Consider the following 54,550-nt stretch of genomic DNA (forward strand, 5'->3'; position numbering starts at 1 on the left):
CATGTTATCGTATTATTGTATCTATTCCATATTACTTTGATCATATGAATTATGTGCATGATTACCAGATAGACAGAGGGTGTTTCGGACCTTCGGGTTGGGGAATGCTCGTCACGGCCAGGGCCCCGATTCGGGTCGTGACACTTATTCAAGTCACTCTAAGGTTGTGATTCAAAAAGTTATTTTTCATGTGATTCAGCTTCCCTAAAACGTTAAGTGTTGAAGTATTTTGAAGTCAAGTATTTTGATATCAGAATCTAAAATGTTAGTCATCAGCGTTAGTATGTGGATAATACAGTTTTCTGATTTTTGCTTTGTTCACTTTATCTGTTACTTCTAGTGCATGGTTGTAGTATTTGCACACGTAGGGTCATGTTTGTGGATCGATCTATAAGTTCCGTCCCAGTTTTAAAAGATTTGTTGATATATAGACCCATCGGCTGAACTTCTCCTCCCCTCCTAATGTGATTTACCTCAAACTTGAATCTATTTCAAGTGAGAATTTGTTGTATTTGCTTGTTAAAAAAATTAAATTTGCTATGTATTGTCTTTATTCTCGTTTTTTCACTTCCCACTCTATCTTCTCCTGATATTTGTTTTTCACTTCCCTAGGCATCTTCTCCTGATTCTTTTGTCTCTCTTTTACTGCTGCATATTTGCAACTTATGTATCTAAAGACAAGCAATCTGGTGCATTTGAAATCGAGGCTTTTTGCTTTGCATATTAGTTTAATTTCAATGTTTATGAATTCTAAGTTGAATATAAAAAGAAGTTAACTAGAGATTTGAACAATTGAACTACACATGTAAACTTTGCGAATCTAACAAAACTGTTGAAGAATTTTTATGAGATAGGTACAATGAAAATTATATCAAGACTTATCAGTGTTAGTTAAATTGTATGAAGAAAGATTGATCCACCTATAAGCAACAGATGTAGATATGTACTGGAACATACTTTTGTGTGTGTGTTCCACTGCTTTTATGATATTGGATCTGCCTTTGTGTGCTAATAACAGTAAACAAACTAGCAATTTAATTCTTTTTGGGAGTATATTAATAGGTACAATTTCCATGTTAGCTCGGCATAAATGTTAACTCTTAAATATTGATGGTACATAGTTTGTGCCAGTAGATGTGTTTACATCAATGTTATATGAGATTGTGTGAGATATATACTTCAATTGTTTATTGTGAAAGGAAAGACTTGATTTTGGCTACCTTTAATATTGACACTGCCTGATGGTTTCGAAACAAAAACTCAGTGTACATGTCCATGAAAAATTTGTCAACTATGTCAACATAAACTGGGCTGTTTAGCAGAGAGTAGCATTGCAGAAAATTTTCAAGTAGGGAAGGTATAAAGAGGAGAAAAGTAAACTATTGTTTGATTGAATAAAAATCTAACTGTTGTTTGATTAAAAAGCTAGCACTGGTTGTTTGAGAAATCAGTTAGTTCATACTTGTATTATATCTTTTTTAAAAGTTTTGTAGGAATATGAAAATGGGGAAAAAAAACCCACTTTTCTTGAGGTCTACAAAGGGACGTATAGAAATAAAATGAAGGACAGTGCAAGAGGAGATTGGGTCGAAACGCGTACTAAGGATGCATATGCAAGATAATAATCTTTACATACATTATTTTATTATTACCCAACTTTGCTTGTTTATATACTGACAAATAATTTTTCTTTCAGGAAGAATTTTCAAAAAGCATAGAAGATTGATGTCAAACCCAACCTACTTCAGAGGATAGTACCATGGTCCGACCATCACCTGCAGATGTGACTACTATGTGGACAACTGAGGTAGGTGGTCCAAAGAAAGGTAGAACCTACGGGACAGGAGTTCTCCAATTCTCGAGTAGTCCTCTGTTGTTTCCCAGTTTCTCTTCTACTTTGCAAATTATGAAACAAATGGAAGCGATGAAAAAATAAATTGTGGAATTGATGCAGCAATGGGAAGCTAATGATGCCAAGTTTGCTAAATTTGAGGAGTTAGTTAAGAAGCACATGCCTCAAGTATTTCATCATGAGGAAGATAGTGAATCTGATGCTAATTAGATTGTAGTTATTGTTCTTTTTTTTGGTTGTGACATTTAGATGTTTAAAATATTTGATTTGATGTTTGTTTTGGATGTTTTAAAGTGATGGTATTTATAAATTTTTGTCGTGTTTGATCCTATTGTGAAAAATACATTAGTTATGTTGTTTATAATCTGAGAGCAGTGTAAACTAATGCAAGATTGAATTATATAGTAATTATTGGGTGAATATTTTTATTAAAAATCTGTCTAACGTAGTCGAAACAATAATTATTAAATAATATATGTTAATGTTCTGACTACAGTAGTCGGAATAATTACAATTATTAAATAATTATTTATTAAATTTTCGACTACAGTAGTCAGAATAATTATAATTATTAAATAATTATTTATTAATTTTCGACTACAGTAGTTGAAATAATAATAGTTATTAAATAATTATTTATTAAATTTTCAACTACAGTAGTCGGAATAATTATAATTATTAAATAATTATTTATTAATTTTCGACTACCGCAATCGAACTATTTATAATTATTAAATAATTATTTAGTAAATTTTTTACTAGAGTAGTTGAAATATTTATAATTATTAAATAAATATTTATTAAATTTTTGACTATATTTTCAACTATAGTAGTCGAAAATTTCTGACTAAAGTAGTCGGAAATACTTTTCCGACAAGCTATATTCCGACTACCATGAAACAATTAGAAAGTAGTCAGAACTACCTTATTTTCCGACTACATTCTGACTATAACTGCCGTCAAAAATATAATATTTTCTAGTAGTGTATGAGACATCATAGCACAAAGAAAGAGTATGCGTCAGTACGTGGAATGTACTAGTATGCTAGATGAGGTAAGGCTAAATGTAAGGGTTCATATGCATGAACAATAACTGACTGAATGACATAGAGTAACTGAATATGAGAGTACATCGATAATTGAAAATGTTGTAAATACTGAGTATGCAATACTGTGCATATACGTGTATACTGTAACTAAGCTTTTACTGAAGCTGAGTTCTGAGTTCTAATAACTGAGTAACTGATATCTGAGATTACTGATAACTGAGTTACTGAAACTGATTGACTGTATCTAACAATCCTGATTTTGTAGAACTAAACTGAGTTCTATACTGAGACTGAAACTGAGACTGTGGAAAGTAATCATCTAACCGACATGCCCCTTTTCTGAATAGATTTAGGGTCCAACCTGTAACCCCAGCTAAAAGGGTGTCAGTGCCGTGTCACGGATAAAGACATTAAAGAGTTACCCTCATCTAGCAGGTACTCTAATGAGAATGGTGGAACCCTTAACTGGTAGGTTAAAATATCTCATCAACCTTCAACTGGCAGGTTGATGTCTCAACCTACGCTGGCTACGAAGTTCTGGAATACAAGGACTACTTCTAAGGATCACACTCTCTGCTGGCAGGTGGATCCCCATCCTTGGGTTCACTCGGTGCTGAATCTTACTCCCAACTAAAAGACACTGAACTGAGTATACTGAACTGGACTGTACTGATATTGAGTTTACTGAGCTTTCCTGAGTTCTGTGAATAACTGAGTTCTGTAGCTGACTGAATTCTATTGATCATGACATGATTGATACTATTCTGTAACTGACACTAGCTCTAGGTAAAGAGCTAGATTGTCGGGTATTAAATACCCTAGGACTCGATAGCATGAAACGAAAAGCATAACATTAACTTGAAAGTCATAACAATGTACACTTGTCCATAATTCATACATAGAGACATTTTATCAAATAATTGTAGGACATAAGCTTGTACATATACTAGCATGTCATGATTGCATCATTTAATTCACATGGACATTTTATCAAACACTTGGGGAGTACAACTTAATGCATATAATTATGGATAACATATAAACCTTCCAATTACAATGCCCCCAACAGCCAACATGCAATTTCATGGATTTAACATGCAATTCATAAAATATCTCATAAATACTATTCTATTTTCATTAACCTTATTATAATCATGGATTGAAAACGAAATTAACATCATAGACATGCGTACAATCAATTTCAAACATGGAAATTCATAATTCCATAAACTTGTAGTTTTAAAAAGGGATTCTTGGACTCTATGGGTGAAAGGTATCCATAGATGAACACCTAATATACCTGGGAATATTAGTTCTTGATGTTCTTGGAGGAATTCTTGAGCTTTGTTCTTGATTTTTGAAACTAGGGTTTTTTTTCCTTTTGAGAGAGAATGACTTAATCATAAATAAAGTGAATAAATGATGAGATAATGGATTATTTAGGGGTTTAATTTCGTGATTAGACTGATTAGGGCCGTGGAAAAATATCCATTTACCCCTGGGAATGACTTAAAAGTCGTCACTGAAAAAATCCAACCTGGACCCCTGGCGCGACGCGGCGCTATCATGTCGTATCACTGGGAGTTGACAACTGAAAAAATGCATGGTAGCGCGATGCGGTGGTATCACGTTGCCACACTGGATGCGACTTGAAAGTTCACCGCGATGCGGGTAGCTTCACTCGAAAGAGGACAATTGTAAAATTGAGCCTTGGTGCGACGCGCCATAATTGTGGAGGCTAACTGGATTTGATAATTGCCATTTGGTCATGCTCCGCGATGCGCTGAAGTGCCAGTTGGCACACTACTTTACAAAAATGGCTCTAACTCTTCGCCCGAGTATTGGATTTAGGCAAATTTTATATCGTTGGAAAGCTAACTGAATTTTCTACGCATTGGCAGGCTCTAAACTGAAAAATATTGTGTACTTCAAAATTTTTATATTGAATAACTCATGGACTGAGAGTTAATTTAAGCTAAGAAAATACGGAGTATTACACAACGAGAGACATATTACCAAAGATTTAGCAATTTTTATATCTAAGCATTTTAATTCGATACATTTTTTAGTAGCTGAAGATACATAATTTATCTTTGTTCTATATGCATGTTCCAGTGCATATTCCTGCTACATTTTTCTTAATATGTATCTCTTTTGTATAAATGTATATAGTTAGAAGGTTTCTGTATGTATCTCTTTTAAAATATGTATCTCTGCACCTAATTCCGTTTTTGTATATTGTATCTCTTATACCTTTGTATTTCAAATCTCATTTTTTATACTAATATATCATATCTTACCATGCGTTTTAAATTAATATTTGTATCTCTTTTTTCAGGTTTTTGAAATTTATTGCAAAAAGTTGAAAAAGAAAAATAACGCAAAGAAAAAAAGAGAAAAGTTAAAGAAAAATGAATTGGAAAGTTGAATATGGAGAAGAATATTTCAAAAAAATTGTATTATTAACTAAATACCTTTTTTGGAGATATTTAAATGTTAATTAGAAGATATGCAGAGTAACTTACTACTTAAATTAGTTAATTATCGTTATTTTCCATAATTGAATTAGTTATTTCTTAAGGTTGTAATATCAATCAATAATCTCTTTTAATATTAAGTATCTGAAAAATTAAAAAATGAGATTTTATGAAATTTTTTAAAAGATTGGGAACTGGCCTAACCCCAGTTATGGATTACGTTCTATTTTTTGGCCTACTAACCCAAATCGAACTAACTCAGTAAGACAAATTCAATGCGGGAAAAAAATCATTTTATAAGACATCTTGGCGAAAGAGGACCAAGAATCATAAGGCGAGCGTAAAACCGCTAACACAAATTACTCGCCCAGACACATATGATAAAGGGATATAAAGGCAACCAGACCATCATTTTTACCAAATATGAATTCAGACTACCCAAGAGCCCGTAATTAAAACCCAATCCAAAAAATTAAAATCCCTATAATGAATGTAATATGGACTGCTTCTCATTTTGTTAACTTTATAATTGTTTCTCATGTATGAATATTAACTTTAAAAAACAACAAAAAACAAATACTTTTTTTTTTTTGCATGACTATATATATGGTAGTTTAATCTTTTTCATTTTGTCTTAGGTAAAAAAGAAATTCTCATCACCATTATTAGAATTTATCAAATTTCCTATAGTTATTTTCGACACAAAAGGATTTTTCAGAATTTCTACTCAATTTAGTTAAACTTATTAATTCCACTCTGATTCTAAAATAGAAAAAAAAATTCAGTACCACATGCTTTACGATGATTTAGTTGATTTACTCCATTAGTCTTCATAATGCTTCAAACTTACGGATTAAAAAATCTTAAAAAAAAAAAAATAGTAGTGGGGTAAGTGCTTGGTAGTTGGTATTAAAAGTCATATCAACCACAACTTATTATTATGCTTCACATAATTTGTAGTTGCACTCCTCCACTATGAAAATTTCCCACTAAATTGTGGTCATTGTTTGGTTAACTAACAAGGGGTAACAAAGTCATACAAAATGTCAAACATATTATTCCTTATATAATCAATATGTTCTCCCTACCCAACCAAAAGTATAAACTAGAAACATAAACAACGGTAAATTATTTTCAAGATTTAAAAAGTAGAAGATAATTTTAAGTTTAGATTACATAAATTAGATGCATGAAGGATGAGAATTAGTAATAATTTTAATTAAAAGAGGAGCATATGATGGTATTTACGAATGTGATCAAGTATACATATAACTCCAGGATTATGAAATAAATCAAAATATTAGCTAATGGTCGTCTCTACAATTGTGATGAGTGATTGACGAATTAAAAGTTAAATTTTCAACATCAGAAAATAACATGTCATCGCCACATCATTATTTGAAGCAGAGAGGTGAGCGGGAGAGGGAGGAGAGAAAGTGTCCCTAGGTTTAGTAAATATGAAAAGTATCGCTGAGTTTAGTTATTATTCCCCAAACTATAGCATTCCTTTATGAAAATTGCTCTTATTTGAATTAACATCTAACCTTTATCTTTCTAATAATTTTTTTGGTCCTTCTTGTCGATTGGGACCTTCAACATCGTTGATTAAATATGTTTTAGTCAATGTCTAATCTCGATATATAGCATCAAAAATATTTATATTGTCAGTATATATAATTTAAATTTAACGTAAAATAATGAGAAACGTTTTCTTTTTGGTGGGAGTAGTCAATGCGTGGGTAAATATATATGAGTAGCCAAAATGTCAAATATAGTGGCCTAGTGGAACTATGCTTGCATTTTTATCCTTCTTCCACTTACATTACACTAACAGAAACTTTACTATATAAGGATTTGGCATTTTGGGCACTTGATTTTAAGAGGAAAATTACAAGACCAAAGATATGGCCAACAATAACCAACATTTTGGCCCATCCTCTACATTCATCAGTCTATTTTTAATGTTACTCCTTCACATTCATTATGGTACTTCTCCCCTCATATTAATTCAGCTCTTCATTAAATTACCATTTATCTTATTTTTTCTTTGGCATTGCAGCTTAAATTATATACATCGATAGTGTAACTGAGTAATTTTTACAACCGAACTTGTAGTCAAACTTAAGTGTTTTGACTCCCGTGCTCTAAACTCCTTCACATAAATTGGGATAGCAAGTCAGATAAAGGGAGTCTTGTTATAGCATTTATTTCTGATTACTAATTAATGTTATTCCTCCATCCATTTTTGCTTGTCCATGTTACTAAAATTAGATATTCAACAATACTTGTCTAGTTTGAAAAATCATTAGATAATTTACTCATTTGTGCCCTTTTCACCCTTGGTATTAAATACTATTCATTATCCAATTCATTTTTCAAAACATTTAAGTTATTACTCCCTCAGTCTCAAATTACCCGTCTCAAATTTCCTAATTGATTTCTCATTTTACTTGTCTTTTTTCATTAATCAAGAAGAGACAATTTTTTTTTTCATGTTTTACCCTTTGCATTAATTACTTTTTCTTCAAATTAAAATGTAAACATCATTTAATAGGGGTACTATGGTAAACTAGGTATGTTATTAATTATTTTTCTTAATCAATGTATCATCTCAATTTGGGACAAGTAATTTGGGACGGAGGGAGTATATTCAAAGGGCGATAGTAAAATTAACTTGATTATTTATTGTTTCTTAAGTTGTGTGTCAAGTGAATAATGGACAAGTATTGTTGGATGGAGAGAGTATTAAATAAAGTTGCTTACAATTAACTCATGCATTTTCAATTATATAACTTCAAAATCTTTCTTAGAACTAAAAAGACCTATTTGGGTAAAAAAAAAAAAAAAGAATCTATTTTTTCCTTTTTATAGTGGTAAAAGAACAATGTTTCTGTTATCATATATGTATGTGCTAATTGCTTAGGTATCTATTAATTGCAGTAAGAAGTGATCTCAAATTATATTACTACTCAGAGAGTTGTCCAAGAGCTGAAGAAATCATCAAAGAACAAGTAACCATGTTGTACCATAAGCATGGGAATACTGCAGTTTCTTGGATCAGAAATCTCTTCCATGATTGCATGGTTAAGGTAAGTAATACATAATGCCCATGCATCAATTGAAAAATGAATGAAAGTCCTAAAAGACATACTTGACATATTTTATATGACAATATTTGACTAGATGTGAAATATAAAACGTAAAATAAAAAGACTGTTGGCTCATATACCACAAGTATCCTAAGAACTTGTGATCTTCAAACACACCATGCCATTTTTATGGCTATAAGCTCATGTTAGTAAGGGGCATTTTATTTGTTACAAGGATTATAATCTCACATCCAATATGGGGTAGTACCAAGACTTTGATATGGAATTTGTATCAATATTATAGCGAATACCAATAATTAAACACGGGATAAATGTACGCAATCTCAAATTTTATACCGAGATTAGTATCCAGTCCAAGTAACCAAACGAACTCCTGAGGGTAAAAGAAAATTAAAGTTACAATTTAAATACTGAGATATGTCATTCTTTTCGAAACACATTGAAAAAAGGCATTGAGAGGATTTCTTATCACTATGGCATGCATTGTTGGATTTGTGTTTAAATTAAATTAATAAAATGCCTTTTATAAAGAGGTTCAAAAAGAAAAAGAGTGTGTTCTTTTAATTTGTGTCTTTTCAATGAAAGGTGGTATCCTTTCCACCAATTCATTTAAACTCAACCTCTTCTGATTTCTAACGTAACTTTTACTGAGAAATCTTTTACGAAGAAGGCTTTAAAACATTCTTCCAAAACTCTCTTTTCTTCCCAAAATATCATATTCAATAAGTTTCTGCTTTTCAGGAGAATCTATTTACTATTTACTTAGTGCAAATTTCAATAGGCTTGTCATATCCATTAAAACTATTTGCATATAATCTCATAGCAATCTCGCAGAGGAGAGGGAGCAAATATCATTTTTAGGAAAGCGTCCGCACGTGTTTCAAGCCTCAAATTCCATGTTCGATGTTCATATTATCAAGCTTTCATCTTGTGTTCTTTGTTTATTTTGTGTTCATGGAACATAATTTCCCACATGCATGTTTGAACTTATAGCTCAATTAATTAATGTGAAATTGTTGTTGAAGTCATGTGATGCATCAATACTGTTGGACACAACAAAGGAACAGAAGTCGGAGAAGACATCTCAGAGGAACTTTGGGATGAGAAATTTCAAGTATATAGAGACTATCAAACAGGCCCTTGAGAATGAATGTCCCAATACTGTTTCTTGTGCTGATATTGTTGTTCTTTCTGCCAGGGATGGTATTGTTATGGTAAGTTCAATGTATTTAGCCTCTTTTCATCGACTTCATTATTTTTCTTATAAACATAAGTATATGTTTGACATATAGAGGAGTGAGGAGTGACAAATAGGTTGTTTGAAATGATTTTGAACAAGTAAAATGAATTGAATCAATAAATAAGTCATGAATTACATCCAATTATGACCTTGGAAATTGGTGGTTCTTGAACGTTTGATCCCTCCGCTGCCTACATGTGAAAACCTTCCCGTTCAAAAGTCAAAATTTGTTAAACCTCCCGCTGTGCCCATGCGACAAGCTACGTCAAAAGTTTAAAGAGGTCAATTTTGTATATTACCTAGAGTGTCATTTCCCCCAATCACGTCCAAAAGTTAGTTGGGCCAGTTGAAAATGGATTAAACACCAATCTGTTGTAGCGTAATTTGTCTATTCCTTTTTACCAAATTTAATTTGTTCACTTACCAAAACAAAACGAAGAATCTTTTTCTTCTTCTTTTCTCAATTTATGAATCATGAGCTAATTTTTCTGTAAGTGTTTTGACACAGTTAGGAGGACCACATATTGAAATGAAAACAGGAAGGATGGACAGCAAGGACAGTTACTTAGCAGAAGTTGAGAATTTCATTCCAAACCACAATGATTCCATGTCATTAGTTCTTTCTCGTTTCAATTCTGTTGGTGTTGATACACAAGGAACTGTTGCTCTACTTGGTAAACAATCCTCCGATCCCTTACAACTTTCCTCAAAAAATATTACTTACTTTTTTTTGTCTCAGTACTTCTCGAGAGTTAATTTGACAATTTTTTTTAAACAATTGGATTGTATATATTAACTTATGGTCGTTTGATAGGATGTATCAGAATAGTGTTGAATAGAATATATTAGTAACGTTGAAATTAGTAAAGTGGAGATCAGTTAGGGATCAATTATATTAGAATTATTTCTTATTCATGGTTTGATTTGGCATATACGGTGAATTATGGCTTTAACCATGCTTATTCATGTATTAATAACACTTGTAAGTAGTAATACTAATATCATGATTTGCTATGTATTATTAGTTATATATGCTCTATAGTATTGAATAGGATGTACAACAAATCCATAGAGTATTAATTATACGTAGGCTAAAAATCCTACAAAACAAGGAATTAAGTAATGTCATGACCAATACATGTAATATTTTCTCTAATAAAATCTAACAAACGACCCCTTAATATTCTAGAATTAAAATTTAGATGTTCAAAAGTAATATGAAAAATACCTTATGTTGATCAAAATTTACATATGCTCAACTTTAGAAAATGAAAAGTGCCACACAAAGTGGTGACGATAGAGGGAGTACCAGTATAAGTCAATATAGCTAATAATTTAATTTTGTTTTTAATTGTAGGCAAATTGGTATAAAAGAAAAACTCATTTGACTTTTCGAAATATAACGATGATTTGTGGTGGATGCAGGGGCACATACAGTAGGAAGAGTTCATTGTGTAAACATAGTACACAGACTATACCCAACAGTTGACCCAACTTTAGACCCGAAGTTTGCAAATTACCTCAAAACCCGATGCCCATCTCCACAACCCGACCCGAAAGCAATTGAATATGCCAGATTTGACCATGTAACTCCCATGGTATGGGACAATTTGTACTACAAAAACATTATGAGCAACAAAGGACTATTAATTGTGGATCGACAATTAGTTTCTGATCAATCAACTTATCCATTTGTGGAGAAATTTGCTGCTAATAATTCCTATTTTAATGATCAGTTTGCTAAAGCTTTGATTATTTTGTCTGAAAATAATCCACTTACTGGTGATCAAGGGGAGATTAGAAAGGTCTGTCGGGACGTCAACAAGTGATAAATGTAAATCCATGTCAAATATATAGTTGACTTGCGTGCTCTAGCAAATACACATCCTGTTTTAATTACTATTAACTCCTTTTACATTACTATGTTCTCATACACAATTGTACTTTAATTAAAGTACTTTTATTTATCTTGTCAGGTCAGCACTACAAAATTAATCAAGTGTACCAAAAATGTGTTGTGTACGTGCACATATTTGCTAATTTTCCCTTTTTTCGTGATGTAAATCTATCAGTATAACAAATCTGCAGTTATACTTTTTTTCTATTTCTAATTGTGACTTAACAATAAATGTGTGCTCGCTATCTAGCAGAGGTGGATCAAGAATTTAGAGTTTATGAATTACTAGTTTAGTATACGTGCTTTGCACGTGCATCTTTCGTCAATCAATAAAATTATATATGAGAGAGCAAAGTTATTAGAAAGTAGAAATTTATGTCATAATAAATTTTACACCTATTTAAATGATATATCTTGTACCAATAACAATAATATACCTTGTAAAATCTTATAAGTGAAGTCTGGGGAGGGTAAAGTGTACGTAGATCTTATCACTGCTTGGAAAGGTAAAGATGTTGCCTTCGAAAGACCTTCAGCTCAATTATAGTAAATTCAGGTATAAAGAAGAGAAAAACAGTGAATTAGCAATTGTCCATAAAAATAAACGACAAACAAAATAACTTGTCAATTAGCAATTGTCGATAAAAATAAATGATAATTTATTTTTTTAAAGATAAAAAATATACTAAAATTTAAAAAATTTACCTCAAATCATAAAAAAAAAAAAAAATGATTCAATAATCATAGACGCTATCAATATTTCAAAAAAAAAAAAAAAAAGAACTTATCAATTAGCAATTTCTATCAACAATACGTGATAATTATTATTGTATATTTCAAGAACATACTAATTTTTTTAAAAAAGCGTACCTCAAATAACAAGAAAATTTATCTATTTATCATAAGATATGTCAAAATTTCACGCACACAAAAAAACTTCTCAATTAGCAATAGATTGATACTGTCAAAATTGTAAACATCAAGAACATAGTAAAATTTAAGAAAATTTACCTCAAATCACAAGCAAAGTTTCTTTCAATCATAAGATATACCAAGATTCTACAAAATAAAACTTCTCAATTAGCAATTGTCTATTAAGAATACATGATAATTTATTTATTGTAAACTTAAAAAACATGCTAAATATTTTTTAAAAAAAAACACCTTAAATCACAAAAAAATTTATCTTTTTAATCATAAATACTATCAAAATTTTGTTTAATAGAATATTCTATACCTAAAGATATTTTTTCCCTAAATACAAGAAAAACTCGATATTGCCTGCTTTAATTCCTCCCAACAAACCTACAATAAGATCACAAAAAGCTCAAGTAAATTTTTTTTTTATCAAATTATATAATGTATTGGTTGATTAAAATTAGGAATCCTAAAATATAGAGTTCGATGGCCTCCAGAACAATTATGGGGATGCTATTGTTCCCTATGAATCTATGTATGTTAAAGTGCATTTTTTAAATAGTCAGTTTAACTCTTTTTTTTAAAAAAAAAAAAAACAAGTTTTTCCCTTTTGTATACTTTGTAAAAAAATGCACAATTATGTAAAATATTATTTATGGATTATAATTAGGTATAACTTCTCCTTTCTAATATTTTAGGAAAAAAGGGAACACAAAATTTTGACCCACAAGTTAAATATTGTATTATTGTTTATCAAATTACATATAAAAGTATTGAATATTTCCTCAATTAAATAGATAAGGAGTATTAATAAAATATATTTTTTGCTTATTATGGATTTAGGACACCTTAATTATTAATTTTTCTAATATCTTTTTACCTTATATTTTTTTCTTACCATATATTTTAGGATTCCTTAATTTCTTAAATAGATTTTTCTTTTACCGTATATTAAATAGTAAAAAGACGATTTTATCTATTACGGAGTATTTTAATGAAGAGTAAAAAGTTCAAATCACTTTTCTAAGGGTCTTCACACTTTTAATATATTATAGATTATAGATATATATTATACTAATTTTAAATGGGTAAAATTCATAAATAGCATACTTAAGATCATAATTATGGGATTCATAACAACACTTTCATAATTACTTAAACTAGCAACTTGTATTTTATATTTGAACAAACTGTTGCTATAAAAATACATATACAAATCATTTGACTGCCCATATTTAACTCAAATCAATTGAGTTAAATATGATATAATTAGCCATGAACTAAATGTGGAGATTCCTCTGCCATTAAAATCACTTAATTAACGTGATTTTCGTTATTTGTTACCAACCGAAATCAAAATTCAAATTTAAGTTTCACATTATCTTTTTCATTCAAAAAAATCGAAATCAAATTCAACTGAAGCTTCTTCTATTCAATATCTTCGAAAATTCAAATTAAATTGTTACTGTTGTTGAAGATATTTAATTGTAATATTGTTTTCTTATATGAATTTTATCAGTTGTTTGAAATCGATCAAAAAAATTTCATTCTAATTTTTTTTTAACCATTATTGTTATTTCATTCAAATTGTTTTTGAGTCATTACTAATGTTTCGTTCAAATATAGTGATCAAAATTGATTTTTCTTTAAATTATTTTTGAATATTTTGAGCTATTAATGATTTTTGTTAGAGTGATCAAAATTAATTTTTTGTTACATTGTACAATTTAACAATTTATTTCATTAAATTATTTTTTGGATATTTTGTAATAGAATTTAGAAAAAAATAATGCAATAGTAAATTGAACTGATCGAACAATATAGTGATCAAAATCGATTTTTCAAGTTTCTCAAACTCAATTTTTGGAGTTCTGATTCTCAAAATTTAAGAGTATATTTGCATTTTCGTAAATTTCAATTATGTATATTTTGGTTGTGTTCGAATAGGGATATTGTGACTGTATTTGTATTTTACATTGAACAAATATATTCGTATTTACGTTGTACAAATATATTGTAATTGTATTTTCAGCCGTACAAACACAATCAACACATAAAAAAAATACATATAAATATGCATATGTATATTGAACAGAACATAAATACAAAACCATCACTACAAAAAAATACATATGAAATTGGATATGTATGTATATAAGACAAATGCTTTCATATAACTTAAATGTATATTGAACAGAATAAAAATACAAATGAAAGTGCATATATATCTATAAAAAATACAAAATACTTTCATGTACCTTGAATGTATATTTAGTCAGTAAATTTTTATATATGGCAAACCTATATATACTTTATTGAAAAAACATTTGAAAATGTATTTATATTTCAAATTCCTAAATACATATCACTAATTAAAAATATATATACGTCGAAAAATGCCTCTTCCTGCTCATCTTCTTCGGATTCATTACCAAACGAGTTTTCAACATCGTCATTTACAACATTACTTGATTTTGCAATTTGTTTTGCTTTTCTTTTCTTCTCATATTTTTGTAATTTTTTGACTTTTGGAGAAGGAGTTTATTTCAATCGTTTTTTTTTTTCAAAACATCAGCTATCTTCACTGGGCCATTACGAAATGTGGACCTAAGCTCCTTCGTACTTACTAATTTCTTCGGCTGTATAGGAGTAAAAGCATTTTTAAATACGTTGTCTTGAGTTAAGACTAAATGATGGTGCATTGTTAGACAATAAATTAATAGGTGGTTTACCCCTATTTGTTCGTGATTTTGATGTGTGTTCTTCCATTAGAGCATAAAAACCTCAATCTTGAAGTTGCTAATGATTTACAGTACAAAATAAAAAATAAAAAAAAAAAGAGAAATTGATAACATGCAATAACTGAATTTATTAGTTATCTGAAATTGTGGAACACTATCCTTATCAAATTGTGAGAAAGAAAAAAATTTGAAAGAGGAATCTGAGAGATTTCAAACAATAAAAGGTAAAGTAAAAATCAGTTAAAGGAAAGAGAAAGAGAAGTGGCATGAAAAAGAAAACCTTATTCATGGTAACTTCTCAAAGGCAGTAAATGGGGGACCACACTTAAAATAATGTTATGTTTGCTACACAATGTAGTTTCATTAAAGTGTTGCCTTTTTTTATAATTTAAGTTTTAAGTATGCTACTTCTTGTAGTTTTTTTAATTTTAATAATTTATAATATTAACTGAGTTCCTAATTATATATTTTGTAATTTTTCAGTACTTATACATGGTATTAACAAAAGCTATTGAAATCTTGTTTGTAGCAAGTGCTAATTTTATTTTAAAATAAAATTTATAAAATAGCTTTTTCTGTTTGTGACTTGAAACTCACAGACAAAACAAGGTAACTACGAAAGGTGAGTTTTTTTTTAAAAGTTACTATATCACCATTGATATGAACAAAGTTAATCAATTGTTTGTCTTTATTCATGCAAAATGCAATGATTTCTCTTCTATTATCTTGATTATTTTCTTACTCAATTTTGAGTTAGTTCCTTCGTTAATTGAACGATGTATCCTACCTTGTGATAATTTGATCTATTAAAATAATTTTATTAGAAATGACTTAAAATATATGTTTTGCTTCCTGGTGTAGTTCTTTTATGATAGTGAAATTATATTAATTGTTATGTGTTTGTGTATACGTGCTAAAATTAAGTGCAAATTTCATTCTTAAGTTTTTAACTTTTTTTATTTAGTTTTATGGATATTTAAATATGTCATCTAGTTAGATATGCAAAAATGATCGCTTACTTTGTGGATGAGAAAAATGTTAAATTATTATTGAAAAATCTTGGAGCTTTACACAGTTTTTGCTTGTCCAATATCATTTGTAAATTGTTGCTTGATTACAAATTTTGAAAAAACCAATTATCACCATTAACGCTAATACGATTAAGGCTCAAGGGTGTGTCTTATAATTTGACTTATTATGTCAGTGATTAAGGATAAAACGATGTGTTAATAAAATTTCATCACATTAAGAGAGTAAGCTATCGAGTTAAAATTTTGATGCACTGTGATAATAATATACTGAGTTTGAGTCCTATTGAATTTTGGCCTAAAACGCCTAATATCAGTAAGATGTTGGGTTCAAGTCTCAATGCACTATTTGATGAAAATGATGATTGGTGTGTACTTTTTGTGAAAAATAATGAAATCCTCCACATTGATTTGCTGTATTCCTTGATATGGATGTATAGTAGTGCATATAAGTATGGAAGAGGATAAGTATTTAAATATATGTGAGCGTGATGGAACAATTATAATAATCATCATTATGATGAAGTGAAGAACATTATGGATTTTTAAAATTATCCTTTAAAAGGTGATGGTAATTTTACCATCAATTTGATAAGAATGGTATGGGGCACACGGTTATCGTACGACCTAATTTGATAGATTTTATAAATCCTCCATCAAAAGAATATAAAGTGGCGGTACATTTAATCTTTCAACGTGATGTTTAGATGGGTATATAACTATGATAAATGTCAAGACATGATAATAAAAGTATAAAATTAATTATGAAACACATATGATTATAGTCGAATTCTTGAAAAAAATGTGACTCGTGTAAGCATTGTGAATGCTTGGTCACTCTTGAAAGTAAATGTGTCAAAATGTGGTGAAAAAATTATAAATATACTTGTGCTTATAAATGGTTGGATAAGTACCAAAACTCGCCCCTATGGGAGGTTTGAGAGAAATACAGAATTTTAATTTGGTATAAAAAGGTCTTCGATATTATAGTATGTTTTATCATGATCTACCAAATGGTAAAATCAAGAAGCGATTCTTGCCTATAAAAATTTTGATGATGATCAAAATAAATATTATGGTGTGGCCGAATAAATTTGTCACTGATCGCGTAAATATGATACACCAAAAAGAACTTTATCAAATATTATAAAAAATAAATTATTAAAGAAAAAAGTAGAGCAAAAAAGATATCTTGCATATAATGATTTTGACTACAATGACAATAATTTTCTCCCTAAAAGGAGATGGTCACCATGCGAATGATGTTTTGAAATATAAGGTAGTACACAAGTATTTGATAGCCTCAAAAAGCTGATATGTTACTACTCGGAGGAATGAACTTGTTCAGGTCATTAAAATTGAAGTAAGTCTCCAAAAGAAACTTTTTATGTTTCAAGAGAATTGAAAAAAAAAATATTATTATATTGATACTATAAATCATGAAAAGATATTGTATCTTCATATTACTATAATTGAAAGGGGTTATAAATATTTATGGAAAAGGCTACCTGTTTACCTCCTGTTTATTGATACAAATATGGGCATGATGACGGAATCATATGTTGTAGTAAATTAAAAGTTTACAGAAAATATATAAGTTGGTAATGATCGGTTGACCATCCCAATTAAAATGTGATGCAAAAATAATTGAGAATTCATGTGGTTTTACATTGAAGAAATAAATAATTCTTCAAGAATTCTCTTATGTTGCTTGTTCTCACGATAAAATCATACTGTTAAAGTTATGGTTATATCCCTTATATTTTTGAAATGTACAACAAGGTTAATATGGGCCCGTTCACCTGCCATGTAGACCGTTTATCATGAAATGAGATGCATCTATGGTTGGTCACATGTGTTTCTCTATCAACTTGCTATTTGATTTTTGCAAAGTTATTTGCTAAAGTTATTAAATTGAAAGCATGATTTCAAACTATAAAAGTTGATAATGCTGATTGATTTAGCAGAAAATTGTGTGCCTTCAATTATAGCTGAACCATTGATTATGAGAACAAATCTTCCCAAAAGAAAATTTGGTATGAGACTATTTAATTTAGATGTAGCAACAATTGTATGCATCAAGCCAACAAGATTCCCCTATTTGTTGGTTTAGAGTCAAAAACCAAATAAATTCATCTAAATTTTATATGGATAATCTTCACCACGCACAAAGATGGATCCCCAAATAAAATTGGAGTGAATATTAAATTTTCTAACATTAGGGGGAGATATGATTAATAGTTGAAATGTGTGGAATGAATTATCTAGATCCTCGTAAAAAAAAAACTCGAAGTTCAAAAAAAAATTCATGATTTGTAAAATATTGCAGCTTCATTGTCAGATTGACCCTATGTTATAATTCAGCTATAAATGCTCCAGTGAAAGTTCTTGAAAGACAGAGTCTATGACACTCCTAAAGCATGATAGATAAATTAATTCCAAACATAAAATTCCTTGAAGAAGGAGAAGAGCAAATAATAAAAATGGTCAATGATTATGAGGCAAGTGCTTTAAAAAGCACTATGACATGACACTTTATAAAACTTTGGCAAAGGTACGGGTACCTGAAAATGATAAAATGAAAAGATCTCGATAAGTTATGTCTTATTGGAACCAATATCGAATAACCGTCGACAGTATCTTTAGTATAATATAATGCTCACCATTATAAATGATAACGAGGATCTTGAATTTAATCTGTCGAATAGTATGAACAGATAAAGTACACAATTCAAGTATATTATCTTTCACTTGAAAAGTGATGTTTTGAAATTAGTCCACAAACTAAGGTATAATGTCAATGGGATACAAATTGATAATTATGTAAAAAGTAAAATCGTAAGATATAAAATATGATTTGTGCCTTGAGGTATAAAGGTTATTCGCAAAGTTGTGGCATTATTGTTTGGAGATGTGTTCTCCTATGGTGGATGTAATAAGATTTTTTTTGAATCTGACAATGTATGAAAATCTTGAATGAGTATAACGAATGACTGTCATGTCTAGTTAGACGACAAATGTTATAGAAAAATTCTTAAAGGATTTAAAAGAGATTGATCCATTGAATATCCCAATGATTACGAGATCACTTATCATAAAGAAAGATCAATTTCAATCACATAAAATGATTAAAAAATATCATGTATTAGTCCAATTGATACATTTTTATATCCTGATATTTTTATACATGAGAATCATTTTTGTTAATGTGTAGAAAGACAAAATTTTACTTTTATGTGCATGTGAGTGAAGTCAAATATTATTGATATGAATTTATTATTTCTAACAAATATTGCCAAAAGAATTATTGGTTATGCAAATACAGAAAGAATGTTTGATCTACGATCAATTTTAATATCATGCGAATGAATTTTTCACAATTAATTTGTTGTTGCTACGAACAAGTTCAATGTGCAAATGACTTGCGACGATGAGGTCACATATAAAGTGATTTTCAGAAATTTATTTGGCTAAATTCAAAGGCTTAACATATCCAAGAAATAAGAAAACAACACATCAGGATGATTTCAAGAATGCAATATCTTCATGAATGTGATTTAATCATAATGGCACAGTCAAATGAATATTTAAAAGATGACATATAAGATTGGGATGCGTAGTCTTTGAGAAGTGAAATGATATTTGAATTAGGGGGAGTAAAATACGTGTTGCACCCTTTTTTTTGACATAGATTTTGTCCCAATAATTTTTTCTTGCACGATTTTTAACGAGGCAACAAATAAATGCATATTATAAGATATGCGTACTCTTTTTTCTTCACTGAAATTTTTTTGCCACAATTTTTTTTAGTAAGGTTTTAACGAGGCACATCATCTATGGAGATCCAAGGGGGTGTTGTAAAACTAATAAGTGTGGATGTCCACTACTCTAGAAATTAGTCCCACTACTTATCGCCATTATTCACCTCCATTATGAAGATAACCTCCTCCATTCACGATCATTATTCTTGTGACCTTACATACCCATAACCTCCTTCATTATGTTGATGGTTAATATCATGTTTATGACAACCTTTTACATGCCTCTATATGATACTCTAAATAGAGGCATAAGGGTTCATATCATGAAATACTTCAACAATTGAAAGACTTGAAACACTTGTATATTTGATATTTGAAACAATGAAAATCTCTTAACTCTTGTCTTCTCTCAATATTTTTTGTCTACTTTATTGTTCATAATATTCATCTTTTGACTTAATCTTAAAATAAATTATAATTAATTAACATGTATTTTACTTCATATCCACCGTTATAAAAATTTTATTATTTCAATTAAATGACATACATCTTTTTGTATCGGGCACTAATAAATTTTTAATATCTAGTTAAATTAAAAATCATTCAAATTAAGAACAAAAGCCCATTATATTTTTTCTCTATAATTTAATTGAAGCCGCGGCACTATCCATTTATGGTATATAATGCATATTTTTAGTTTAATTAAGATTATTATAAAATTTAAAAGATCTTATTTACTTTTTAAAATTCTATTATCTTGCATCTCTTAAACAAGTGAAGCGGATCGTGTAGGTTGTGTGTTTAAATTAGGACATAGATTGAGATTCTTTTCTTCTCATCATTAGTTAGTGGAAATGTCAAATTAAAATCGGGTCAAAATTATTTTTTCTCCCCAATTTTATCTTAAAAATCAATCCCCCTCAACTTTGAACAATAATCATACCCCCTCCCCTTTATCCTAATTGATTTTTTAAAATTCCTATTTTACCCTTTATCATCAATTTTTTTTAAACTTCTTTAAAATCATCATATTTTTATTTTAAGAAAAATTCATATGACAAATTTTTCATAAAAACATAAACATTATTCATATAACAAATTTTTCATAAAAACATAAACATTATCTTTTAGGAAAACAAAGTAAGAAATCTATAAGCTAATGATGATCTTTATGAAGTAAATTAGCATAATAATAAAATTAGTTTTATTAATAATAATCAAAACTATAATATTTATTTTACAAGTGAACATAATAAGTAATACTAATTTTATAAACATATTTCAATGCAGAAAATACAAACAATAAATGAAAGAGATAAGTCTCTAGTACCACCCCGAACTATGGTCAAAGTTGTTATGACACACTCCAACTTCACAGGGGTCCTATTATCCCTCGAACTCAAATTTAGCATATTTTTGTTATTTTTTGTGCTAATGTGGTACCTTTATTACATAAATTGGAGCCCACATCAAAGGTGTCACACCATCTAAAATGATTGACAAAAGGTATCACGTTAGCTAAAAAGATTGACAAAAATACGCTAAAATTTAGTTTAAGGGGTAATAGGACCTCGTGAAGTTGACGTGTGTAATAACAAATTTGGTCATAGTTCAAAGATACTAGATGTTTTTCTCGAATAAAAATAAGATCAAATTTTAAAGATTATATTTATTTATATAAATTATAAAATATGTAATACTCTATTAATGACAATCACAGCTTATTTACTGATACAGACAATAGATAATACCGTTTCTTATCACTTGATCCTCATATTAAAAAATAAATATTTTAATTTATCTGCTTAATTTGTGAAATCAAGAGAATTGTATTATATTTTTTTCTATCCTTTAGTGTTAAATAACTATATAAAGTAACAGTATAGACAAATTTAAAGTTTTAAATTATCATTAATAAGGTTAATTTAGCAAAATATACCTCTAAGTAAAATTTCCTTAAGGATTGTGTTATATCAACAAAAAGTTAAGTAATACGAAACGAATTTAGTAAGAGAGTGATAAAACACAAAAATATACGCACATGCATGTACATACATATGTATATACACACACTTAAGGGTGGGTTGTTTGGAAACAAGTTATTCCGGGATTAATTATTACAAAATAAGTTGTACTAACATGTATGTGTGATAACTTATCTCATCACTATGGTATAAATGGTGTGACAAATAATTTTTAGACTACCTAATACATCTAATTAAACGCAGGAGAAATAATCATGAACTTTATCTCTGAATTATTATAATAATACCTCACACCAAACGACTCATTAATACATATAATACTAAAATAACGATCTTAAAAAATAACATTGAATTTTGTGATAAATTTATAAAAAGTATTAATTTGCGTATAAAGTTAATAAACTTAAATAAAATGCTACAAATATTCATGTTAAAAAAATATTCATTACATATAATGATATTACATAAATATAGAATTAAAATTACAAGGACAAAATAGACATTGCATAGGATAAAGGGGGAATATGATTATTGTTCAATGTTGAAGGGGGAGTTTGATTTTTTAATCAAAGTTGGAGGGTGAAAATGATTTTCACCCAATTAAAATCAGACAAATAAATTAAATTCGAGAGATTACTTTAAAATGATATTGGCCTTTTCTGCTACTTATAAAAAGGTTAATTACACTAAACATTCTTGTAATATGATTAGTTCTAAATATGTCTCTTATATTTAAAAATTAAATACTTGTGTTCTTTATGCTATGAAAATTTCGCACTTACACTTTTTATAAGACTATTTTCATAACTATGCACATTAAAATGTGCTGTAACAACAATAATATATTTAGTATATTCCCAAAAAGTGAGATCTGAAGAGGGTAAAATGTACGCAATTCATATCATAATTTAGGTGAAGTAAAGAGACTGTTTTGGATAGAACTCAACTCAGGACTATGTTAAAATATAATCATAAAGAAATAATTTAAAAAATTAACAGTTTTTGAAATTTAAGAAAGAAAATAATTGAAAATCTTTATAAACGCCTATGATTAAAAAAAATGGGGGGATAATTAAGTGAATTGACCGGTTGGTCAGTTTATTTACAAAAGAAATAATCCAATTTTGTTAAATTTACCAAATTTAGCTTAATGTCATGATTTATGTAAATCTGTCGGCGAAAGTTATTTATAAAAGAAATAATCCAACTTTGTTAAAATTACCAAATTTAGCCTAATGTCATGATTTATGTAAATCTGTAGGCGAAAGTTACTTATAAAAGAATTAATTCAATTTTTTTAAAATTGCCAAATTTAGCCTAATGTAGGGTGGCAAAATTAGCCCAAACCCATTTAGCCCGTATAATTCGTTCATGTTTTAATGGATTAAGCTAGAATGATTTTGAAGATAGACTGATTTGGTCTAGCGCAAGTAAATTCATCATAAATCATCGACTCAAATGGACTCATGATGATGTTCAACTTTGACCCAAAAAAATATTTAATCACAACACTTATAAATTCACTTTTAGCATTTTTAATTTTTTTAGTTGCTTTGATTATATTTTTTTTCATTTTGAAATAATTATTGTAATAAATAATTTTTTGAATGAAGAAAAACAATTTTTTCTAGCACCATTTTCTACCCCTACCCCACTAAAAAATTAAATATTTTTTAAAATTCTTTTTTTTTAAAAAAAATTCTACCTTTTCCCACTCCCCCCCACTTACTCCAACCTACTCCACCCCCCCCCCCCCCCCAGCATAAAAATAATTTTTTCCCTTACTCCATTGCCCTACATCCCTACTCTGACCCCTACCAGCCCCTCCCCCTCCCCTCTTCTTTCCTTAAAAAAAAATTAAAAAAAAAATCAAAATCTTTTTTTAACCAAACCATTCCCTACCCCCAACCTCCCTCCCCTCCTCAAAAAAAAAATAATTTTTTAATAAAAAAGAAATTCTTACACCATTTTTCTATCCCGACCCACACCTCCCTAACATGACCCTATACCAGTTCCCCTACCCCTACTCCCCCCCCCCCCCCCCCCCCCCCCCCCCAAAAAAAAAAAATAAAATTTTTCTTAAAATTTATTTCCTTAAAATTTATGTTCTTACAAAAAAGAGAAAATCTTTTCTTACCAACCCCTCCACCCTTCCGACCTCAACCCACCCCTAGCTCTCCTCTTAAAAATTAAATTTTTTAATTTGTATTTTAGAAAAATTTTAAAACTTTTTTCTTAGTCCCCCCCTATTCTTACCCTTTCCTCTCTCCCTCACCCCTCTCCCAAAATTTAAAATTTAAAATTTATATTATAAAAAAATTATATTTTTTTTCACCTCTCTTATCCTATTCATTATCACTATTTTGTGTTGAATATATATACAAATATTTTATTATATTTTTTTAATTTTCATATTTTATTTTTACTTGAAAGCAACAATAATAACGGTACAAATATAGATATAAAAAGAAAATTAAAAGATATCATTTCAACCTAAATTTCTATTAGAATGATAAATTGTTCAATGATGAATTAAGTTGGACGGATTGGGCTACTAGAATGGTAAATTGTTCAATGATGAATTAAATTAGAAGGATTGAAATATAAACCTATAAATCATCGTTTAGCTCATCTTAGCCCAATCCATTTTAGTTCATCTATATTTTGAACTGATTAAATAATGACCTATTTGTTGTTTTAGTTCATTTTGAATCGCCTAAATTTAACCCAAATCATCCATTTACCAACCCTAATTTTTTTCTAGTTTCTCATTTAGTGTCCGGTACTCATATTGGAGTCCGACTAATCCAAATTCATGCAGGGTAGGGCTCATTAGGGATAGCGCTTCCTATTTACCATCCCTAATCTAATGTGATGATTTTTGTAAATTTGTTGGTGAAAGTAAACTTTATTTTGTCTTCTACCTCATATGTATGTACATATATAATTTATTACAAACCGACCGCGTCTCCAGGGTCCCGTGAAACTAACCGTGGTGAACCCGTCTTGATACAGCGGGATCCGGTGGGTACAACTAGTCGGGTTCGCAAAGCGACACCTGAAAACCATGGAAAAAAAACTTATAGCTTGAGTATGAAAAAATTCTTGATAGGGAGGCGCTACCCTTCAAATGGGGCTCTACCGACGCAAATCAAGATTAGTTGGATTTTAATGCGAGTATCAAACGCCGAATGAAAAAAAAAATAGAACAATAATAAAAGGACACAAGTAAAGTAGGAAAGTGACATTTTCTGTTCTTTTTCTCTTTCATTGGAGTATATATATTGTACACGTTTTTGCAAGATGGAGAAGAAGAAAAACTTTGGAAAAAATATTTTCTTTTTGTTTACTTTTTATGGAAAAAGTGAAATATTTATATTATTTTATTATCTTTTTTTATACTTATATTTAATAGGTTAAAATGCATGATAGCCAATATATATATATATATATACACATATATATATATATATATATATATATATATATATATCTTATATATTATCGATACACGTTTCTACATTATTATATAATGCCGATACATTACATAACTATTTATACTATATTGATATACGTGTCTGCACATTTATATAAAATCGATACGCGTTTATATATTATTTATACAATATCAATACATATCTATACACCATTTATACAATACCAATATATTATATAATTTTTCTATAATATCGATACATTACATATACTTTTTAATTTAATATTAAATTTTAAAAATAAAAAAAAACTTTTAAACCTTATAATATAAATTAAAAATATTTAAAATCATAGTAGAAAAAGTTATTGTTGAACCATACCACAACAAGAATATTGGATCAAAATAGTGACAAATAAGAGACAATTCCAATAAATGGGTTTGTCAGATATTTCATGACCAAAATGGTGAAAATGCATGGACATAGAGCATCTTCAGTGTGCAATTTTCACGTTAAAAAAATAGACGGACATTAAATATATTTACACTGAAAGTGCTCTACTTTCACGAGTCTTCAGTGAATCTTTTACATTTTAAGGAAAGGTTCATTGTTAGTCATGAGCCTTCTGTGAATTTTACATTTTTGAAGAAAGATTCCTTTCCTTAATGTACCTTCAACATAAATTTTATTATCTCGAAATCTGAAAAGACTGTCATCGTCTGAATTGCACCTTTAGTCAAATTATAAAAACACCTTTGACTTCATCTCAACTTTACTAAAATAAGAGAAAGTCTCCATCTTTACCTGAGGTCCCCACTTTTTCACCATTGTCATTTTCTTCAAGATAAAGACCCTACAAGCTTTTATTTAACATACTAAAAAACAAAGCTTCACAACTGGATACAGAAGCATGATACCTATTATATTTATTTCGTGATCAACTTGATTTACTTATAGAACATCAGGTATTTTTACTTTTGAATAATTGCTTTAACTATCTTTTTTTTTTTAAGTTTTTAAGTTGGAAAAACTAACTAAATTTATATGTATATAGTTTGTGTGGCAGCCATACAGTCTCGATGTTTTTGCTACATTACCAAATTATTGTGTGAGTGGTCAAGTGTTTGGCGTGCTATTGTACCCGTAATAGCTTGGGATGCAGTTGAGTGACACTATCCATATAGGGTACTACGTTAGTTTGGGTTGATTCAGAATATTTTGAGTAGAATATTGTGGGATCCCAAACATTTTCAGTTGGATTGGAGAGGAAGAGCTAAGTTTAATTGACATCATTTCTTTATTAAAGAGGTTGAAATCTGGAGAGATAGATGAAATCACAATGCTGAGCCTGATTGTCTCGAAGATGACACTGAATATGTGCAGTGGTATAACACGACTACTCGCCATTTGATCAATAATTCGGCTCATCAATTTAAACAAGGTTATCAAAGTTTTGCAGGCAGACACAAAATTTTGGTACAATACTACCTTATAATTATCTGTATAATTATGCTTTACTTTCAGCTTCCTTACGTAAGTTCTGGTAGGCCATAAAGTTATGTGATATTATTAGTAAAATCCCACTTTACACTACAATTTACGTAAAATTGAGAAATGTTTGCCACTTTTGACATTCACACGTATTCCTACTAAATTTAATGATATATTTTATGCCACCACGGCCTTGACGATGATATGTTTCAACCTTGAATACCCCTGTTTCTCTGTTATAAGTTGTCACCTGATGACATTTAGACTTCAATTCATACTTTAAAATTTTATTTGCAACCACAGGTGGCCATAGTTCTTTTTCATTAATGAGCTCTTGTACATACTGCTTTCTGGACACAAATCTTTTCACAATTTGACCGTATGTAAGCTTAATAATTGCACTAATTGGAAGACCTTGAGATTTCTTTAAGAATTCATTAAAAGATTTAGAAAGATTGGTTGTTAAAATGCCTCATCTTTTACCACCATCACGATGAACTGTCCATTTTTCTAATGTAATTTTCATTAAGAAATTGTACGTACCTGGCTCAGCATGTTTCAAAAAATGCATGCCAGCTTTGAATTTGTATTCTTGGTGTTGAATAGCAGTCTTCCACATTAATCCCTCAAGCTGCTTGTTAGAGAAGTCAGACAGAAAGTTACTCTTCACATGCCTAAGACAAAAACGATGATATGCATTCGGCTTATGTTACTCAACCAAATCATTAAAACTTTGAAGTATTTCAGGAGCACGATCAAATATGTACGTTACACCTCCATGACCAGTTACCACATGAATTCCAAGACATGATAAAAACCATGACTATGCTTCTTTGGTTTCCCTGTTAACAATTACAAAAGCAAGTGAAAATATTTGCCCATTTGTATCAACAGTCACAACAATCAACATCTTTAAATCATATTTTCCATAAATGTGAGTACCGTCAATAGAGATGACTGGTCTACATCTTTTTAAACCTTTTATACAAGGTTTAAATGCCCAGAATACATATTTAAAAATATTTACCTTTGATGTTGATTCATCGGCATGCATCCATTCCACTACCGTTCCTGGACTAAAATGTTGAAGTGCATTCATGTACATTGAAAGTTATGTGAATGACTGATCAAAGTCACCATATATGAATTTGAAAGCACGTCTTTGGCCAAGCCATGCTTTTTTTAGGAAGGTGTATATTTTAATTCAACCTCAACAGTAGTCTGGACATCTTTCACCTTGAATTGAGGGTTATTCCCGAGGAAAGGTAGCAACAAAGAAGCAATCAATTTAGAATCCAAGTTAAAATGATCAGCTTGGATTATACCCATTTGACAAGTATGCCTTTCATAATATTTTTCGATAGTCCATAAATTTGTTGGTATTTTTCGACCTCTGAGTATCCAATCACATCCATATTTCCACCTCCTGCACTTAAAGGTCCAATATTATTTTTGGATTCCCACACAGTGAACGCTCTATTACCCTGCAAACTCCATATTCTTACAACTGTCTTTAATCTTTCCTTACTAGGAAATAACTGTCCAGACTTAAGATCTGACTCTTTATCATTTAACTAAATTTTACATCCAACACCCTCTGATTCATGGGTAAAAGCATACATATCTGGACGATCTTGAAGATTATTCAGAAATGGAATGTTCTCCCTATGAAATGGTATGTTTTATGGCACCTCAATGCCTGGTTGTTGATCATTGTCATTATCATCACTAGAGTTACTCAGTTTATTTGACTAATATGCATCATTCGGAGCATCACTATCAGAATTATCATCCGCATGAGTATCAACATAGGTATCAACTTCTATCCTAGCTTGTATTTCATAAAATCTTGGAATCTCTAGAACCTGAGGTAAATTACTAGTTCCTGCACCATCTCTAAAATCATAATGTCGATAATTATCGACATCAAAATTTGTACCAAAATCAGTACATCCATGGCCATAATTACCGGATGGAATATCAACTTGTGGTGTTATACTCTATTACAAGAGGCTCGTAAAACTTTGAAATTCTGAGAAATTACTAGTCATATTTGTAGATGGTTCATAAAAATCAGAAGGGGGGTCATTAAGATTCAAAGAGGGTGTAGCGAAATTTAAAGAGAGAGAATTCAAATTATGTGTAGGTTCAACAACATATAATGCTTCTGTTTTAATATACATCTCCAACAAATCAAGATTCATCATATAACACACTATATCAGGTGCCACCATAAAATCTTGCAAAGACTCATTATCAAGTATGAGAATTTTAGAATAACGAGCATTACCCTGCACAGTTGAAAATGATCATCTACCCGAAATAACAAGCCTTATCTCATTTGGATTAGTTTTCATTCTAATATGTAAGTTCTAACTAGCCAATCATACACAACATTTAGTGAAATTTTAACAACTGCATCAGCACCATAACTATATCTAACTGTATCAAAATTCATATATGACATCGCCGCCCCAATACAATACAACTCTAAAATGACGCTCATTCAATATTTGTAAACCTATAAAAATAACTTTAGTTATTAATAAATTATTTACTCAATAGGGAGAGCAATATACTAAGAAAAAATTACTAACCTTTTTTAGTCCAATTCAGATTGAAGGATACGTCAATTGTAAAGTACAATAGTTTTTGTGAATTTTTAGTTATATACATGACAATGAAGAGGATATGCATATATATAGAACAAACAATAATATTGAAGACACTCTGCATAAGAGTGTATTTTTAATTTGCTGGAAAGTGCATTGCTGTCCATGAGTCTTTAGGGTATGAAAAAGTTATCTCCTATTGTCCCATCAATTCAGAAAATGACAATCTTTTTCAGATTCTTGAACAGTAAATTTCACAGAAGGCTCATGACAATTAATGAGCCTTTCTTTAAAATGTAAAAAATTTATTGAAGACTCGTGAGAGTAGAGCACCTTCAGTATAAATTTATTTTATTAAGATGGAGAAAGGGGACCTCAGGTAAAGATAGAGACTTTCTCTTATTTTAGTAAAGTTGAGATAAAGTCAAGGGTGTTTTTGTAATTTGACTGAAGGTGCATTGTAAATATGAGTCTTTCGTGTGTGAAAAAGTGGTCTTCTCTTGTCCCATCAATTCAGACGATGACAGTCTTTTTAGATTTTGAGATAATAAAATTTATGTTGAAGGTGCATTAAGGAAATAAGTCTTTCTTCAAATATGTAAAAGTCACAAAAGGCTCATGACTAACAATGAGTCTTTCCTTAAAATATAAAAGATTCACTGAAGACTTGTGAAAGTAGAGCACCTTCAGTATAAATATATTTACGTCCGTCTATTTTTTTAACGTGAAAATTGCACACTGAAGGTGCTCTATGCCCATGCGTTTTCACCATTTTGGTCATGAAATATCTGACAACCCCATTTAATGAAGTTGTCCCTTATTTGGCACTATTTTAATCCAACTCTCATGACATTCATTAAGGAGAGATGGATCAAAATGGTGTCTTATAAGGAACTATTCCAATAAATGGGTTTGTCAGATTTTTCATGACCAAAATGGTGAAAACGCATGGATTATGGAGCACCTTCAGTGTGCAATTTTTACGTTAAAAAATAGACGACCGTTAAGTATAGTTACACTCAAGGTACTCTACTTTCACGATTCTTCAGTGAATCTTTTACATTTTAAAGAAAGGCTCATTATGGGTCATGAGCCTTCTGTGTATTTAACATTTTGAAGAAAGATTCGTTTCTATCAATGCGCCTTCAATATAAATTTTATCTTCCCAAAATCTGAAAAGTCTGTCATTTTCTGAATTGATGGGACAAGGGAAGACTATTTTTCACACACTAAAGGCTCATCCTTACAATGCACCTTCAGTCAAATTACAAAAACACCTTAAGAGTCTCCAAAATATATTTACACTGAAGGTGCTCTACTCTCACGAGTTTCAGTGAATTTTTTACATTTTAAAGAAAGGTTCATTTAATTCATGATCCTTCTGTGTATTTGACATTTTGAGAAAGACCTGTCATCATAAGAAAAGACTGAATTAATAGAACACGCTTAAGAGTTTTTCTCCAAAATATATTTACACTGAAGATGCTCTACTCTCATAAGTCTTCAGTGAGTGTTTTATTTTAAAGAAAGACTCATTTAAGTCATGAACCTTTCGTGAATTTTACTGTTCAAGAATCTAAAAAAGATTGTCATTTTCTGAATTGAGGTGACAATAGTGGATAACTTTTTCATACCCTAAAGACTCATGGACAGCAATGCACTTTCAAGCAAATTAAAAATACACTCTTATGCAGAGAGTCTTCGAAATTATTTTGTTCCTCTCTATATATATGTGCATCCTATTCACTGTCATGTACATTACTAAATTCACAAAAATTATTATACTTTTTGATGTATCCTTCAATCTGAATTGGAGTAAAAAAGGTTGGTAATTTTTTCTTAGTATATTGTTCTCCCTATTGAGTAGATAATTTGTTAATAACTAGAGTTATTTTTATAGGTTTAAAAATGTCGAATGAGTGTCGTGTTAGAGTTGCATTGTATTGGGGCGGCGATGTCATATATGAATCTAATACAGTTAGATATAGTCGTGGTGTTTGTACAGTTGTTAAACTTTCACTAAATGTTGAGTATGATTGGCTAGTTAGAAACTTGCATATTAGAATGAAAACTAATCCAAATAAGATAAGGCTTGTTATTTTGGGTCAATGGCTATTTTCAACTGTGCAGGGTAATGCTCCTTATTCTAAAATTTCCATAGTTGATAATGAGACTTTGCAAGAGTTTATGGTAGCGCCTAATACAATGCGTTATATGGTGAATCTTGATTTGTTGGAGATGTATATTAAAACAGAAACATTAGATGTTGTTGAACCTACACATAATTTGAATTCCCTCTCTTTAAATTTTGCTACACCCTCTTTGAATCATAATGAACCCCCTTCTAATTTTTATGAACCATCTACAAATATGACTAGTAATTTCTCAAAATTTCAAAGTTTTACAAGTTTCTTATCACAGAGTATAACACCACGAGTTGATATTCCATCCGGTAATTATAGCCATGGATGTACTGATTTTGGTGCAAATTTTGATATCGATAATTATCGTCATTATGATTTTAGAGATGGTGCAGGAACTAGTAATTTACCTCAGGTTCCAGAGATTTCAAGAGTTTCTGAAATACAAGCTGCTAATACTCATGCGAATGACAATTCTGACAATAATTCACCGAATGATGCATATCAGTCAGATGAAATGAGTGAATATGGTGATGATAATGATGATGATCAACAACCAGCCATTGAGGTGCCACAAAATATACCATTTCATAGGGAGAACATTCCATTTATGAATGATCTTCAAGATCATCCAGAGGTGTTTGCTTCTACCCATGAATCAGAGAGTGTTGGATGTAAAGTTTGGTTAAATAATAAAGAGTCGAATCTTAAGTATGGGAAGTTGTTTCCTAGTAAAGAAAGATTAAAGACTGATGTAAAAATATAGAGTTTGTAGGGTAATAGAGAGTTCACTGTGTGGGAATTAAAAAAAATTATTGGACTGTTAAGTGCATGAGGTGGGAATCTGGATGTGATTGGATGCTTAAAGGTCAAAAAACACCAACAAATTTATGGACTATCAGAAAATATTATGGCAGACATACTTGTCAAATGGGTGTAATCAAAGCTGATAATTTTAACTTGGATTCTAAATTGATTGCTTCTTTGTTGTTGTCTTTCCTCAGGAATAACCCTTAATTCAAGGTGAAATATGTCCAGACTACTGTTGAGGTTGAACTAAAACATATACCTTCCCACAAAAAGGCATGGCTTAGCAAAAGACGTGCTTTCAAATTCATATATGGTGACTTTGATTACTCATTCGCACAACTTCCAAGGTACATGAATGGACTTCAACATTTTAATCCAGGAACGGTAGTGGAATAGATGCATGCCGACGAATCGACATCAGAGGTAAATATTTTTAAATATGTGTTTTGGGCATTTAAACCCTGTATAAAAGGTTTTAAAAGATGTAGACCGGTCATCCCTATTGACGGCACTTACATTTATGAAAAATATGATTTAAAAAAGATGTTGATTTCTGTGACTGCTGATGCAAATGGGTAAATATTTCCACTTGCTTTTGCAATTTTTAACAAGGAAACTAAAGAAACATGGTCATGATTTTTGTTGTGCCTTGGAATTCATGTGGTAGTTGGTCGTAGAGGTGTTACATACATATCTGATCGTGCTCCTGGAATACTTAGAAGTTTTAATGATTTGGTTGAGTTACATGAGCCGAATGCATATCATCGCTTTTGTCTTAGGCATGTGAAGAGTAGCTTTCTGCCTAACTTTCCTAACAAGCAACTTGAGGGATTAATGTGGTAGGCTACTATTCAACACCAAGAATGCAAATTCAAAGCCGTCATGCAATGTTTGAAAGATGCTGATCCAGGTGCGTACAATTTCTTAATGAAAATTTCATTAGAAAAATGGACAGTTCATCGTAATGGCGGTAAAAGATGGTGCATTTTAACAACCATTCTTTCTGAATCTTTCAATGGATTCTTAAATAAATCTCAAGGTCTCCCAATTACTACAATGATTAAGCTTACATGCGGTTAAATTGTGGAAAGATTTGTATCCAGGAAGCAGTATGCACAAGAGCTTGTAGACACCTAATTTTGTCCCTCCAAAGTTCAATTCATCTATTTTTACATCATGTTATCATACACCCCCACCCATGTGATTATTCTTCCACAAGAAAAAGACAAAAATAACAAAACTTTTAACAAAATGTACCACCCAACCAATTAAATTTTAACAGCCACTACCTTACCTAACCACCCTACCCCCTTTCACCCCTATTGGACCCCACTCATATTTTTTCCATTTTTGGTTTTTCCATAATAGAATCAGCAATAAGGAGAGAGAGGGGGATATTCACACAAGACCCATATATACAAATAGTGAGGGAAAAAAAGGGGGGGGGGGGGGGAGATACTTATATCATCAAGGTCCATTTTCTCTAATAACAGAAGACCACTGACCATTTTTTCATTTTTTACTCACCACTCACGAATTCGATCAACAAAAACACATGCGACTATCATCCTCTTCTATGCGGATTAACACACATCCACCACATTGAAAAAATAGCGTGAGAATTGAGGGGGAAGAACAAATTCGGGCTTTTGTTTACTGTTTCGGCAACGACTTCATCGGAAACTCTTTAAACGTCTCCAGATCTATTCAAAAATACCGTCAGTCCATGTCCTCCGATCAGTTTCTCTAACGATTCTAGCCGGAAGTACATTCTGAGTTGGCTTTTTGTTCTCTTTCAGTTGAAAATATCATTAAACGAGTGAGATTCCAAAGATTAGGTTTGTTCATGTCTTTTACGGGTCGTAGAATTGCTATATCAATTTTTTTGGGTTGATTCCATTGAGGTTTTGGGTGGATTTTGGTAAAAATTGTCTTCAGGCTTTCAGTTTTGTTCATATTTATTGTTTTGGGTATTCATCTGGTTCGTCACAAATTTTGTTCAAATTGGAATTTGAGTTATCGCATTGCTGGTTTGTTTTCTCTATTGATTTGGAGAATCGAATTTGGGGTTATCTCATTTTGGACTATTTTTTGACTTATTTGGAGAGCCATGATTCCAGGGGTGCTCTTCGAGGTTATCGGAGCAGCTCTTATTTCTCTTCGTAAATCATCAAAATATATTTGAAAGGTCCGAATTCTTCAACTCACTTTTTTTTCTTCATAAATTTGAGAAATTGATGTTATGTTGTATGTTCGTTATTTGTGATTGATTGATCTAGGTTTATGTTCGATATTGTTTATCCGTGAATAACTGATTGCGGCATGAATTTGATGTTAATGAGTTTGGATAATTGCTTTGTCTAAAATTGACATATGTAAGGGATTTAGGAGTAAAAAGAATGAGAATTGAAACTTGATAAAAGTGGTTTTGGTTAGTTTGAGTCATGGGTTGTTGTTTAACTTGAAATGAACATCTATCGTACTTGATGGTATCATGATAGGTCTAGTGGGTAGGAAAACATAGGTTCGGGCAGGCAAAGTTTAGAATTTATGGTTTTTGTCGAATGTTTGAAATTTTTTTGAATGTTTGAATTTTGGTTGAATGGTTTGGTTTTATCGCATTGAAAAATTGTACTCATTTGGCCGGGGAATGTCCTGAGGGATTTGTATTGATTTATTCGGAGAATGCCCCGAAGTATCATGTACGCAAAGGAGGCTCGTGATCAAGGCCCAAGGCATCGGGTAAACATTGGAGAGTAGTTTAGGATTAGTGTAGGCTTACTTTTCAGTACCTTTTTATTTCGGGTTGTAATAATTGGAATGGACACTATATTTTGGACTCGTTTTATTTTGTTTGTTTGATTGATTGTTTTTTGTGTGTTTTTGTGTGGTTTATACATTCATAGTGTAATATTAGCCGATACGCTACACCAAGCGACCATGGTCGAACCACAGGATCGAGGGATGCCTATCACCTTTCCCTCGGTCAATATAATTCCTTAGCCGGAATCTCTGTTCGCGGATCAGTTTTAGAGTTAAAACCATTTTGAAAAAGGATTTCCGAAGGTGACTTAGCACACCCGATTTATGTCAAATCGTTTAGATAAATTTTTACTTCTTTGTTTCAAATAGGGACATTCATTATTTTTTTTATTTTTATTTTCTTAAGTTAGTTATCCAAATAAAAATCATTGTCATTAGTTTTCTCTTATTTTTGAGTCTAGTCCGTGTCAAAACAAGTGAGAAAAGATTTCAAAACTGGCTACCAGCTTTTTTAATTATACAAAGCAAGACAAATGGCCAGCACATGAAAGAAACAAGATTGCAAGTCAGAAAAAGAGGTGCAGAAGGTTGTTGTCAACAAAAAATTTGGGGAAATTCGGGGAAATACCAAGGTTTAAAGGGATTTTCTGAGAAACATAGCAAAGCAGAGATACTGTGTTTGTTTCAGAGTCACTCTTAATCCTCTGAGTTTGAGTCAATGAAGCAACTAGTCAATGCCATATGCTAAGGGTTGGAATCAAGATCAAATGTGACCAGCACAAGAGCGATCGTTGTGAAAGCTAAAGCCACAAACCAGCCACCATGTTTTAAACTCACAAGTTTTCTTTGATGAAATAGGAAACATATTACCTTCAAAGCAGGGACTTCAGAGCATAAACATCAAGGGCTGCAATGCCTCACTTTTACAAATGCAGGAAGCAATATTGTTGCACAAGTTTGATAATAAAATCATTGCAAAAATTTATCATCCTATATCCCTCGGAGACACACTTGTCCAGGAATTTCAATTTTCATTTGCTAGGTGATACACTTCTTAAATTGAACCTTCACTCCTAGGAGACGTACCTTCTAGTCAAGTCATCCCCCTTTGATTCCTATAAGACATACTTTTTAGTTGAGTTATCCCCCTTGATTTCTATAAGACGTACGTTTTAGTCGAGTCATCTCCTTTGATTCCTATAAGATGTACCTTTTAGTTGAGTCATCCCCTTTGATTCCTATAAGACGTACCTTTTAGTCGAGTCATCTCCTTGATTTCTATAAGACGTACCTTTTAGTTGAGTCATCTCCTTTGATTCCAATAAGATATACCTTTTAGTCGAGTCATCTCCTTTGATTCCTATAAGATGTACCTTTTAGTCGAGTCATCCCCTTTGATTCCTATAAGATGTACCTTTTAGTCGAGCCATCCCCTTTGATTTCTATAATACGTACCTTTCAGTCGAGTCACCCCCTTGATTCCTATAAGACGTACCTTTTAGTCGAGTCATCTTCTTTGATTTCTATAAGATGTACCTTTTAGTCGAGTCATTCCCCTTGATTCCTATAAGACGTACCTTTTATTTGAGTCATCCCCCTTTGATTCCTATAAGACATACCTTTTATTCGAGTTATTCCCCTTTATTCCTATAAGACATACCTCTTAGTCGAGTCATCTCCTTTGATTCCTATAAGATGTACCTTTTAGTCGAGTCATTCCCCTTGATTCCTATAAGACGTACCTCTTAGTCGAGTCATCCCTCTTTTGATTCCTATAAGACGTACCTTTTAGTCAAGTCATCCTCCTTGATTCCTATAAGCCGTACCCTTTAGTCGAGTCATCTCCTTTGATTCCTATGAGATGTACCTTTTAGTCAAGTCATCCCCTTTGATTCCTATAAGACGTATCTTTTAGTCGAGTCATTCCCTTGATTCCTATGAGACGTACCTTTTAGTTGAGTCATTCACTTTGATTCCTATAATGATGTGACTTTCACAAAAGTCCTTTGATGATAAATTGGGGCAAAATTTAATTTTTATGTTTGGAACTTCACTTTCCTAGCGTATGAAATCTCTTTATAATAATATTGGTCTAGGATAATTTTCTTTCTGGTTTTGATGTGATTTCAGGAGCCCGCCTGAAGAATAGGGCGAATAAAATGAAAGTCAAGAAACAAAGTGAAGAAATTAAAAGACAACATATGGAAATAGAAAGTCAGGAGCCCGCCTGAAGAACAGGGTGATGAAGTTGTAAGTCAGGAGCCCACCTGGAGAACAGAGTGAGGAAATTGAAAGTCAAGCAACAAGTTTAAAGGTTGAAAGTCAAGTAACAAGGTTAAACAATTGAAAGCCAAACAACAAATTAAAAAATTGAAAGTCAAGAGTCCGCCTAAAGAATAGGGTGATGAAACTCAAGTCAAGAGTTCAAAAGAAGCTGCATAGATAGGACTTTTGTAATTTTATTTATCTTTTTAAATCTTGTAATTTTTCATTTTTGATGTAATGACAGAGTCGCGGACCAAAACCTCAACAGGGCCTCACTCGAATCTCCAACTCGGTATAGTCCCTCTTCTTTCAGTCCTTGGGGATACCTGTGACTTGATTCCCTCATAACTACGGATGAGTAAGATGTCCAAAGTCAAGACTTGGTTTCCCTCCTTCCTTCTGTTTCATTCTTTTTGAATAATGATCGGGACAAAATTCTGTCTCGTTGTCTACTTCTTTGTCTGAAAACACTTCATGTTTACATTCAAAGGGGGCATGTTGTAGACACCTAATTTTGTCCCTCCCAAGTCCAATTCATCCATTTTTACATCACATTATCATGCACCCCCACCCATGTGATTATTCTTCCACAAGAAAAAGACAAAAATAACAAAACTTTTAACAAAATGAACCACCCAACCAATCAAATTTTAACAGCCACTACCTTACCTAACCACCCTACCCCCTTTCACCCCTATTGGACCCCACTCACATTTTTCCCATTTTTGGTTTATCCATAACAGAATCAGCAACAAGGAGAGAGGGAGGGATATTCACACAAGACCCAAATATATGAATAGTGAGGGAAAAAAGGGGGAGATGCTCATATCATCAAAGTCCATTTTATCTAAGAACAAAAGACTACTGACCATTCTTCTATTTTTTACTCACCACTCACGAATTCGATCAACAATAACACAGGCGACTACCATCCTCTTCTATGCAGATTAACACACATCTACCATATTGAAAAATAGCGTGAGAATTGAGGGGAAAGAATGAATTCGAGCTTCTGTTTATTGTTCCGGCGATGACTTCGCCAAAAACTCTTCAAACGTCACCAAATCTGTTCAAAATTATCGTCAGTCCATGTCCTTCGATCGGTTTCTCTGACGATTCTGGCCGAAAGAACATTCTGAGCTGGCTTCTTATTCTCTTAGTGGAAAATATCATTAAACGGGTGAGATTCCAAAGATTAGGTTTGTTCATTTCTTTTACGGATCGTAGCATTGCTGTATCGGTTTGTTTGGGTTGATTCCGTTGGGGTTTTGGGTGGATTTCGGTGAAACTTGTCTTCAGGGTTTTGGTTTTGTTCATATTTATTATTTTGGGTATTCATCTAGTTCATCATGAATTTTGTTTCAATTGGAATTTGAGCTATCGCATCGCTGGTTTGTTTTCTCTACTGGTTTGGAGAATCGAATATAGGGTTATCACATTTTGGACTATTTTTGACTTATTTGGAGAGCCGTGGTTCCGGGGATACTCTTCGAGGTTATCAAAGCATCTCTTATTTCTCTTCGTAAATCATCAAAATTTATTTGAAAGGTCCGAATTCTTCAACTCACTTTTGTTTTCATCATAAATTTGAGAAATTAATGTTATGTTGTATGTCATTGTTTGTGATTGATTGATCTTGGTTTATGTTCGATATTGTTTATCCATGAATAACTGATTGTGGCATGAATTTGATGTTAATGAGTTTGGATAATTGCTTTGTCTAAAATTGACGTATGTAAGGGATTCGGGAGTAAACAGAATGAGAATTAAAACTTGACAAAAGTGGTTTTGGTTAGTTTGATTCATGAGTTGTTGTTTAACTTGAAAGAACGTCTATCGTACTTGATGGTATCATGATAGGTCGAGTGGGTAGGCAACCATAGGTTCGGGTAGGAAAAGTTTAGAATTTATGGTTTTTGTTGAATGTTTGAAATTTTGTTGAATGTTTGAATTTTGGTTGAATGATTTAGTTTTATCGCATTGAAAAATTGTACTCATTTGGCTGGGGAATGCCCCGAGGAATTTGTATTGATTTATCCGGGGAATGCCCCGAAGTATCATGTACGCAAAGTAGGCTCATGATCAAGGCCCGAGGCATTGGGTAAAGCATTGAAGAAAGTAGTTTAGGATTAGTGTAGGTTTACTTTTCAGTACCTTTTTATTTCAGGTTGTAATAATTGGACTGGACACTATATTTTGGACTCGTTTTATTTTGTTTGTTTGATTGATTGTTTTTTGTGTGTTTTTGTGTGGTTTATACATTCATAGTGTAAAATTAGCCAATACGCTCCACCAAGCGACCGTGATCGAAACACGGGATCGAGGGGTGCCTAACACCTTTCCCTCGGTCAATAGAATTCCTTAGTCGGAATCTCTGTTCACGGATCAGCTTTAGAGTCAAAACCGTTTTGAAAAGGATATCCAAAGGTGAATTTGCACACCCGATTTATGCCAAGTGGCGACTCTGAATTCTGAATATAAAGGTCCTTTTCAAAATAAATTTTCATCCTCTTGTCACTTTGGTAATAAAACCCTTTCGAACTTAAAACGATGCTTTTTTTGGAGTAAAAAAGGGGCGTGATAGAGCTCATTAATGAAAAAGAATTATGGCCACCTGTGGTTGCAAAGAAAATTTTGAAGTCTAAAAATCATCAGGTAACAACTTATAATAGAGAAATAGGGGTATTTGAGGTTGAAACATATCGTCGTCAAGGTCGTGGTGGCAGAAAACATATCATTAATTTTAGTAGGAATACGTGTGAATGTCAAAAGTGGAAAGCATATCACATGCCATGTTCACATGTGTTGAAGGTTACTGAGCAGATGAATAGGGTTGCACATGATTTGGTCAGTGAATATTATAGTACGGTGAAGTATTTTGAGACATATCATGTGCCACTTCAACATTTTGGAGATGAAGCAAATTGGCCGGAAGCTCCCTTTAAAATGATTTGCAATGAGACATTTATCCGAAAGAAAGGAGCTGGAAAAACTACCCGTGTTCCAAATGAAATGGACGTTGGACGTACAAGATACTCAAAAGCTTGTGGAATCTACAGAATAACAGGGAATGACAGGCGTAACTGCCTGAACCAAGAACGTGCAAATAATAATCGTAGACAATAGCTTAAGTATATTTGTAGTTGTAATGTCATATTATGTACTTTCTGTAATTAGTTGAACTAAATATTTTAGTACTATTAATACCTATGGTAATTGATTAATTGATAATTATTTTTATGATGAAGTAGTATTAATAACATTCTTGCATTTATTTGGATCAGACAACTTAAACAAACGTCTTTCATTAAGACGTGAACTAGAAATGCTTGGATAAAAGCATTTAAAATTAAAAAAGTAAATCCTATCAGGTGCCTATTTTAGTAACAGAAGTAAATGACCGAGATAGTATCTTATAGTAGTAGTTCTGACTACCTTTAATTTTAAATTCATTCATCAAAATACTAATTAGGAGAGTTATATCTTGATTGTACACCATCATTATTGCATAACTTTTGGCAATAGGGGTCAACTAATATGAAACAGAGGGAGTATTATCTATTTCTTTAATAGCACCACTATAACTTTTGGTTAATTAATTAATAAATAATGAACTATTGTGAAAGTTTATGCCTTAATCTTGCCGGTTTATTCTTGTTTGGTGGTAGTAACCTGGAACAATGAAGTACTCTCTATTTTGATCCAATTCTCCGTGGTCTGGCATTACTCTCCATTTGACACTATTCAGCTTATCACAACTTGTTTAATCATTCAAAAGATATTACTCTGCGCATAGCGGGAGCTTAGTGCATAAGGCTGTCCCGTTTTATAAAAGTAGTGTCTAAATGCAAGGACTAAAGTATGTTACAAAATTAAGGCGGACAACAATTTGAAACACCCAAAATTAAAAGTCCAAGAAGCATATTGGATTTTCTTATACTGGAATAGACAACTGCAGTCCTAAAAGTTCACTAGAATTAGATCCAAAATTTCAACACCCAATGACAGAACAACGTACAACGTATTTTTGAGTAACTCCTATCCATAAAATAAGGTCCAATGCACAAAAATATGTACATGACAGAACAATCTGATCATATAACTAATTGCTCACATGTTAGAACTACATTTGAATTGCTCCAATTCAATCTAAATCAAAACAAAGTTACTTGACAAAGTTACTCAAAATTATCCAAAACATTATCTGTCAGATAATACAAAAATCAATGAGTACCACAACCTCTAGGATGGATATCTGCTCGAGGCCTAAGCATGTGGGAATATGCTAGTTCGCCACCATCTATTTCATCTAGCCTAGTCCTCGTAATAGCCGGAGCATTTTGGAATCTACCTCTGCATGGTGGCTACCACGTGGTCTACCACCTCTTCTACCATCAACACCCAATGTATTCTCACCATTATCATCAACTTGAGACTCAAGTTCTACACCATTATCATCAACTTGAGACTTAAGATCTAGCATAAAAGGAACTGGATCAGTAGGAGGCATTCTTTGTGGATTGGGGTCTGCAATGATTGAGAGTGTCCATAAAAATCTAAGTCCGTGAATTCTGTGGGTTGATATGGCGTGAAAGGTGAGTACTGATGTGTGACGCACTCTGGCTGATACAAAACCAATTGACTATTATTCAAGTTATAGTTTTTCTCACCCGGATAATGTGAGCTAGAAACATGTATGTTCTCTGCAATTCCACTGAAGTGTTGTCCAAAAGAATTTGATGGTCTATCTGATGAAACATGGTCATGAACAGGAGACATTTGGGTCCCTGCAGCCTCACCTCTATCATAGTTGGGTCTTTCTTTCCGTCGTCTACCTCTACGCCTCGATTGTGGCCGAGGTTCAACATACTCATCACCGTGAGGATATTGAGCCTTAATATGACCCCTACCTCATTCACCAGTCACTCTAAAGGAATTCAATGCTAATTTAGATAATCTATCTCCAAATTTACGAAGTTCATTGTTGTCTCTATCCTGTACACTTAAAGTTGTTCTATATATCTGATGCAAAGTCCTAGCCTACAAAATAAACCATTTAATATATATTAATATAATAATCTATAAAAAAAATAAGATGCATAATCTCAGTAAATAGCAACTACATCAAAAGCTAACACTATAAGATAGTTCATAAATTCTTCTTCTTATTGAGTGCTATTCTAAAAAGATATATAGTTCACAACACTATAAGAAACATATCTGTGAAGTTATATTATATTAATTTGATTCCCGTTTTTCCCTTTGGTTTCTTATGTAGATTTCTTTTTTTGGGTATTGTGCAGGTATATTGCCAAGCAGCTTCAAAGTCACTAATTTCTTTCTGTTTCTATTATTTTTTTTCCTTGTGTATCATTAATTTGTTTTTATGTTTTGTTCTCTGTGTGGAGGGATAATTTGATTCAGTACATGTATAGTTTTATTTTGTTACAACAAATAAGGACCTAAAATTGACAGCTTTAGTGATTTTACAACTCTACCAAAAATAAAGCAAGCAACAAAAACCACTGCATCTGCGATTATATTAACAAATTTCTACATCTTTCCTTGAAGTGCAAGAGTCAGCCCTCTGTGGCTACTCAAACATTCAGAAATATCCATGTTGCAATGTATATTTAGAACCACTATCAACTAGAACGTTGATGTAAGGAAAAAAAAATCCTAAATTCTCATGGATTAACGGAGGAGGTTCAACATCAACTATGTCTATTTGTTGCATCGTTTAGGATATGCCATCCACAGAGAATGGAATGCTTGAGTCATTATGCAACAAAAAGGAACTACTAACAACATTATTGGAGTCCTCTAGCATCATAACTCTCAAACAACAGCTAAACTAGAATGGAAGAGATATTGTAGACACCTAATTTTGTCCCTCCCAGATGTCGTTTTACCCATGTTATGTCATCCTACCATGTACCCTCACCCGTGTGATAATCCCTCCACAAAATGAGAAAAATAACAATCCCCTAACTAATTTTTTTTATCCTAATATTCTAACAACCCACCCAATTAAAAAACAACATCTACCAATCTTATCCTAACAACCTACCCAATCAAAATAAACCACCTCACCACCCCACACCCTACCCCCTACCCTTTTTACACGGAAGGTACCATATATTCAGGGAGATATTCCATTGATAGGGGGCTTTTCTTTGGCTTCTTCTTCCGAGTTTTTCAATTATACAAAAGGGGGTTCTTCTTTCTTTTCAAAAAAATTGAAAAAGGGACACAGTATAAATGCCATAGGATCTTTCGATTTTCTTCTTCACACAGACAACCCACACTCTTAAGATACACCATCACACACGATGAGCTTCAAACCATCACCTTCCACAAAATCTTACATCCACACAGTATGCACACCCACCAAAACAATGGACTGAAATTAGTCGAGAAGTGCTTGGAACAGTAAATCCGATGAAATCTCGCCAAAATTCGAACCATTTTCATTGTTCTTGGCGTCGTTGAGTTCACTAGAATCGTCTTCAATTCGTCGCTGTCAACTTGTCCTGCCTTCAAAATTCCACATACGCACAGTAACATCAGTGAGAGGGAGAAATTGAGAGACAAAGGAGTGACAGAGAGAGGATAGATCGAGAGAGATTCAACGAGAAAGAGGGAAACATATCGGAAGCTCACTGTTCCAGCGGTCTCACCAAAAACACCGGCGAACCAGCGGCAATTCCAGTCAACCGGTCATCGGAAAAGGTGATCAAACAGCCTCCCTCTATATTTTTTTTTACTTCATCCTTACCTTGTTAGAGAAATAATCTTGTTTTGTTCGGTTCTGAGGTTGGATCTGCATTGAGTTTGGAGGATCGAGGCTTTGATATTCGGATCCGTGGTTTTTGTTTTGAGGTTCTGATCTGTTGGCTTCGTAAAAAATTTAAGGAAAAACAATTAATTGAGGTCCAATTCTATCCTCTTCCTTTAATTTTACGTCATCGTAAATGATTTGTGTGTTTGGTGCATTTGAATCTTGATTGTGTATTGGTGGATGTTGAATTTTAAACGTTGAAATCTTGAATTGATAATCGAAGCATGTGATAATCATTGATTAATGGATTTGGGGGATCGAAATTTTATTAAAAAATAAGTAAATTAGTTGTTTTGATTCATGGTTATTGTTACTTTGCGTCTAATTGTCAACTCCTTGATAGTATCATGATATGTTGAAATCGGTAAGCAAATTGTAGGCTTTGGGTAGGCAAAGTTTAGGACTCTTGGTGATTTGTTGAATGTGTGAATGTTTGTGGGTTGGTTCTTTCTATTTTACCGCACAAGATTGAGAAATGTATTCATTTTATCGGGGAATGCCCCGAGATCTTATGTATTTATTCACCGGGGAATGCCCCGACGTATCATGTTGGTGAAAATGATCGTGATGAAGGCCCGCGGCATCGGGTAAGGCATTGGAGCTTAGTCTAGATTTAGTTTAGAATAGGATTTATATTTTTATATTTTTCTATTTTTGGACTGTATAATTGGACTGGACTTTACATTTTAGATTGTTTTGTTTTGTTTATTGTTTGATTATTTTGCGTGCTTTTGTGTGGTTTATATATTTCGTAGTGCCAAAAATAGTTGATACACTCTACCAAGCGACCGTGGTTGAACCACGAGATCGAGAGATGCCTAACACCTTCCCCTCGGTCAACAGAATTCCTTAGCCGGAGTCTCTGTTCGCAAACTAGTTTAAAGAGTCAAATGGTTTTGAAAAGGATTTTCCAATGGTGACTTGGCACACCAGATTATGCCAAGTGGTGACTCAGAATAAAAAATGTAAATAATGCTTTTTTGAAACAAATTTTCATCTTTTGTCACTTTAATAATTAAAACCCTTTCGAACATTAAATTATAAATTTTTTTTAGAGTACGTAAAAAGGGGGTGTGATAGATATTACTTCCACAAAATCTAGTTCACCTCCAAATATATACCAAACAGCCCCCAAAGAATTACAAGTTTACAACAAGGCTATAAACTTTTGACACACCAAATCTTTAGCAACCTCGCAACTCACTGTGAGTTTCTCGTTGAATTACTGGATTAAAGAATTGACTTCCTGTTATACCTATGACCATATACAACCAACCAATGGATGTGACACTTTAACAACAGGTTAATCCAACAAACATTTCTCAACTTTAAACATAAGACAACAAAAATGAAAAGCATAATTATGCAGATATGGCATATCAGAACTTATGTAAGGAAGTTGAAAGTAAAGCATAACTATGCAGATAATTATAAGGTAGTGTTGAACTAAAATTTCGTGTCTGCCTGCAAAACTCTGATAACCTTGTTTAAATTAATGAGCCGGATTATTGATCAAATGATGAGTAATCATAAAATTCATTGTCATCTTCGAGACCATCAGGCTCAGCATTGTGATTTCGTCTATCTCTCCAGATTTCAACCTCTTTATTAAAGAAATGATGCCAATTAAAGTTAGCTCTACCTCTCCGATCTAACTGAAAATGTTTGGGATCCCACAATATTCTACTCGTAATATTCTAAATCAACTCAAACTGACGTAGTACCCTATCTGGATTGTGCCACTCAACTGTATCCCAGGCTATTACGGGTACAATAGCACGCCAAACACTAGAACCATTCATACAATAATTTGATAATGTAGCAAAAACATCGGGACTGTATGGCTGCCACACAAACTATATACATATAAATTTAGTTAGTCCTTACGATTTAAAAAATTAAAATAAGATAGATAAAACTATTATTCAAAAGTGAAAAATACCTGATGTTCTATAAGTAAATCCAGTTGATCATGAAATAAATATAATAGGTGAGGTGCTTCTGTATCATGGCATAGCCTATTAAACCACAAACGAGCACGTGGTGGTCCTGGAAGGATAGAAATAAGCCACTCGTCAACTAGTAGATCAGGATCTCTCTGTGGCATGAGAGGCAAAATCCTCTCATATATCCATACCTTCACATATTCATATAAATATAATAAATAAATATTAAAAATGCATTGCTTTAAGGAAATAAATTAAAGTAGTTAACCTGAAGTAAAGCCTTGAGCCGGGGGTCTTTCGGAAACAGCCTTTCTACTTCATCAGAGGTAGAGGTATGGACTGCGTACATCTTACCCCTCCCAGACCCCACTAGGTGGGAATACACTGGGTTTGTTGTTGTTGTTGTTGTTAACCTAAAGTAAAGATAAAAAACCACCAATGACTCTAATTTCTTTTTGCGATGCATGACAAAGATATCGATAAAGTATTGCAAGTGTTGCTGCACCCTAAACATATTGACCAACTTTGGACAAATCCGTAAGCAAATGTAGATACATCAACTTAACTTTGTTACCCGATTTATCAATGGCAAGCATGCCTCCAATGATCCACAATAAGTACAAACGCACCCGTTGTTGAACATCGACCTCACTACTCGCATCAGTAATCAAAGGAAGATTTGTAATATATTTAATCAAAGAAGTCATAAGCAATCTACCACCCTGAAATTCTCAATAAATATCTATCGGTGGCCAACTAAGAAGATCTACCAAATGTGTTTGCCAGTCTGTAGGGTCCAAAGTAAGAACAATTCCCGTCACAGGTAATCCATCAACTGGCAGCCCATATAATATAGCTACGTCCTACAATGTAATTGTGGCCTCTCCAAAGTTTAAATGAAATGTGTGTGTCTCTGGTCGCCATCTTTCTACCAATGCAGTGATCATAGCGTGATCAAGTGGCGTGTGTCCAGTTGCATATATACCATAAAATCCAGCATCGAGCAAGTAATGACATACACGCTCATGTAATGAATTTTTACTTATGTAGTCCCAAAAGTCACCATCATACTGACGACATGTCAATGTGTCACGTGTACCATTATTCCAAATAGCTTCACTACGATGACTAATCTATCCTATAAGGACACTCGAAATAAATAGACCCGGATGCACAGTAGGCGGTGTCATAATACCTAAAATATAAAAATGTGTTTGTTTAATTCAAAAATCATTAAGTATGGCAAGCTAAATAGTGATATTCACCAAGACTTGCTTATTAAAAACAACAAAGGCCAGACTAGAAAAAAAAAGAACTGATTTCCAAGAGAACTTTAAATAAATCAATATTATAAAAATATTCTATAGACTATTGTGTAAGAAAATAAGACAATAATACTAGCACTATAATATTATAATGAAACAAAAAATGTGATAAAAGATTATTAGATAAATTTTCAGAGTAACTACAACTCATGTAAGAAAAAAAAAGAGAGCATAAAGTTACCTTTTCTAATTTGAATGATGGTTAACGTTTTAAGTTCCTATCTTTGTGAAGTTTTGTTTTTTAGTATGAATAAATCTTGTAGGGTCGAGAATCATGGAGAAATGGTGAAGAAGGGGGGACCTCAGGTAAATTTTAGTAAAGTAGAACCTTGGAGAAATGGTGAAGAAGGGGGACCTCAGGTAAACTTCAGTAAAATGGAGATTAATTGAAGATAAACAATCATATTTTGGAGACTCTTAAGGGTATTTTTGTAATTTGACTGAAGGTACATTGTAAAGATGAGCCTTTAGTGTGTGAAAAATGGTCTTTCATTGTCCCATCAATTCAGAAAATGACAGGCTTTTTAGATTTTGAGAAGATCAAAATTTATATTGAAGGTGCATTGATAAAAACAAGTCTTTCTTCAAAATGTCAAATACACAGAAGGCTCATGACCCATAATGAGCCTTTCTTTAAAATGTAAAATATTCACTGAAAAATCGTGAAAGTAGAGCACCTTCAATGTAACTATACTTAACGGTCCGTCTATTTTTTTAACGTGAAAATTGCACACTGAAGGTGCTCCATAATTCATGCGTTTTCACCATTTTGGTAATGAAAAATCTGACAAACCCATTTATTGAAATTGTCCTTTATAAGACACCATTTTGATCCAATTCTCTTCATTAAGGGGTGGACTAAAAAATGTGTGCCACGTGAAATCGGATGAATGAACTAACTTTTAATTCACAAATAACTGTAGCACATGCTATGTTTTGATTTGGCATAATACATAAATATGACTCTAAACTTGACACCAAATTATAACATTGACCTTAAACTTTGATAGTGCACAAATAGGACCTTTAACTATTCAAAACCTGAACAAATATGACCTCCGATCCTATGTGGTAAAACGCGTGTTGTACACACAAAACTGGGCGCGTCGGACTAAAAATTTGAGTGTTCCAACAGTAAAAAAAGAATAAAATGACTATTATGCCCTTACTAATTCCTTTTTATATATCTAAATGACTTTTTACTATTATTTTTTCATTATTTTCAGCTCAAAGATGAAACTATACTAATAATAAATAAAAAAATTATAGTTTTAATAAAACGTTATTAAATTAACGTTGTTAAAACGTTATTAATAAAACGTTATTAAGGACAGTGGTAGTAGTATATTAAATTAACGTTATTAAGGATAGTGGTAGTAGTATATTAAATTAACGTTATTAAAACGTTATTAATAAAATGTTATTTAGGGCAGTAGTAATAGTATATTAAATTAACGTTATTAAAACGTTATTAAATTAACGTTATTAATAAAACGTTATTAAGATGAAAATTTTATTAAAATACTGTTATTATTATTATCAATAATAATAATAATAATAATAATAATAATAATAATTATTATTATTATTAATAGTCGTAATAGTAGTATATTGATAGAAGCAATAGTAGTACGTAATATGTAGAAATAGTATGATAATAATAATAATAATAATAATAATAATAATAATAATAATAATAATAATACACAAAACTACGTCGTTTTAACTTATAGAAGCAAAACGACGTCGTCTTAATTGAAAGACAAAAGTTCCTCCATGTCAGTCCTTTTAATGACGTGGCACCGTATGATTGGATTACATATCCACGTAGGCGTAAGTGAGTTACACGCATGGAGGTTGCAAAATCGGAGGTCATATGTGTTCAGATTTTGAATAGTTAAAGGTCCTATTTGTGCACTATCAAAGTTTAAAATCAATATTATAATTTGATGTCAAGTTTAGAATTATATTTATGTATTATGCCTTTTGATTTCCATCACAATTATTGGGAAAAATCAATGCGTTGATATTACGTCATCCTTGACTAGAATCGAGCCGCTGAATTTTTTTTTTTTAAAATTCCATAATAAATGCTTTACCTCTCTAATGGCCTACTCCCCACGCGACTCTAAAAAGGGCAGACCTAAATTTTTCGTGTACGAGATGACACATACTATTAATATAGCCCTACAAAAAGAGTAAGAGGGTAAAATACATGCAAACATTGACAGCTCCACAAAAAGAGTAAGAGGATAAAATATATGCAAGTTTTGATAGCCCTCACAAAAGGGGTAAGAGGATAAAATATACACATGCGTTACTCCTATATTGAAAAGTAAATAGACAGTTTGTTATGAACCAATTGTCCCACATTAAAAAAATAGAGAAATGCTAAGAGGATTATAAGCCAAATGAGTTCTCCCACTTATTAGACTAGTCTTTTGGGTTGGGTTCTCCCGTTTGGTTTATAACATTGGTATTTTCATTGAGAGTCCCACGCATTGGGCTGTGACTCGGAGTGGCGGCCTGGACCCAAGAGGGGTGCCAGCCCTGACCAACAGGGCGAAGTCGTGACCAACGAGGGTCGATCCACGTGTGAGGAGCCCGTGTCTTGGGCCGTGACTTATAGTGATGACCTGGACCCAACAGGGGTGCAGCCGTGACCAACTAAGCATAGCCGTGACCAACGAGGATTGATCCACGCGTGGAGCCACGACTCGGAGTGGTGCCTTGGACACCTAAGAGGGGGTGCCAGCCGTGACCAACTGGGCTCAGCCGTGACCAACGAGGTCATTGGTTCTCAAGCGGAGACGATTGTTATGAACCAATTGTCCCACATTGGAAAAATAGAGAAATGCTAAGGGAATTATAAGCCAAATGGGTTCTCCCACCTATTACCTATTAGACTAGTCTTTTGGGTTGAGCCCTCCCGTTTGGTTTATAACATAGTTTCCAACAGAAAAGAATTGAAGGATACTGTAAATATCATGTAGTTTTCAATAGGGGTGGGGTGGGGTTAGAATAATTCAATGCTGCAAAGACTAAGAATACACAAATGCATTAGTCAGTACCATTACATGGTATATATACTATATGAATCCAAAAACTAAAGTCATAGCGAACACATCAAAATTTTAAGTACTTTAGTCAACCTAGACAGATAGAGTATAGTCCCCCCAAAGTTAGCCATCTCCTTAAGGCGCTTTAAATGTAACTCAACAGCAGCTACACCAATTTCAACTACTTCTATCTTTTCCAAACAAGGTGCAAGCTTTGCAGTCACAGCGTTCTTCATAGCAGAGAAGGCCTCGCGCTCCTGAGCAATAAATCATTACTCACTTTTATTTTAGTCTCCAAATTCATGCATACCAGCTTCAATACATCAAGTGATGACTGACAATCAGCCAATCCAGCCCTAGAAAAAATCATTTAAAAATGTCTGCTCAACATAACCTGACTAAATTTTTATTTTGATGCGCAAAGCTACTTAATACGAACATTTATATTGGAAGTGTAATGCTTGAGTGAACAAGCACTATTAGGGGTTCAAGTGACCATCACAATAGCGAGTAGACAAATGAAACAAAAAGTGAATTATATGCAAAATTAGATAGAAAGTAACTGGAATGCTTATCCAGAATACGACAATGAACAAGTATATTTTCACCATCAAAGGAAGCATGTGCGTCTGCCACGGTTAACACCATACATATCACCATATCATATAGAGATACAAAATGGAACAACAAAAACATCACAAAATTAACAAACAAATGGACTTGCACAAAAAATAAAAGAAGCATACCTCATTTGCGTTTTCAACCACTTAGCTAGGTCCTCAGATGACACCTCCTCTAGGTATGGCAACATCGGGAGATTGATATAACCGAATGTTGTTGATGCCTTATGTGATTTATTATTTTATTGCATTTTCTTGTGTTTGTGATTTCTCAATGAGGATTGATCCAATTGATGTTGACTCAATAGTAATACACACATGCAGTGGAGTTTATCTGCTACTAGGTGTTTATTTAAGGATATTCAGGAGGGAAGTAACTGTGATTTTATCTTCATCTTCATGTTCTTTATTTTGAAGTTGACTTATTCGCTCGGCCAATCATTAGAATGTGTATGAGATACCATAAGGGCCTAATATCTCAATAACACCTTTGTCTAAAGCTTCGAAGGAGACTTCATATCCTAAACATAGGAACAATCTAACTAGAAAGTCATTCAAAACTTGATCGAAAAACCAATGTTTATTGAACTTTCTGTTTTATTCCTAGTTGTTTCGAATTTCATGTCTTTTTTTTTTGTTCTGTGTTCATGTTCATTTACTTACCTTAGGGTTTAAGATCTTTCTACTGCGATATTATGCACTTTTTCTTTTGAAGATCCAGTACAACTGATGATTCCTCATATTTATTTAGTAGTTATGTTATTGCACTTTCATGTCTGTGATATGATCTATTTGATGTTGACTCTATAGTAAAATACAGGCACATAGTGGATTGTCTCCGGGGTGGCTCAAGGGTGAGACTAGTAAAGCCATTGATTTAGGTCTCTAAAATTTCGAAGCCTCTAAAACTTTTAATAATTAATTTTATGGTTTTACTTTTTTTTAACAATATTGAATATAATAAAAAAAAAATACAAAATTTGATACTTATAAAATTAAAAAAACTATCATCATGCAATAGAAATATTTTAAAAGTTTGAACTAAACTACTCAAATCTTCATAGTAATAAATAATATTTTTACAATAACATCCAAAGTAATATATTTAAAAGACACGGTTAACATCTTATTAACTAAATCAATTCTTACTAGTATAAATAACAATATTACTATGTGATATACAATATTACACTAAAAATAACAATTATGAAGAAAAGAAAAAAAATCACACTATTTTTTCATTTATTATGTATATGTATGTTTTCAAGCCCTCAGCGCTTTAGGCGACTAATTTTATCGAGACACCATTGATTGCCTCTGTCCATCATGTGTTTATTTAGGGCATTGCAGCTGGCTGGTGGGGTGGTTTGGAACTTTTTGGTGGGAGAGCTTTGCTGCTGGCTGGTGGGGTGCTTTGCAGCTGGCCGATGGGCGAGCTTTGCAGCAGGCTGGTTCTATCGGTCCTTCTGTTTCTACTGTGCTAGGAAGTATCGGTCGCTGTCCCGAAGATCGTGTGGGTGAATTATTTGTCGATCTAGAACGAAATCGTCTGTTTAGATTTAGCATTCTGACCTTGGTGTGTTGACACAGGTTGTGAAATTAGAAATTGCCAATGAAAGATTTCTTGAATGAATAGTTTGAAGATTTTATTTTTCCTTCTATTAATCACTGCATTTTTTATGATGTTGGTGGTGTTGACAGATAAGAGGAGGGAAAAAGGACTCAAAACTCAGTTGACTAGATAAAAGTACTTTCTAATTTTTCTTGTTATGTTGTTATGTTTTTGTAAAGTGTCTATATAGGTTTTGGAGAAGGAGAAAGGCGCTATTTTCGTATGTTTTGATTTCAAAGAAACATTACTTTTTGTAACTCTAATTTTTTTTGTGATCTTAGTTGTTGAAGCTGACTACTACCCTTTTGACAAGTCTTTTCTCCAGCCTGCCGTATCAGAATTAGTTAGTTTCAACCCTCCCCACCCAACCGAACCCAATTCATTTACCCCCTCAAAATCCCTTCTCAACCAAAATTTTAATCAAATTCTTGACCCCCTCTCTCCTCCTTTTTAGCTCAACAATTTAACTAGTTATTCATTCAACAATAATGAAGAAATGAATGTTCTATTCTCAGAATCATTTTCTCATTTTTGAAATAAAGAAGTCACCAAATGAAGAATTCCTGTATCCAAATGAGACAAACAAGTGATGTCATGGCTAGTTCTTTGAAGATGTAGAAACTATTAGAGATGAGTCCATAATTCACATGAACAAAGCAAGACTTTGCATAATGCTAAGTATGTGAAAGATCTCAGAAAAAAATGGATCTTGATGTTTCTGTAGCATTGAAAAAGGCCAAGTTCATAGATCTAATGTTGCTAATAGAGGTGTACCTGTAAGTTCATCAGATAGAAGAACATCTGTCGTGAATGGTTTGACGAAAAAACTTCAAGAATCTATGAATCAGTTTAATAAGTTGAGGCAAAGTATCGAATCTAAGTATAGACAAACTTTGTGCATCTAGTATTACCGCAAAGTTGCTGAATTTTAGATATGGGTGTCAAGTGGGTCGGCCCGATCCGGCCCATCCCGGCCCGAGTAACTAACTCGGCCCGGTAAGCCCTGGGGCTTTAGAGTTTCGGGTCTCGGGCCGGTTATTTTTTAAAATGGGCTCGGCTAACTCGGCCCGGACCAAGCCCGGTCCAGGCCCGCCGGTTAATCGGCCCGGCCCGGATAAATTTTTTTTAAAAAAAAGAGATTTTGGCTTTTGGGCCAAACTAGCCGTTGGCCCAACGGCTATATAGCCATTTTTGGGTCCAAACGGCTAGTTTGGGCCCATTTATTAAAAAAATAAATAAAAAACTTTAAAAAATATTTTTTAATCCCCAAAAAAAAATCTATAAATACCCTACAACTTCAAATCATTTTTCACACAATTTTTCACTCTCTCAAATCTCATTCTCTCTCAAATATCAATTCTCAATTCTCAAATATTCAATATATTTAATTTCTTAAAGTGTTCACTTTAATTTTTTTATTTTTCGTTTACAAAGTACGAGCGGAAGTTTCTAAAGTCGCAATCTTCGAATACTTCCAAAATTTGGTATTGTCGTTCCATCTCTTACGTTTAATTTTTATTTATTGTATTAATTATTTAATATTTAATTTTATTATATTTGTGTATTTTGAATA

General features: G+C 32.2%; 1 protein-coding gene across 1 annotated transcript; it reads left to right on the forward strand.

Moving 5' to 3' along the window:
• Positions 1 to 7,211: 7,211 nt before the first annotated feature.
• On the forward strand, positions 7,212 to 11,663 carry LOC107843551 (peroxidase 21). The gene is made up of 5 exons (XM_016687865.2): positions 7,212 to 7,364; positions 8,319 to 8,467; positions 9,514 to 9,702; positions 10,237 to 10,402; positions 11,154 to 11,663. Exons 1-5 carry the CDS (start codon positions 7,283 to 7,285, stop codon positions 11,555 to 11,557), a joined length of 990 nt encoding a protein of 329 aa, XP_016543351.2. The 5' UTR covers positions 7,212 to 7,282; the 3' UTR covers positions 11,558 to 11,663.
• Positions 11,664 to 54,550: the final 42,887 nt, after the last annotated feature.

Source organism: Capsicum annuum, chromosome 10 (genome assembly GCF_002878395.1).
Source record: "Capsicum annuum cultivar UCD-10X-F1 chromosome 10, UCD10Xv1.1, whole genome shotgun sequence".
Taxonomy (NCBI): Eukaryota; Viridiplantae; Streptophyta; class Magnoliopsida; order Solanales; family Solanaceae; genus Capsicum; species Capsicum annuum.

Coding starts and splice junctions, on each gene's coding strand:
- LOC107843551 (XM_016687865.2), top strand. CDS start 7,283: ATGGCCAACAATAACCAACATTTTGGCCCATCCTCTACATTCATCAGT. Junction 8,468..9,513: donor TCCATGATTGCATGGTTAAG/GTAAGTAATACA, acceptor TTGTTGTTGAAG/TCATGTGATGCATCAATACT. Junction 10,403..11,153: donor AGGAACTGTTGCTCTACTTG/GTAAACAATCCT, acceptor TGGTGGATGCAG/GGGCACATACAGTAGGAAGA.